The 72,089-nt window shown below is 37.4% G+C and overlaps 1 protein-coding gene and 1 pseudogene across 1 annotated transcript; both read right to left on the bottom strand.

The window, feature by feature from the left end:
• Positions 1 to 20,891: 20,891 nt before the first annotated feature.
• LOC108998386 (putative receptor protein kinase ZmPK1) lies at positions 20,892 to 23,228 on the bottom strand. Its single transcript, XM_035690641.1, has one exon. The coding sequence runs from the start codon at positions 23,070 to 23,072 to the stop codon at positions 20,892 to 20,894; it is 2,181 nt and encodes a 726-aa protein (XP_035546534.1). The 5' UTR covers positions 23,073 to 23,228.
• Positions 23,229 to 33,087: 9,859 nt separating this feature from the next.
• On the bottom strand, positions 33,088 to 52,342 carry LOC108998387 (annotated as a pseudogene).
• Between the last annotated feature and the right edge of the window lie 19,747 nt (positions 52,343 to 72,089).

Raw genomic sequence — 72,089 nt, 5'->3', positions numbered from 1 at the left:
TTCGATGTTAATTTTTCATGTAATTAGGTTTCTTTCCCACTAAGTTTAAAGATGGGTGCACGTTATAATTAAAGTTTCAAACTAATTAAGAAGTAAATTATCCAAATTGATCTTTCAATTCTCACCTTACAAAAAGGAGTTACAATTTAGCGTTGTTAAGTTAAAGAATAAACATGTTGTTCCCAGCATAAAGAAATGGAAAGCAAAGGAAATGAAGGGGAAGCTGGTAGCAGTGAAGGAAGCAGGAGTTGAAATGGAAAGTGAAGAAGGGTCGTTGTAATATTAGTCTATGAGTTCAAATGTGAGTGAAATGCTGTCGTTAATTGTTAGTGTGAGTTAGTCAGGAAATGAATAAAGCAATACGGTGTCGTGAGAGTTAGTGAGTGATTAACTGAAATGTCGTTGTTATAAGCTAGGATTGTTTGTGTTGAAAGACAAATACGGTGCGTTATAATACATTGCTATAAAAAGGAAAACATTAGCTGGGCACAACCAACTTTGAAATTCAGTTACATTTCCCTCCAATTCTCTCCCTTTCTCTTCTTGAACTCTCCTCTCTTTCCCTTCTCTAGGTCTTCATTCTTGGAGGTTGACTACCTCAAAACAATCAGATTACAAGGGCTTATTACAATTGGTATTAGTTGCCAATGTGCCATGGCAGAAGGTACACGATCCTATGCTCAAGTTGTGGATGTAGTTAAGCATTTGAGGCAACAATAGTAACGACAACAGAAGCAGTTAGAAGACACGATTACAAGCTTGATTTAGCAACAAGAAGCAGCTCGGAATAATAGGGAGACTTCGAACAAAATGTTTTTTGAATTACTACAACAGATCTCAAGACTTTCTGCTAGTAGTTCTGATGGCCATGTTTAATTACCTCGGAACTTTCAGGAGGAGTGTCCTAAGGGTGAAGTTAATGAAGTCGTGACTGAAGTGCAACATCAGGAGTTTAGTGATCGAGGCTATCATAAAGGCATTAAACTGGATTTTCCTAGGTTTAGGGCAAAAATTCTTCTGCATGGATTTATAGGGCGAATCAGTATTTTCTTTAACATCAAGTCCCTCATGGTCAAAGAATTTTCTTTGCCTCTTTTCACATGGACGAGGAGGCTTTGATCTGGTTTCAGGATGCAAGTGATGTTGGCACTTTCCATTCGTGGGAGGAGTTTGCTAGAGCAGTGTAGGTGCGATTTGGATCATCTGCTTATGATGATCAAATGGAGGCTTTAACATGATTAAGGCAGGTTAGTTTGTAACAGCTTGTCAATCAAAGTTTGAATTGTTGTCTAATCGAATTAAAGGTGTGTCAGAAAGAATCAAATTAAGTTGTTTTTTGAGTGGCTTGCGGGATGACATTAGATTGCCTGTGAGGATGCTGAATCCTCCTTCTCTCAATGATGCTTTTGGTTTGGAAAAAATCCAAGAGCAATATATGTGGAGTACAAAAAAGTCCTGGAAAGGTGGTTTTTCGATTACACCAGAGTTCTGTTGAGGGATCTTGTTCTAGAAATGGTCCTATGGGATCCATTTTGGGCACACCTAAGTCCTTACCTATAGCAAAACTTCCTTACCAAAAAATTTATGAGGTTCAGAAGTAGGAAAGAAGAAAGAAAGGATTTTGTTATTTTCATGATGATAAGTGGAAACCAGGCCACAAATGTGCCAAACCTAGGCTTTACTTAATGGAAGGTATGGAGCTTTTTAGTAGCCTAGAAAATGAAGAAGTGGAGGGTGAGGCTATTCTTGATGATGCTGTGGAGGAGGTGGTGGCTGAAATTGCCTCTATTTCCTTACAAGCCATGATTGGGGCACTAAATCTTAAGACCACGCGAGTAGTGGGGCATATTGATAAGAGAAGATTGGTCATTTTGATTGACACTGGCAATACGTACAATTTTGTGGATACTGCACTTGTATCTTGTTGCAATTTTTTAGTAATAACAGAAAAACCTATTCATGTGACGATGGCCAATGGCGAATTGTTGACTAGTAAAGGCACAATTTCAAGGGTTGGGATTACAATACAAGGCACTGTATTTTCAGTTGATTTATTTGCCTTAGAATTGGGAGGATGTGATGAAGTGTTCAGCATTCAATGGCTACTTTCCTTGGGCCCAGTGCATTGTGATTTTGTGTCATTGAATATGAGTTTTTCTTATGGTGGGAAACAGATGTGTCTTCATGGTCTTATATGTGCTACTGATTTGGTGGATAACAAGGAGCTTTCAGCCAATACTAAAGTGGGTAGTAAATGAGTGTGGTTGCAATTATTATCTTTTGAAAGTAGTTTACCTCAGCCTGTTGTGGCAAAGGAAGTTTTTGAACTTTTAAAAGAAGTATAACAAGGTTTTTGAGGAACCTAAAGGGCTGCCTCCACAAAGATCTAAGGATCATCAGATTGTGCTTAAAGAAGAATCAATGCCAATCAGTGTTCAACCTTACAGGTATAGATACTTTCAAAAGACAGAAATTGAAAAGATAGTTGCTGAGTTGTTGCAGTTTGGAGTGATTAGACCAAGCCAATCCCAATTTTCATCTCCACTTTTGTTGGTTAGGAAGTCAGATGGGTCATGAGAATGTGCATCGATTACATGGTTCTGAATGAGGCCACCATAAAAGATAAGTACCTTGTTCCAGTTGTGGATGAGCTTTTAGATGAGCTATTTGGTTCTACTGTATTTTCCAAGTTAGACCTCAGATCAGGCTACCATCAAATTAGAATGAAAGCTACAGATATTCATAAAACAACTTTTAGAACACATGATGGTCATTATGAGTTCCTTGTTATGCCATTTAGAATCACTAATGCTTCCTCCAAATTTTAGTCACTCATGAATGATGTGTTCAAGCCATTCTTGAGACATTTTATCATTGTTTTCTTTGATGATATTCTGGTGTAGAGTAAGGACTGGCAGTCTCATTTGTCTCATTTAGCAACTATGTTGGAGACTTTGGAGAAGAATCAGTTGTTTGCAAAGTAGTTATATTGTCATTTTGCTTGCACTGAAATTGAATACTTGGGCCATTTGATTTCTAAGGAAGGTGTCAAGGCTGATCCCAAGAAGTTAACAGCTTGGCCAATTCCCAAAAATGTGATGTCTTTGAAGGGTTTTTTTGGGGCTAATTGGTTACTACTGAAAGTTTATCAGGAGTTATGGTCAAATAGTAGCCCCTTTGACTTCAATGTTGAAGAAAGAAGCTTTACATTGGTCTGCAGCAGCAACAAAAGCATTTGAGTAATTGAAGAGGGCTGTAACTAGTCCTTCAGTATTAGCCTTACCTGCCTTTTCACAGAAATGTATCATTGAGTGTGATGCTTGTGGAGTGGGTGTAGGTGCAGTGTTGATGCAAAACCAACAACCTATAGCTTTTTTAAGTCAGGCTTTGAAGGGGAAGAACTTACTCCTTTCAACATATGAAAAGGAGTTATTGGCTTTGGTTATGGCTATACAGAAGTGGTGCCTTTATTTGCTTGGGACTTTTGTTTTTGTTTGGGATTGCATTTGTTCTCAGAACAGATCACCATAGTATAAATACATTTTGGAACAAAAGGTGGGAACAACTACTCAACAAAAATGGATCTTAAAGTTGCTTGGTTATGAGTTTTCCATTGAGTTTAAGAAGGGAGTGGATACTAGAGTTTTTCTTTTTCAAAAAAAAAAAAAGAGAGAGCAAGAAGTCACATGTCCAATAGTGACCCATCCCAAATTTATTAATAATGCCCTCACTTATGGCAGAGGAATACCGTGGTGACAAGAAAGGACCATGGGAAAACCCATCAGGCCCGCAACCAAGAATAACAAATTTAGGACAAACTTATTTATTGACTATTAAACAATAACCACACAAACCAGAATAAAAACTAAACTCTTAGAGATGGAAGGCCTAAGAAATCCAAATGGAGCAAACCCCGAAGAGTCTGCAGCAAATCACAATTATTAGAAAAAGCCAAGTTGGCGCCTAAGGCCCCTTCCTTTGCTAACCAATCCGCCACTATATTACCCTCAAGAAACACATGTTGAAACCGGCAATGGAGAGAACGAGTCAAACCAATAATTTTTTCCCAAAAATCCTCTAGGTACCACACACCACAACGCCCTCTCAACCACCACGATAACACCACCCTCGAATCCATTTCTATTATCACATTAGAAATATGTAAAGCCTTGCAAAATTTCAAACCTTGAAGAAGTGCCAAAAGTTCCATTTTTTTGTTGGAACTGACACCAATAGGAGAGGCATAAGCCTTGACAAGACCTCCTGAATCACTTCGAATAACTCCACCAACCATCCGTGTTCAATTTGTACCATCTCGACAGTGGCTTAATCCATTTAACCAATTTGCAACAAGGAGCTTTAGGCACAATCGTTTTTATCCACAAGGCCTCTAAAATCTTACCATCCCGATGAGACAAAACACTTAGGATTCTTTACCACATGACAAAAGGAACCAAGCCACACACAAATAGAATGAATAACAACTTCATAAGATTCCCCGAATACCTTACATTCGAGCAAGGCATCTTCTCCTCCATAAGCGCCAAGTAACAATTATGGGAATGATTCCAACTATAAAACCCACCTGAGAAGAGGAGTTAGTACACCTAAACCAAATTCCAGAGTTTTGCTTCCAAGATATGCTAAGAGGAGTACCAAACAGAGTACCAAGAAAAGACCATACTTTATGAGGAAACTCACCCTCAAAGAGTACATGGTTAATATTTTCAATATGGCCTACATTACAACAATTACATTTGGAAACAAGGGGGATACCAAAATGGCACAAGCGATCATCCACACTCAAAGCCATATGCCAAGCCCTCTAGATGAGATTGCTTTAGAAGCCCCAAAATTATCGGCACTCCTAGATATTTGAAAGGGAAGATTCCCTCCATGAACCCCGTACGACGTAAGAGTCGATGCTTACGTATAGATGAAATATTATTCAAACAATACAACGCTGATTTCTAAATGTTGATAGCTTGCTCCGACCATCTCTCATATTTACTCAGAATATTCTAAAGCGCTCGGACCGATCTCTGGCTTCCATTAGAAAAAATTATTATATCATCAGCATACATCAAATGAGACACAATTGGTGTACCTCGGGCTTGATAAAATTGGCCGAATTTTTTTCTCTCACACTGGCAAATCATCCTGGATAGAGCCTCTTATTGAATAATAAACAAATAAGGTGACATAATAAACAAATAAGGTGACAAAGGATCCCCTTGGGGAAGGCCCCGACCTCCTGGAAAGAAGCCCTTAACCGTACCATTCATCATAACTGAATACCAAGGACTTGAGATACAACACTTCACCAAATCACAGAATTCAGAAGAGAAGCCAAACCTGCGCAAAACTACAATAAAAAAGGCCCAATCCACACGATCATAAGCTTTCGCCATATCCACTTGCAACATAATATTACCCCCATGAGTGCGTTTGTTAATAGAATGAACCATTTCCCGGGTGAGGCTAATATTCTCAAAAATACTTCTTCCAAGCTCCTTGCTCCAAAGGTATCAGGCGGGGAAGGAGGCCTGTTAATCTATTCACAATAATCTTGGAGCAAATTTAATAAAAAACAGAGCACAAACTAATAGGACGAAATTTATCAAAACCTATAGGCGAATCCACCTTTGGTATTAAAACCAAATATGAGGCCATGAAGAACCTTAGATGTTGCTTGGACATAAATAATTCCAAAACTGCATTCCACACATCAATTTTAACCACCTCCTAACAACTTTTATAGAATCTCGAACAAAAACCATCAGGACCCGGAGCACTTTGAGACGAAATGGAAGACAAGGCCTAAAAAACTTCCTCTATAGAAGGCGCACGAAGAAGTGAGATATTTTCTTCATCTGAGATGACTGAATCAATGAGTTGTTCCAGTCTAGGTGGCTCAACCGATGACTCCCCTTGAAGGAAAGAAGAAAAATTCTCCACTACCCTTGATGTATGCTTTCCGACGTCTCATAAACTGCCACATTCGATCTCATTTCTAGCATTTTTTTTTCTCCTCCTATTAGCAAGGCAATCATGAAAAAATTTAGAGTTTCGATCACCATCCACCTTCCAATTTAATTTTGCCATTTGTGCCAATTGTACCTCTTCCCGTCGCCGCCAGCTTCCCAAATCCGAGACTATTGTAACACCCCGTATTTTAGTGTATTTTTATTGATTCAAAAATTTATTCTCTTATTTTAAAATTGTTGGATTTTTAGTTGGGATATTTTTATGATTTTTAATTTTACGAAAATTATTTTTGAAGTGCTTTTTCTAAATTAATTATTCTTATGCGTTTAAATTTCTTCTCAAATTTAATTAATTTATTGTTGGGTTTAATTATTTATATTTATTTTAATCACTACGTTTGAATTATTTTATTTCACTTGCTGTTTTAAAATCGTTTCCATTGGATCATTTTTTTGACCCAAGATGTGGGGATTGGACCTTATTTCTTTCCCCCCATTTTCAGTTTCCTGTCTTTTTTCTTTTCTTCTCTTCCTTTGCTTCTCCCACATGACGCTCTCTCCCTTTCTCTCTCGTGCGTCGCTTCTCCCTCTCCACCCAGCAGCCGCCTCAAGCCGCCGTTCGCAACACCGCCTTTCCCTTCAGCTCCCCCACCGACCGTCGACACCATCCCACCAATCTTTGCCCCTAACTCGCTGCTGATAGCTCCCACACACCACACCAAGCCGCGACGCTCTATTCACTCCAGCGCCGCCGTCGCGCCACCACTGGCCACCATTTCTTCACCACTTCATCCTCGATCTCCTACCAACCCAATGGACCCAACCCCAGCTCCGATCCGTCACCAGTGAAGCACATCCAACCCCATTCTCGATTTAAGTATTTTTGGTCTTCCACCACCCGTTGCGCCGCCACCCACGGCCAACCACCACCACCACTAGCTTCACCGATATCCCTAAGCCCTACCCTATCAATCTTGGGTCTTCATTTGTCCCTGTTTGAAAGTGAGTTTTTGAGACCCACGGCCACAGTGCATTTTGCACTGTTACGTTGTTGAGACGTCGCTTCTTGCACTTTCGTGATCCTCCGAAATTACTATATAGCGCTATAAGTATTTTCCAAATAACGTTCGTGATTTAAATGTATTTTTGTACTAACTTATTACATTGTGATCTGGTTGGTTTTGCCGGACTCAGTCCGAGGAGTACGGGAGTCGGATGGATTAGTGGATGAAGTTTGATTGTGTATTTGGATTGTGTTGAATTGTTGGTTGGGAATTGTGTTGTTTATGTACATTGCATATTGCACGCATGATCAAGTTTGTAAAGAAAATTGAGTTTTCGTGTATTTGCATTCATGTTCATGTGTTTATTGAAAACTGGATTTTCATGTGAGTAATGATTTTGAGTATATTTGAAATGTTTGGATTGACTGGTATGAGAAAAAGGAAAAGAGACTGTAGGAATGGTGGTAAGCAAGGATGGTGGTAGAGTCCCGCCTGCGATTCCCGCCTACGGTGCACGTGGTAGGCATGGTGGTACGCAAGGATGGTGGTTGTGTCCCGCCTGTTATACCCGCCTACGGTGCATGCGGTAGGGATGGTGGTATAGTCCCGCTTGTGATTCCCTCCTACAGTGCTCTGTTATGTATTCATTGTATGGGAAGGAACTGTAGGGATGGTGGTAAGCAGGGATGGTGGTAGAGTCCCGCCTACGGTGCACGCAGTAGGGATGGTGGTAGAGAGTCCCGCTTGTGATTCCAGCCTACGGTGCATGCGGTAGGGATGGTGGTAAGCAGGGATAGTGGTAGAGTCCCGCCTATGATTCCCGCCTACAGTGTCCGATAAATGGTTGGTTTTTGTGTGAATCATTTTTTGGAGAAAAGGTTTTACGGATATTTTGGACCAAATGGAATTTTTAGCGTGTGTAGGAAAATAATCATTTTCGGAGAAAATCTGGTTTTTGGGATCTGCATGTTGGTCGCATTAATTCATTTTGATCTCGTGGTTGTTTGATTTATACTTACTTGTGGTACCATTTTGTGGAAACGCAAATTTTGATGCAGATGACGAAGAGAGTGAGCCTGAGGATTCGGCTCCGCCCGAGGAGTGATTTGGTATCACTCATTATGTTGAGACTTGTAAAATATTTATTTGGATGACTGTATAATTTTTAAACCTTTTTTGCAGATTGTTTAAATTGTGTTTAAATTATTGTACTTAGTAGACTTAATTATCTGCTGCGTTTTTATTGTACACTATTGCATGTACACACACTTGACACTATCGTTGGGATGTGTGATCGTGTTGTCATCATCCTGACGTCTCGATTCCTGTGTTCCCTTACATGGGGGTCGGGGGTGCCATAGATGGTATCAGAGAAATTCGACTCTGGGTAAAACCACATGTCCTGTAGGCGCAGTACCAGAAAGTTTTGAAGTTGTGATTTGAAACTATTTTGTTGGAAGTATGATATTTTAAGTGTTTTATTTTTTTATTGTACGTTACTTTGTTTGTTTATTTATTATATTTTATGTTATTTTATTTTATTTAGTTATTTCATTTTATGGTAGGTTATTTTATTTGTTTGAATTATTTTATTGTGTACTACTTCATTTGTTTTATTTATTTTGTCTTATGATATATTATTATGTTGGTTTTATTCTATTTTATTTTATGTTATACTGTTTTATTTAAATTATTTTGCTATATTATATTTTAACTTGTTTTGAGTTGAAAGTGGGGTGTAGGGTTATGCTATGGCAGGAAGATGGTATGACCGAGAATGCCATTGTTAGGTATAAATATTCAGTGTAGTAGGCTTGAACTTTTATCGACTTGGTTTGCTTTTGTAATCTTGAGGCATGAAGGGAACGGTTTGGTTCGGGTGATCTCTTTGGGGAGTAGGATAATCGAGGTTTTAGATTTCGTGGAAATTTGACATGAGGCTTTTGAATAGGAGGTTGTAAGTTCAACAAACTTTTAAGAGTAGATTTACGAGAATTTCATCAAAGGTTTAAAGTTTTGCAGACTCTAGGAAATGATTTGTTATCATTTAATATTTTAGAATTTGTAGACTTCAAGAGTCAATTATTTTATTATTGGATATAGCTTTATCGACTTTACAGATTTCGAAAAATGATTCTATTATAATTTAAAGTTTTAGAATTGTAGATTTGAAGGACTGATTTTTAATGTGATTGGAGTTTAATTCTGCAGGCTTGGTGTGTTAGCTTGGTTTATTTTGGAGACTGATTTGTCTGTGACCATTAATGGGGTTGATCGAAGTTGAGTTATTGATATAGAGATTTTCAAGGAGATTACTTCTTTGAGGATTGAAGGTATTGGTCCAGTTTGGATAATAATTGTTATTAATTCAAGGTTTTAGTGGCAGGTTTTAGGATTGATCCATGTCAGATTTAAGGATAATTGTTGGTGCATATTCAGGAAGGAATTCTTGGTGATTTTGAGGAAAGTGTGTAATAATTCATGGTTTTGGGAGATCAAAAATTTTCTACCAAAATTCGTTAAGAGTTTTCTAGTTAGTAGGTGTTAGGCTACCTTTTACTTGATGGTGTTATGTTGTGATATACTTAAAGATTCAAACCTTGTATTGATCTTAAGGAATTTGTAGTGTTTTGAAAATTTGATATGATACTTGAGATTGAACTTTTGGTGGTGCGGATTTAAGATATAATTCTTGTTGATTTTGAGGGAATAGGTCTTGATGATGGAAATGTTTATTGATGGTTAACTTTGGAAGTAGCTACTAGGTTACCAACTTGTTGAATACAATGAAGGTTTGTGAGTTTTAACATAGGAGTCAATTGAGGTTAGCGCAGTTCGTGTTATGAAAATAATAATAATTGTTGGGTTTTGCTGAGTGTCGTATTAATGTTTTAGTGGAAATGAAGATTTTGGATTACATGGCCGCCCTAGGAGTAATAGACGTGATGTGTCATTGGGAGACTAATGCGACCATAATGGAATCGCCTATAGGAGTAGACTTGGGAGTGCATTACTCATGCTTGTTGGGGAGTTGTTGATGGTATGGTCTTTTCGAGAGTGTTTCGGGTTGTATCTTGTATCCTGCTTTAGTGTGATATTTGACCTTACAAATTTCGAGGACGAAATTTTATTTAAGGGGGGGAGGATGTAACACCTCATATTTTAGTGTATTTTTATTGATTCAAAAATTTATTCTCTTGTTTTAAAATTGTTGGATTTTTAGTTGGGTTATTTTTATGATTTTTAATTTTACGAAAATTATTTTTGAAGTGCTTTCTTTAAATTAATTATTTTTATGTGTTTAAATTTCTTCTCAAATTTAATTAATTTATTGTTGGCTTTAATTATTTATTTTTATTTTAATCACTACGTTTGATTTTATTTCACTTGCTGTTTTAAAATCGTTTCCGTTGGATCATTTTTGTGACCCAAGATGTGGGGATTGGACCTCATTTCTTTCCCCCCATTTTCTCTTTCCTCTCTTTTTTCTTTTCTTCTTTCTCTTTTTTCTTTCATTTCTTCTCTTCCTCTGCTTCTCCCGCACGACGCTCTCTCCCTTTCTCTCCCGTGCATCGCTTCTCCCTCTCCACCCAGCTGCCGCCTCGCACAGCCGTGCGCGACATCGCGCCTCCCTTCAGCTCCCCCACAGACCGGCGACACTATCCCACCAATCTCAGCCCCTAACTCGCCACCGATAGCTCCCACGCACCACACCAAGCCGTGGCACTCTTTTCACTCCAGCACCGCCGTCGCACCACCACCGGCCACCATTTCTTCACCACTTCATCCTCGACCTCCTACTAACCCAATGGACCTAACCGCGACTCCGATCTGTCACCCGTGAAGCACATCCAACCCCATTTTCGATTTGGATATTTTTGGTCTTCAACCACCCATTGCGCCGTCACCCACGGCCAACCATCACCACCACTAGTTTCACCGACATCCCTAAGCCCTACTCTATCAATCTTGGGTCTTCGTTTGTCCCCGTTTAAAAGTGAGTTTTTGAGACCCATGGCCACAGTGCATTTTGCACTGTTACATTGCTGAGACGTCACTTCTTGCACTTTCGTGATCCTCCGGAAATTACTATATAGTGCTGTAAGTATTTTCCAAAGAACTTTCATCATTTAAATGTATTTTTGCACTAACTTATTACATTGTGATCTGGTTGGTTTTGCCGGACTGAGTCCGAGGAGTACGAGGGTCGGATGGATTAGTGGATGAAGTTTGATTGTGTATTTGGATTGTGTTGAATTGTTTGTTGGGAATTGTGTTGTTCATGTACATTGCATATTGCAAGCATGATCATGTTTGTAAAGAAAACTGGGTTTTCGTGTATTTGCATTCATGTTCATGTGTTTTTTGAAAATTGGATTTTCATGTGAGTAATGATTTTGAGTATGTTTGAAATGTTTGGATTGACTGGTTTGAGAAAAAGGAAAAGAGACTGTAGGGATGGTGGTAAGCAGGGATGGTGGTAGAGTCCCGCCTGCAATTCCCGCCTACGGTGCACGCGGTATGGATGGTGGTAAGCAGCGATGGTGGTTGTGTCCCGCTTGTGATTCCCCCCTACGGTGCATGCTGTAAGGATGGTGGTATAGTCCCGCCTGTGATTCTTATCTACAGTGCTTTGTTATGTATTCATTGTATGGGAAGGAACTGTAGGGATGGTGGTAGAGTCCCGCCTGCGATTCCCGCCTACGGTGCACGCGGTAGGGATGGTGGTAAGCAGGGATGGTGGTAGAGAGTCCCGCCTGTGATTCCCGCCTACGGTGCATGCGGTAGGGATGGTGGTAAGCAGGGATGGTGGTAGAGTCCCGCCTGGGATTCCCACCTACAGTGTCCAATAAATGGTTGGTTTTTGTGTGAATCATTTTCTGGGGAAAAGGTTTTTCGGATATTTTGGGGCAAATAGTATTTTTAGCGTGTGTAGGAAAATAATCATTTTCAGGAAAAATGAGGTTTTTGGGATCTGCATGTTGGTTGCATTAATTCATTTTTATCTCGTGGTTGTTTGGTTTATACTTACCTGCAGTACCGTTTTGTGGTAACACAGATTTTGATACAAATGAAGAAGAGGGTGAGCCTGAGGATTCGGCTCCGCCCGAGGAGTGATTTGGTATCACTCATTATATTAAGACCTGTAAAACATTTATTTGGATGACTATATAATTTTTAAACCTTTTTTTACAGATTGTTTAAATTGTGTTTAAATTCTGGTACTTAGTAGACTTAATTATCGCTGCGGTTTTATTGTACACCATTGCATGTACACACACTTGGCACTATCGTTGGGATGCGTGACCGTGTTGTCATCATCCTGGCGGCTCGATTCCCGTGTTCCCATACATGGGGGTTGGGGGCGCCACAACTACCATATGTAATTCTCTCTCCAAATGTTCCTCCCAGTTAACTAGAAACTGTTGCTCAATCTCCTCGACCTGTTTTTCTACGCATCAATACGACCCAATATATGACCAAAGACCCTTTTATTCCACTCCCTTAACATCACCTTAGTCTGCTTTAATTTTCTAGTCAAAAACTGAATGGCCGAACCCTCCACTCGTAAATCCCAACCTGTCCGAACACAGTCCAAAAAGCTATTATGGTCCACCCACATTTGTTGAAAATGAAAAGGGGCCGGGCCATAGACGAACGAATCTTTCTTGAGTTCAACAAACATGGGAACATGATATGAAGTCGAACATGGCAAATATGAACTAGTAGCATTAGGAAATAAAGCAAAGGAAGAACTATCCATAAGAGCACGATCAAGACGGGCCCATGACCGGGCAAGCCCTGATTGCCCATTACACGATGTAAACATACTTCCTTTTGAAGCCATTTCCTGCAAACCTCCTTGGCGAATCCAATTATTAAAATCCTCTATTGCGATGCTAGGCCGAGGCCTACCTCTCCGCCTTTCTGAATCATTACGGATAATATTAAAATCACCCACAAACACACAAGGATATGATCCCAAATTTTGAGAACTGAGATCATCCCAAAGGAGTCTTCTCTTGGCCATGGTACATTCAGCATAGATCATAGTGAGACAGAACATCTCAGTCCCTTCACCTACTAGCATAGATATAAATTGCATTCCCATTCGAACCACATGCACCATATAGGAACTATTCCAGAATATCTAGATTTTGCCCCCTTCATCCTCATTAGAAACGACGCTATCAAAATTCAAACATCGTGCCAATTTACGAGCGTCCTCTAAATTTTGAAAAGGTTCTAATAGAGCAACAACTTTTGGTTTCAACTTACCAATCAACCTCTTTACTCTACTTTTGGAGGTCCCAATCCCTCTAATATTCCATATAAAAATGGAATCAATCATTAATCAAGGTTTGAAAGTCAGGCATGAACCCGAGAGGAACTTCGCATTTTAACAAACATCTTTTTCTTATATTTCTTCTTAACTTCATTAGCCTTAGACTCCGTAAGATACTCTTTATCCTGCAGAAATATCTCCAATTGAAAATCTGGTTAAGGTTCTGATACAGTATTTTCCAACACGAGCATCTCCTCCCCAGAAACCCTCTCATGTTCCTCCTCCTCATGACCTAGAAAAATCGGTCCAGGTTGCAATGATTTATTCAGCACGACGCACAACTCCCCTGCTACAAACAGTTCCCCCCCTCGCTGGGCAACATCATCGTGGTTTCAGGAGACGATTGTGTACATCCCACCAATGGATTTTCCCCCATGCTAGCACCCGTAGCATTCTCATCATGAACGGGCTGAAGTTTTTTTGTTTCAGTAACCTTTGTTTCAACAAAAGACATGTTAACACCGTGGGGAACAACTTCACCCCCTGGCGCAGCATCTCCCTCTGTTAACAAGAAAACCGAAGCACCTGCATTCTCAGGAAGCACTACAACACCACCCATTGACTCAGACGGACGAACTTCTTTAGACGAAACCAACTCTTCAACCATAACACCCCCTGCTTCCAAGTCTGTCACTAATGTTTCTTCCGCAGCGATAACAGTCTTATCCACATTGACAGATATAGTTTGCACCGATTCTGCCCCAGGTTCTTCAATAGCCTTGACAACCTCTTGCTAATCTTTCTTTCCAACCCGAGACTGCCCATTCTTCTCAGTTTTTCCTACTCTACATGTCCTTGAGTTATGCCCCTGCATCTTGCATGTAACACAGTAGGCAGGAAGAGTCTTGTATACAACTTCCTATTTACGGCTAGCAGGCAAACCGGTAGCCCCTATCTAGAAATGAGTCAAGGGCGTTTTAGCAGCATCCACTTCCACACATAGCCTTGCACCATCAATTCTAGTTGCATAGTGAGTCGGATTGTCCCGACGTATGAACATCCTAATAGGCGCCATGAGTATTTTCAAAAAAGCTTCACGATAGAAATTTGGAGGAAGACTCGGAAGCGAAAGCCATACCGACACCCTCGATGGCTCATCATCTTCATTAAATTCTGGAGACCAACGAAAAGCACGGTAGAAATTCCCATTAATTTCACATAAGTCCCTCGATAAGGCCTTCGTAAAATCAGCTTCATTAGACATTCGCACGAACAGGTTCCGAGGATGCTACATGGATGGAACCACCGGTATAGCAGAAAGACTCCAACGGTTGTGAATGAATGCATGCATGGCGTCCAGAGAAGGGTGTTGCTTCAAGAACTTGAGAACATCAAAGTAACGGAAAGGCTCAGCAGATCGTTCGATTTCCTCTTTTGTAAACTGAAAGTAGACCTCACCATCTACCATCTTTGGAGGACGTGATGGCAACACCATCTCAGGGATGGGTTGCGGAACAGCAGCCACCAGGTCGGCAAAAGAAGGCCAACCTGAGCCACCATCAGTGGCTGCCATGCAACCTCTTGGGGGGGGACCAAAACGTGCGATTAGAGAAACAAAAACCCTATTCACCCGTAGAGAGAAAAAAGGGTAAAAGCAAAAATCTGTGATCATTTCATTATTACCTTGATGATGAATGTGGCTCATTAGCAGTTATTTCTTTCCCTGCTCCAACTTGGTTGGAGGAAATCAAACAAGCTTACATGTTTGATGATATGGCCCAACATCAGCTGAAGTCATTACAGGATGGATTCCTTCCACTTCTGCCTTCTCTCTTAGACATGGTCTCTTGTTTAAGAAGGGTAGAATATATGTTCATGGTAGCCATGAGCTTAAGGCTAAGATTTTGGATTTCATCTATGGTTCTCCTAGTGATGGACACTCAGGCTTTTAGAAGTCTCTATAACGTGCTAGACATGATTTTTATTGGCCTGGTTTGAAGAAAGAGGTCAAGCAATCCATTCGAGAATGTGATATCTGTCAGAGGAATAAAGTAGAAATTGTTCATCCTGCTGGTCTCCTTGAACCCCTACCTATTCCTCAACAAATATGGTCTGATTTGTCTATGGATTTCATAGAAGGGTTACCTAATTCCAAAGGGTATTCATGCATTATGGTGGTGGTTGACAAATTGTCGAAATACTCTAATTTCATGCCTTTGAAACACCCTTTCACAATTATTAAGGTAGCTTCATTTCTCTTTGACAATGTCTTTAAACGTTATGGCATGCCACAGACCATAGTGTCTGATAGAGGTGCCACATTTATTAGTTTCAGGGAGTCACACTTTAAGCCTAGATTGTCGACAGAATGGCTGACTCTTGTTGAATGGTGGTGTAATACTACTTTTCATGCTTCAACTAAATTGACTCCTTATGAGGTAGTGTATGGCAAGCCTCCTACAAAACTCCACCATTACATTTCAGGCATTACAACTAATCAAGCAGTTGAGGACTTAGTGAAGTCTAGACATCAGATTCTATTGATCCTCAAGTAGAACCTAATTGAATCAAGACAGAATGAAGGCTCAATATGATAAGGCACATACTGAAAGGGAATTTTTAGTTGGGGATTGGGTGTATTGGAGACTGCATCCTTATAGACAGCAGTCTTAGGCTGTTAGGTGAAATTTCAAATTATCTCCCAGGTTTTTTGGCCTTTTCCAGGTACAACAAAAGATTAGCACAATTTCTTACAAGCTGGATCTTCCTCAGCAAACCTAAATTCACCTAGTTTTTCATGTTTCATGTTTGAAGAAGAAATTGGGTCAACACATTTCACCTCTTTCTACACTACCTCTAGTTGACATACAAGGTGAATTACTACCAGAGCCTGAACTCATTTTACAAAGAAGGACTAGGAAAGGTAAGAATAGACCTCTGGTGGATGTGTTTGTTCAATGGCAAGGGGCTTCCACAAAAGGTGCAACCTGGGAATCATATTGGAAGTTGAGAGATAAGTTTCCTCACCTTGTGGGCGAGGTGATCTGAAGGGGAGGGGTACGTTACGAGCATAAAGAAACGAGAAGCAAGGGAAATGAAGGGGAAGCTGGTAGCAGTGAAGGAAGTAGGAGCTGAAATGGAAAGTGAAGTAGGGACATTATTCTGTTAGTTGTAATATTAGTTTGTTAGTTGAAATGTGAGTGAAGCGCTATCGTTAAGAGTTAGTGTGAGTTAGTCAGGAAATTTATAAAGCAATACGGTGTCGTCTGAGTTAGTGAGTGATTAATTGAAACGTTGTCCTTATAAGCTAGGTTGTTAGTGTTGAAAGACAATATGGTGCGTTTTAATATATTGCTATAAAAAGGAAAACATGAGCGGGGCAGAACCAACTCTGAAATTCATTTACATTTCCCTCCAATTCTCTCCCTTTGTCTTCTCTAACTCTCCTCTCTTTCCCTTCTCTAGGTCTTCATTCTTGGAGGTGGACTACATCGAAATAGTCGGATTACAAGGGCTTATTACATATGTACATATACAAATATAGCACATATGATTTGGTTTTTGGATTGATCAATCCCTCTATATCTTATATTAAGGTTCTTTGTTTCTATGCTTTCAATTTTGGCTTGGTCACGCCTAGGTTGCAACCTTGGTGTCGCTTTGGTTGCACCAATTAAGCAATGCTTGGACATTTAGTATAGGCCAAGTTTATCATCGACTATGGAAAACAAATTGTTTTGGGTGGAATGGTCAATGACAGATTATTTGCATCACGATGACAACTTTCTTATACTTCTTTAGCATTCACGACCTTGGATGATAAGAAGTGATGACTTGGAAGGAACTTTTGGGGGGGGGGGGTGTTTCTTTTTCCATGTACTTTTGTGCAGTGTGTGATGATCAAGAGACTATAGGGAATGTTTTGGGTACATGGAAGAATATTTTATCGAGTTGTGACTTGTCATGCAATCCTACTATATCAACTAGCATTACAAATATTGTTTTGTCGCATTATAGAAAGTAATAATCCAAAATTTCTGAGAAGGTCTAACCTGGAAAGTCAATACATATGATGCAACGTACATGCGTTATGCCAGTTTTTATGGGGAGTTATATGTTATATTAGGGAAAAAAAGTGCTCCTCAGATTTGTAGAGGTATCTCTTGCTTTTGATCCTTGGAAGTTAATGTACGGCTAGTTATGTAACACTAGGACCAAAAATTGGTATAGTTGGACTTTGGTTTTTATTTATTTATTTATTTGAGCTTGATATTTTTAAGTATTTATATTACGGACTTGAGTAGTGATTTTTTTTTATTTTATTTTCTGCAAACATTTATTTATTTATTTTTTCCCGCATGTATCATTTTTTGTTTTTTTTTCCTCTTTCAGTCTTTATCTCTTATTTCCCGTAAGTATTTTTTTTCCGTTCACGTCGTGCATGCTCACACACATCTCATCTTCATCAGCTCACACGTCTCCTCCTCTAGGGTTTTCTCATCACATATATATATACACACATAGATACACTTATCCCTCGTGCATGTTGAAGCCAAGCCGCCGCTGCCCTCCCACGCGAATCTATAGCCCAAAAATTCCTCCTCTTTGCAAGCCAGCCCAGCCCCTCTTGCCGTTGTTTTCATCTACCCCAAGGCTCCTCAACCCTACGTTCACCACCCTGCCGTGCCCAACCTTTGTTTCACGCACACAGCCATGCATACCACCGTGTGATAGCCCCACCGCCCAGCCCATGGGCAAACTGTGAACCCCACGTAGCCAGGCCGCTGCCTTTGCGTTAGGACCCCCTCAGCGCTGTCCCTGCACCTCACCACCGTGCCTAGCCACACGGAGCTATAGCCCAACGCCCCGTAGCCGCTACTGCAAGCTTCGGTTTCCTCTGTTTTTGTATCCAAAAACAGAGTAACGTTCAGCCACCATAATCCACTGCAATTCCCTCCACCGAGAACCCCACCACGTTGTGTCCCCACCTCACGAAAACCACCACGGTTAGCTCTACTGCGACCCACCCCTGTCATGGGAACCCAGCCGTTTATTCCCCTGTTTTTAGCCTCCTGAAACAGAGGCCCACCCACTGGACCACTGCACTGCACCGCACCGCTCCAGCCACTCCAAGCCGTTGCCACCCACGCGGATAAGGATGCTGAACACCCTCAGGCCACCCCAAACGTGGCACCCCTCACGGTGAGTACCTCCCTCGGTTACTCCCTCCTTTCTCTCCGCCCTCTCTCTCTCACCTCTCCCTCTCTTTTTCTCGTGCCCAGCGTTGCTCGACGGAATCTCCGCCGCGCTCCTGCTCTTCTGCCGTGCCACCGCAGTCCCTCCAGCCAACCCCGTCGCACCTCACCCTTGACGCGTGCCTCGGTTTCCCTTGGGTAACTTCCTGGCGCCGCATGTGTTAATACCGTGTGTTTTGTTTGTTTGGTTTCTGCTTATAAGTTATTTGTACATACTTTATATGTAGTTTATATATGGAAAGTTTTAACCTAGGTTGGGAACTTACTAGTTTTGACCTAATATATATATATATGGAAGGTAGGTTTAACCTAAAATTTTCGGGTGAGAAGTTTTATTTTTGGGATTTATGTTTGATTGAGTTTTGCTTTAAGTTTCAATAAATATTATATTTGTATTTTAATAATATTTTTAATTAAAGGAAGTAAACCATTTCTTTTTTTTTTTAAGAGAAGAGTTTTTCATGACTTATTTTATGGAAATTTTTGTAACCAACGTATTCTTTTTATTTATAAAATGTTGCTGGTATTTTAAATATTTTGAATATTAATTTTTATTGAGTTTTATTTTTATTTTAATACTTCTTGATTAAATTCTTTTTCGGTACGAATTCGTTTAAGTGGATATTGATGGTTTTTGGAAAATGAGGGCATTTTGGCAATTATGAGATTTTTAGGTTTTGAGCAATTAAATAGGTTATTTTAGAAGTTTAGGATTAAAAATCGAAATCAGTGGTTGATTGGAAATTTATGAGAATTACGTGATTATTTTATAGGTGACGATTAATTATTGTTCGACGTTTTTGAGGAATTCCGATAAAGCTAAGAAGTTCAGGTAAGCGGGGTTCCTATACTAGACTTTGCATTAAATAAAATGAACTGAGGTCATTTTTGGAAAATATGCATGTTTTGTGAAGAAAAGAAATTTGAACTACCTCAGTTATTTGTTCTGCATTACTCATGAGATTCTGTTTAAGAAGAAAGTATTTTTTGTCATGACTGGTGTAGACATGAGCTTATTTTTGACATTCTGTTTTTGAATTTTGAAAATGAGAGCGAATATGAAATTTGTGCATAAATTATGTTGTTATGATTTTATTCTGTACCGAAGATTTTGTTCAGTACTTTGTTTGGATAAGATGTGATTTCTGAAAACCTTTGGCATGACTCTCTGATTCTGAATTTGATTCTGTTTCCGTTCTGTTCAGTTACGGCCCTACCACGGGTGATAATAGTGGCATACGGTCCAACCACGGGTTACAATAGTGGATACGGCCCAACCACGGGTAACAATAGTGGATACGGCCCAACCGTGGGTAATAATAGTGGATACGGCCTTGCCACGGGTTATAGTAGTGGTCTCTGTTTTGAGTGCACACCTTGGTGACAGAGTGTTTTATGTTCTGCTTGGCGATCCGTGATGCACAACCCTACCGCGGGGGTTATACATGACCTCTGTTCTGATATGATGTTCTGATGATGATGATGATCATTTATGCTATGCCAAAGAATATTTTGAATGAAATTAATTCTAAATCTTCGCTCTGATATTTTGATAACATGTTTTGCTTCCGCACTCTGAAAATAAAAATATTTTATTCTACATTTTGATAACTTCTTACAAGAGTAAGAAGTTTTAGTAAGGTGTGATGATCGAAGTGGAATAAGTACCTGAGGGTACAAGTGCTTATTTGAGAGTCGTTGTTAGTAAATTGATTTTATTTTTCGGTTATTTTTTTTATCTGACGACTTAAGGATAATTTTGAGTTTTGGAGAGTTTTTAATTTATGTTATTGAGGTTTTCTTTATGTCCCCATAAAGGAACTTAGATATTTGGTTTAATTAACTGGATTAATGTTTTATGAAATTTTCTGGACTTTATAGTTGTATTATTTAAGTTGATTTTAGGTGTTAAGAGTTAACTCTCCGGACCTCCGGGAACGAGGCGTTACAAGTTAAGCATGGGCAAAATCCTAATGGTCCAAGCTGCCATACTAAACTTATCGAATTCACTACAATCTAGAGGCGGCCAAATTAATTAACAGTATGTAAATACATAAAAAAAGAAAAGAAAGATGCTACTAAAGCTAATGCAAAGTTTGAGACTTGCGAAAGACATGACAATTTCACATAATATAAAAATCACTCAACATGAAAACAAGGAGAGAATAAAAGAAATTAACACACATCATGCACAACCATTAGGATCAATAGACTCAACTTGACCCTTTGTGGATGATGTACTCACAACCACGCTTACAAGTACACAACTTCATTACTATAAGATAAACGCTTATTCGTGATCAATTATTTATGATGAAAACAACTATTTGTTACGGTCGAAAATGGGTACCATTCCCAATTAGAGATTAATACCATGATCATCATTGTGACTATCATTTTCTTGGCGTAAAAGCATCTCAGCTACTTGGCTCATGCTGGGTCTTGCGTCTTTCTCTTCCTCTACACATTGCAAAGCAACATTTATCAGAGTTTCCATCTTACCCTTTTCGTAACTGCCTTTCAGTATTGGGTCAACGATCTCCTCAACCCAGGAAGCCATTGCAGTCGCTTCATTCCTTTTTTCCCTCACCCAAGCAACCAACCGTTTGGGTTCTGTCTCCCCTCCACTATCTATAGCATGGACACCCTTTGTTGGTCCCTTCCCCGTCACCATCTCCAATACAACAATTCCGTAGCTATAAACATCCACTTTGGAGGTGATAGGAAGATTGAAAACCCACTCTGGAGCCATGTACCCTCGGGTTCCTCTTATTCTTGAGAAGCTTGCATTCTCGAGGTTTCTATTTTGTAACTTAGACAACCCAAAATCTGCCACCTTTGGTTGATAGTTAGAGTCAAGGAGTATGTTCTGTGGCTTTACATCACAGTGTAAAACCCACTCCAAGCACTCTTCATGCAGATAAGCTAGGCCTTTTGCTGTGCCTGTGGCAATGTCAAACCTTTTCTTCCAATCAAGTGCATGGGATGAGAGGTTTTGCGCTAAACTACCATGTTCCATGTACTCGTACACCAAAAGCCTACGCTTTCCCTCTGCACAGTATCCGGACATCTCAATTAAGTTCATGTGGTTAATCCTCCCGATGATGCTTACTTCAGCTAGAAATTCACCTTCTCCTTGGTCAGATTCATTGAGACGCTTGATTGCTACGGCTCGATTGTCAGGCAATACCCCTTTGTACACAATTCCTCCTGCACCTCTTCCAATCTCCTCATTAAAATCTTTTGTTGCCTTCTTGAGCTCAACATAAGCAAATCTTCTGAACCCAATGAGAGCAACAAGGTAGCCCTGTTTGTCTACACTAGAAGCCTGCTGGGGTCTACTCAAGAGACACCACACCAAAAAGATACAGATGATTTCAAGTCCTCCCACTCCACATACAAACCAGAGCATGAATTTTACTATCCGATTTTCCTGGCTTCTCTTATACGTTCTGTCCTGTGGCACCGTGCCATTACTCGAGCAATTGAGTTTCAAATCTTGTACATAATTTGCGTAGGAGGAGAAATTGTTTTCAGGTAGCCGTAAATAGAGGTCACCTTGGAAATCTGGGGAACGATATCCATTAAGCAACATCGTCTTGGGGTAGCATTTTGAAAAACCATCTTCTCGAGAGAAGGTGAATTGGAACGCTTTGCAGTTGCACAATTGCAAACATAAATTCTTACATTCATCAAATGTGTAATTGGGGAAGAACCCATAATCATAACCAAAGAATTCAACACGGGGTAACAGCAGGAAGCCAGACTCATTTGTATTGCAAGAAAGATGAAACTCTGGTTCGCACCCGTCAGACCAGTCGTTTAGATTTTTCATCTTATATCCTGGGAGGCATGAACATTTCCTATCAGAACCAACAATATAGCTGCAAAGGCTATTTGCCCCGCATATACCATAAATCTTGCAAGGTCCCTGTATGGCTTGCCAAGACACAAACCACGTCTGCCCCTCCTCGTCCCAACTGTACAATCGAACATCACCATCATAATCAATTCTCAGTCTTCTGTGAAGCTTCGGCCCATAGTCGGCTGCCATGAAAGTAAAATCATCAGAAGAACTGAAGTTCCCGAACGTATCAAGCACTGCAATCCGACTGCTGTTGTATGTGGACCTTCCAGCATCCCAGCTCACGAGCCACGGGTCTGGCCAGTATACGCTGGAAACCTCAAGACCGTCATATAGAAGGCGGAGGGTGTTGTCGTTATCAAAAAAGAGCTTGTAAAAACCAGAGGAATAGTTGGTCTGGCTTCTGGAGGAGATGAGCCTTGCGTTTCTAGTGAGTAGTTGTTGGGGAAGAAGGGTGTCCGTTGGGAAATCAAAGCTTTCCCATAAAGTAACACCTTGCATGTTTTGTAGGACAAGATTACCGATGTTGTTGAGTGATACGTTTACTGGGGAGAGTGACTGAGTGTTTGTTTCCCAAACTGTGAACTTTCCAGCGTCAGATAAGATAAGATTACCAGTTTCGAGGAGAGAGAGCTTAGAGCTCCTTCCATTAACGGGGTGATCACGGTTTGCCATCCAGATTACGGTCTGAATCTTGCCGTGGGATGGCTTATTGAACCATATGGCATAGCAATAGGCATTATCACCTACGGAATAAAAGCCAGCAGAGAAAACTCCATCAGGTGATATCAGAATGTCTTCCGATTTCTCAATTGAGAGGGATGTGCCTTCATGAATGGTATGCAGGCTTGAGGATGAGAGTGGGAGAGAAAATGACAAAGATAAAAGAAGGAACAAAACTGGCAAATCCATGGTATCGGAGGCCTGGGCAACTCTACTGCTATAAAATGTCGTGTGGAATGAATAGGATGTGGTTGCATGTGGCTATATATAAAACTGAGGTTAAGAATTAATATTGAATTTTAGTGGGCTAGCTTGGAGAAAAATGAAGAGAAATTTACAGTCATGACGAAGTCTAAGCTGGAGAGATTTATTAGTATAATAATCAAATTCTAAGTGTTTATTGATAGCAATTGACGTTTCCTGCAGGCGAAAAAATAATTAAATAAAAAACTACGTCTCCTTCTGCATATCAATAACTAATATGTGGTGAAGTTAATTTTTTATAAATTTTTTTTAAGTACATTTTATCTCAAAAACATGTATATTTGTGCACTCTTAATAGATGTTTAGCAAACAAAATAGGGACAAAATTTATTAGTATAATAATCATTTCGCCGCGTCAGCCAGTTGAAGACTGACACGTACCATTTAGGAGGTTCCTCAAATGTTCCCAAGACTTGCAGAAACTCCTCAGCCAATTTGCTGCCGCATCATATGTGATCATATGTGATTTTGGGCTCTACAAATTATACTTTATGTAATCTCTTAACAGGACAACTTCATAGAACATGGCTCCTTGTTTCAGCTTCTAACTCCTTGTCACAATCTTCTTTATTAGATAGATTCACCTTCGTTGGAAGAGAGCATTATTACAAACTAAGAGGCACGAACAATGAAAAGGGCCTGGACTCTATAGTAACCTTTGCTAATTGGTTGGGCTGCTTAGACAAATAATGGTTTGGGCTATAGATGGTTAGAAGTTCTAAACTTAAACCCAATTTACTCAGGCCTTGAAATAAATAAAGAAACTGAAAATCCATCTTGGGCCTGTGATGAGTAAAACCGATTCGTAATCATTATCAGTTTTTTGGGCCTGGGTAAATTGGGTTTATTTTAGAAGTTACTGGTCTATGACCAAGGGAAATTAGAATCGTGCACAAATGAGTTTGTTTGTAAATAAATTTCATTTTAAAATTTTTATCTCATATCATCCTATCTCCTTAGTAAATATAATTTAAATACATAAATTTTAAACTAATTATTATAATTTTTTCAAAATTTTAAATAAAAAATTAATTTTTTCAAATTCTGAAAGAAAAATAATATTATAAAACTATATTCTAATAATATTTTAATTTTATAATATTTTTTATTCAATTTTTTCTCTCATTTTCCAAAATCAAAATACTCATCTCAAACTATCTCACTATTATTTATAAACTATTTTATTACTATTCACAAAATTATCATCTCATCTCACTCTCCAAACGAGACTGTACACTATTCTTTGCACTATCAAATTGTGGCCTATTATACCTATGTTACCAAATCTCTAAGAAACATTGTCACACCTAGAACTTCTAGGATTAGGATGTGAAATTTTTTACTTAGGTAAAGGTAGCTTGATAGTAGTAAATTAAACTACTACTAACAAGGAAGACAGAATATCTGTACGAATTATTATTGTCATAATCCAAACACTGAAAAAAATACCAAACTTCGTCATGACATTTGACATGATCTTTGCAAGTGGGCTCTACAATATGCAAGCAATAATGCAGAAATTAATTAATTTAATCTAATAAAGTAAACCAGAAAGGACCCAAATCAAATTTTATCATTTTAGAGATGACCATATGTCTTATTTTTCCAACTTGGTGCCGTCTTTAAAACTCCTTTATGTGGGAAGTCACTTTGGTTTTATTTCTTCATTGGTGCTGTTTTCTTATTTTATTTTTAAATTTCCATATAGTATCATGCATCTTCCATACAAGGAAGAAGCATTTAAAAAAACTAAAACATTATAGGGCGTCTAGTAGTTAATAAATTTGAAATTTCTTAAGGAGACTATAAGGACTTCGCTTTAATTTTTAATTTTTTTTTTCAATCCTTGTCGTGAAGTGTGTGATGATCGAGACTATAAGGAATGTTTTGGGTACATCAAGGAAGAATATTTTATCCATTTGTAACATGTCAAGCAATCTACATCGACTAGCATTACAAATATTGTTTTGCCGTATTGTAGAGAGTAATAGTCCAAAATTTCTGTGAAGGCCTAACCCAGAAAGTCAATACATATGAACCTACACACATTATTAAAAATAATGATATTTAAAAAAAGAGAATGATGAGACATAGTCAAAGTTACAGAAAAAACAAATTATATAAATAGATTTTATATTTTGGAATTTTATAAAAACAAAATTTATAAAAATGTCGTCTAAATACAAGAAAATTATAAAAATAGTCCAAAACGGAATAGGACCCAAAATGCCAATTCCGAAAGGAATTTGACCGGAATGGCAATAACGAATTAGAACAGGCTGAAATTTTAAGTAAAACGAAATGAGAAGGTATAGTGTATCAGATACTACACCGAAAAGGAAAATTCCTGTCAGAATGGCCGGAACGGAACAAAATTTAAAACTTTTATCAATAACCTTCAGCTTGACCCTTTGTTAGATGATAGAATCACAACCAGGCTTCCAAGTACACATATAGCTCCAACACTATAAGAAAAATGCTTATTTGTAATTAAGGATTTGTGATGAAAACAAACATAGATGTATTACAAGAATGAGTACCATTTCCAATCATAGATTAACATTATGATCACTGTGACTATCATTTTCTTGGAGTAAAAGCATCTTAGCTACTTGGCTCATCTGGGTCTTGCGTCTTTCTCTTCTTATAAGCCCCCCGAGTAACTGTTACTAGAGTGTCCATCTTACACATTTCATAATTGCCTTCTAGAATTGGGTCAACAATCTCTTCTCGCTAGGAAGCCATTGCAGCCGCTCCATTCTGTTTTTCCCTCACCCAAGTAACCATTCTTTTGGATTCTGTCTCCCCTCTACTGTCTATAGAATGGACACCCCTTATTGGTCCCTTTCCCGTCACCATCTCCAATACAACAATTCCGTAGCTATAAACATCCACTTTAGAGGTGATAGGAAGATTGAAAATCTACTATGGAGCCATGTACCCTCAGGTTCCTTTTATTCTAGAGAAGCTTGAATTCTCGAGGTTTCTATTTTGTAGCTTTGACAACCCAAAATATGTCACCTTCGGTTGATACGTAGAGTTTAGGAGTATGCTATGGGACTTTTCATCACAGTGTAAAACCCACTCTAAGCAATCTTCATGCAGATAAGCTAGGCCTTTCTCTGTGCCCACAACAATGTCATACATTTTCTTCTAGCAAGTGCAAGGGGTGAGAGGTTTTTGGCTAAAGAACCAGTTCCATGTACTCGTACACCAAAAGCCTATGATATCCCTCTGCACAATATCCCCACATCTCAATTAAATTCATATGGTTAATCATTCCCATGATGCTTGCTTAGGTCCATTGAGATGCTTGATTGCTATAGCTCGATTGTCAGGCAATACAGTATGTCACTCCAATACAGTATGTTATGTTTTAGATTGTATGCCTCAATGAGGAATGCAAAACAAGTTTTGATATATTTTATGGTTATTCTAAGTTTGGGATATTAGTTATTCTGGTACAAAGTTTTGATAAAATTACTTATTCCACTGCAATAGTTTCATACTTCTATAAGCATGCTAGGTGCATTGCATTCTTATTTGTCATGTACGGAGTATGTGTATGTAACCTAATATTGCATATCCTGATACTTTGATCTCCATTAAATCCTAAGTGGGGAGTGGGGGTGTCACATGTAATGATTAAGAGGGCTCTATGGATCAATGTTTTTGGTACATCAGTCCTGCCAAGTTTAGAGGTATCTCAATTGGGTCTAAGTTCTTGTTGTCCTAGTTGACATTTGGTCTTAGTTTAGAGGTACCTCATGTACCCAATTGAGAGGTACATGAGCTTAGACATGAGGTACCTCTTAATTGGGTCTAAGCTCATGTTTCATGTACCTCTAAACATGCAAGAGATACCTCTGAATCGGGTCTAAGTATAGAGGTATCTCAATTGGATCTAAGCTCATTTCAATTTCATGCATATAATATCCCAATTGGGTCTAAGCCCATGTCAATTTCAGTTCCAGCCCAAGTTTTATATGCAAGCAATAATGTTGAAATTGAAGGGCCATTAATTTAATGATCTAATACAATAAACTAGAAATGACTAATCAAATGCCATCACGTTAGAGATGACTATATATCTTATTGCTCAAACTTGGTGCCGTCTTTGAAACTCCTTTGTTGCGATAGTGAAAACCACAACGCAAAGACTGCGATCGATGTCCAATCAAGTAAACTAATCATTGTGGACATTCTGTGGGAAGACAGTACTTTGGCATTTTTAATGTTTCTTCATCGTATGGGTTATGCTGTTTTTATTTTATTTTATTTTTTATTTTTTTAATTTCGATATAGTATCATTCATCTTCCATACGAGGAAGAAACATTTAAAAAATAAAACATTATAGGCCTGCGTGAAGTAGTTAATAAATTTGAGCTTTTCTTAAGTAGATTATAAGGACTTTTTATTAATTGTTTTTTAATCAATCCTTGTTTGGTTTCTGTTTTTGTCATAATCTGATAATAATTAAGCAATCATAAATATTTTCAATGAGAAGCTATCTTAATTATCTCCAAACAGCAATCAACACCATGTCCAATGATGACTTGCTATATTTAAAAATGACATGAAGAATATTCGGAAAATTACATTTAGTCCCTTGAAAGTATAAACAGTAAGGATATTTGGTTCTTCATGAATTCGAAACATGTGCACTCTTCATGATCAATGCTAGATATTAAGTTTGGTATAAACTTATCTCTGTTTCTAAAGTTTGAAATTATTCAGTTACTTGTACTCGAGTTATTGTTTTTGAAGGCCTGAAACAAGGGCAATTTGATGTTAATTTTTCATGTAATTTGGACGTTTCTGTCCCATCATAATTAAAGGAGTTCTAATTTTGCTTTAATTAATGATAAGTTAGAAGAATAAACATACAGATTATATAGCACACATATGATTTGGTTTTTGTATTGATCAATCCCTCTATTTCTTATATTAAGGTTTTTCATTTCTATGCTTTCAATTTTGATCATATATATAAATCGTTTTGTTAGTACATTATTACTAGTCCGTTAAAATGCTACATATTATACAAACGAGGCGTGCTTTGTTCGCATGCACCTAGCGAATGTTTGGGTGTGTCATGACTTAGGTCAAGCCTAGGTTGTCGTCGACCCAGATGTCGATTTGGTTGTGCCAATCAGGCAATGCTTGGACGTTTATTATTATAGGCCAAGTTTTTAATCGATTAACGGTAAGGGAAAACAAAATGTTTATGGCCGGATGCATGGTCAAAGACAGATTGTTCGCAACACGATGACAACCTTCTTATACTTTCTCCTCTTGATTTTTATTTTAGATTAGGTCTGTTCTTTGTCCTTGTGCTTTTGTGCAGTGTGTGATAATCAAGACAATATAAGTAATGTTTTGGGTACATCAGGCCCTCAGGGAAGAATATTTTATTGATTTGTAACATGTCATTCAGTCCTACTACATCAACTAGCATTACATATATTGTTTTGCCGTGTTATAGAAAGTCAATACATATGATCCAACATACGTTATGCCGGTTTTTATGGGGAGTTATATATTTTATATTAGAGAAAAAATGTGTTCCTCGGACTTCTTGATGAGGTATATATCTCTTGCTTGTGATCCTTAATTGGAAGTTAACGTACATCTAGTTAAGCAAGCAATGACCAAAGTCTCAAGGGTCCTAGCTGCCATACAAAACTTATTGAATTCACTACTATCTAGAGTACTATCTAGAGGCCCAATCAATTAACAGTATGGATAACTCACATAAACATAAAAAATAAAAAGAAAGATACAAAACCCTAATTGTAATATCTCATATTTTAGTATATTTTAATTGAATGATTATTTTTTTTACTTAATTTAAATATTGGTTCTCTTGTTTTAAATTTATCGGATCTTTCATTGGATTTATTTTATGATTTTTAAGTTGTGAAATTTATTACGACGTGCTTTCTTAATATTAATTATTATTTTGCATTTAAATTACTGTTTACTTTAAATTAGTTTAATGTTGGACTTTAAAATTATTGTGTTGTTTGATTTTGATTTTGATTTTATTTTAACTAGTCTCTACGTTTAAATTATTTTATTCAACTTACTATTTTGAAATTCTTTTCGTTGGATTATTTTTGTGACCCAAGTTGTGAGGATTGAATCTAATTTCTTTCCCTCACTTTTTCTTTTCCTTATTCTCTTTCTTTTTCTCCTCCTTTTTCCTCTGCTTATTCCTCCTATGCGCGCGAGCTCCCTCCCCTCTCCCCCGTCCATGGTCGTCATTGCCCATCCCATTTTCTTCCCCTCCCGTCGACAACCACCCCCCCTCTGTTTCCAGCTCCTCCATTGCCGCCGTTAGCCTCCACGCACGTCTTCAAGCCGAGTGGTTTTTGTGCTCTAGCGCCGCTGTCGCACCACCATCGGTCACCATATTTTCACCACAGTATCGACGGCCTCCCAGCTATCTAACCCACCTTTCCTCCGCCCCGATTCGCCACCGGTGAATCTCATCCATCCCCATTTTCGATTTAATTTTTTTGGCCTCCAATCGCCACCATTAGTTTCATCAACACCTCTAAGCCATTTCCTAGTAATCTTAAGTATTCGTTTGTCCCCTTTCAAAATCTAGCATTTTGAGACCCACGGCCATAGTGTATTTTGCACTGTTGTGTGGCTGTGCAGCTACCTCTTGCACTTCCGTGATCCTTCGGAAATTATATTTTAGCACTGTAAGTAATTTCCTAAAGAATTTCTTGAGATTTAAATATATTTTTGCACTAACAAATCTTCTGCAGTCTGGTTGGCTGTTTCGAGTTTAAATATTGGTGTTTTGAGTTTGACGTTCGTTACGGTGAACATTGATGAATTTAGAAAGGGATGATATTTAGAGTTAAGAGAATTAAATTTTTAGGAATTAAAATAGGTACTTCAGGTGTAATATGAGATTTATCTGTTTTCTAGAGATTTATTTATGCTACATGAATTTTTATAGGTGACAATTGACAATTGTTCAGTATTGTTGTGGAGAATTTCTGAATAAGCTAAGAAGCACAGGTAAGCGGGGTTCCTATGCTAAACTTTGCATAAAAATAAAATGGACTGAGGTCAATTTTGAAAATGTGCATGTTGTGCTATAAAAAGAAATGTTAAATGATCTCAGTTATTTGTTTTGCATTGCTCATGAGATTCTGTATAAGAATAAATGATTTTTGGCATGACTAGTGTAGACATGAGCTTATTTTTAGCATCCTGTTATTGATCTCAGAAAAATATGAGCGAATATGAAAATTGATAAATTTTGCATGTGACATGAAGATATTCTGAATTTGTTTTGGATAATGTGACATGATTTGATTTTGTTTAGTACTTTGTTTTGGAATGATTTGGTATCTGAAAAACCTTTGGCATAATGTTTTGATTCTATTCTGACTTTGATTCTGATTTTGTTCTGACTTTGGTTCTAATTTTGTTTTGACTCTGATTTATGATTTTGTTCTGACTTTGATTCTGATTCTGATTCTGTTCTGACTCTGATTCTATTCTGATTTTGATTTTGTTCTGACTCTGGTTTTGATTATGTTCTGAATTTGATTCTGATTCTGATTCTGTTCTAACTCCGATTCTGTTCTGACTTTGATCCTTATTCTGTTCTGACTCTGATTCTAATTCTAATTCTATTTTGCTTTGATATGTGGCCCTGTCATAGGATATAATAGTGATCTCTAGCCCTATCACGGGATACAATAGTAACCTTTAGCCTTGTCATGAAATACAATAATGACCTTTGGCGTTGTCACGGAATACAATAGTGTCCTCTAGCCTTGTCACCAGATATAATAGTGACCTCTGGCCCTGTCACGGGTTACAATAGTGACCTCTGGCCCTATCACAGGATATAATAGTGACCTCTAGCCCTGTTAGGGATACAATAGTGACCTCTGAACCAGTCACGGGATACAATAGTGACCTCTAGCCTTGTCACTGGATACAATAGTGATTTTCTACTCTATGTGCAATTTGTTTGATATTCATGGTGATTTATGTTTTGCTTGACTTTTTGCAGAATGCACAACCCTATCGCGGGGGTTAAACATAGAATTCTGTTCTGATATGATGTTTCAGTTATACTATGTCAATGAAATTTTGAATAAGAATGTTTTTTTTGAAAGTTTCGCTCATATATTTTTGGTAACATGTTTCGATTTTGCATTTTGAAAACAAGTTTTCTGATTATGCATTCTGAGAGAAAATATTTTATTCAGCATTTCAAAGTTTGATAAATGCTCATGTTTACATAGTAGTATATGTTCTCTGTTTACTGAGTTGTTGATAACTTACCCCCTTATCTCCAATATTTTCAGATATTTTGCATATTTCAGCTGGAGATCAAGACTATGAGTTGGGTGGGATGTCTTAAGAATAGTGGATTAAGAATAGAAAGTTTCGATGATTATTGGCGATTTTGTTAAGAATTTTCATTGTGTTATGATGACATGTCATTTTGAAGAATTGAGTATATCGAGGATTTGATAAATGAGTTTGTGTGATTATTTAAATTGGAAGTGTTTACGTTTGATTTGGAGCTTTTGGAAGTATACTAACAGTGTTGGAGTTGATTATCAGGTAACGTGAGTTAACTCTCCGGACCCTTGGGACGGGGCGTTACACTAATTCCCTTCATAATGCAAAGTTAGACACTTGCGAATTAAAGAAATGAAAATTTCACATAACATATAAATCATTCAAGACTAAAACAAAGTGAAAGTTAAAGAAATTAACACACATCATGCATAACTAATAGGATCAATAGACTCTAGTTTGACCCTTTGTTGGATGATACACTCAAAGCTAGGCTTACAAGTATATGTACAATTCCACTGCAACAAGAAAAATACTTATTTGCGACATAAACAACTATTTGTTACAAGAATGGTATCATTTGTAATTATAGATTAACAACAAGATCATTGTGACTATCATTTTCTTGACTTAAAAGCATCTCAGCTACTCAGCTCATGCTGGGTCTTGCGTCTTTCTCTTCCTTTAAACATTGTAGAGCAGCTGTTACCAAAGTTTCCATCTTACCCTTTTTGTAATTGCCTTCCAGTATTGGGTCAACAATTTCCTCAAGCCAGGAAGCCATTGCAGCCGCTTCATTCCTTTTTTCCCCCACCCAAGCAACCAAACTATTGGCTTCTGTCTCCCCTCCACTGTCTATAGCATGGAAACCCTTTGTTGGTTGCTTTCCCATCACCATCTCGAATTAGGGGTGTACAGGAACCGGTCGGGAACTGATCAGACCGGCCCTGGAGCATGTAATCGGTCGGAGCCGGCAATGAACCGATCGGCAGGCGAGTGAATTAGAGGGAAAACCAATATTGGCGGTTCGGTGCCGGTTTGAACCCCTGGGAAACCCCTGAACTGGCTAATCCTTTCTATTTGTTTATTTTTAATATATGTATATAAAATAGTGCCGTTTCACTGAAACGGCGTTGTTTTTCCAAGTGAGAGTTAATATATGGGTGTATATATATATATATATATATATAACGTCGTCGATGCCGACGCCGTTTTGAATTAGGTTTAATAAATCCCCCCCTTTTTCTTCTTCTTTCTTCTCGCCTCTTCTTCTTCCTTGCGTATAGACTATTTCCTTTGCAACCCTAAACCCTAAGCCTTCTACTTTCATTCGATAATGGACGTGACATCCTTCCTCCATCACAGAGATGCCGACGGCAGACCGAACAAATGAATTGCGCTGAGTCGAGACTCATAATATCGATTTTCTCTCCCCAATCGACTGGTTTCGGCTGGTGCTGAGCTCTCATGGTAGACGTTGGTGGGGTCTCGATTTTGCCCAAAAACTGCGTCTAGGGCGTCAGTTTTCACACTTATCTCGAACACAACAATTCCGTAGCTATAAACATCCACTTTGGAGGTGATAGGAAGATTGAAAACCCACTCTGGAGCGATGTCCCCTTGGGTTCCTCTTATTCTTGAGAAGCTTGCATTCTTGAGGTATCTATTCTGTATCTTAGACAATCCAAAATCTGCTACCGTTGGTTGATAGTTAGAGTCTAGGAGTATGTTCTGAGGCTTTACATCACAGTGTAAAACCTACTCCAAGCACTCTTCATTCAGATAAGCTAGGCCATTCACTGTGCCCACGACAATGTCAAACCTTTTCTTCCAATCAAGTGCATGGGATGAGAGGTTTTTGGCTAAAGAACCATATTCCATGTACTCGTACACCAAAAGTTTGTGTTGACCCTCTGCGCAGTACCCCCACATATTAATTAAGTTCATGTGGTTAATCCTCCCGATGATGCTTACTTCTCCTTGAAATTCACCTTCTTCTTGGTTAGGGTCGTTGAGACGCTTGAATGCTATGACTCGATTGTCAGGTGTTAACGATGTACATGGTGCCCATATAGCCCATGCAGATCAAGCTAGTAGAACGTCCCTATCAGGTACCATAGTAGACTCCTTTGCGCACTCAAGCAAATCTTCCAGAACACTACCATCACCTGCCAAAGTTTCCTCGACAAATCATCCGTTGAAGTGGTGTCCCTCATGTAACGTGCATGCCTCTGTGCAGAGCACTTGCTGTGTAACGCCCCGATCCGGAGGGTCCGGAGATTTAACTCAAAACACCTGATAATCAATTCCAACATTGCTAATACTCTTCCAAAAGTTTCAAATCCAACATAAACACTTCAAATTTAATTAACCACACATATTCGTATATAAAATCCTCAATACAGAAACCCAAAAAATTACCAACTTCTCTACATGTCACTTAAACTCACATTTCAACAATATAATTATAAAAAATTACCAATATTCATTGAAAGCTTTCTATTCTTAATCCACTATTCTTAAGTCATATCACCCAATTCTTCATAGTCCTGATCCTCAACTGAAATATCCAAAAATCATATGAAAATATTGGAGATAAGAAGGGGTGAGTTATCAACAACTCAGTAAGCAGATAACATATACTATATGCAAACATGAGCATTTACAGATTTTAGAATGCAGAACAAAACACTTTTTATTTTCAGAATGCAGAGTCAGCACATGTTATCAAAAATATCAGAGTGAAAGTTCACAATATTCTTATTCAAAATTCCCTTGGCACAGCATAATTGAAACATGATATCAGAACAGAATTCCATGTTTAACCCCCGTGGTAGGGTTGTGTAAATCTCGGCGGCCAACCGAGGAGAAATAGAATGTGAATCTTCCCCTTATCATTCTCGGAGCCCCAAGTGTGCACAGGAAAGACCATGCAGAAAATCACTTTGTTTCCAATGTGGGTGCACCAGAAACAGAAAAGTTGGTACCAACCCAAACAGAGGCCATAGTTTTACACTCGTGGTAAAGTCAACAGAAACAGAATGTCATGCCAGAGGTTTTAGAAATCACATCTTATCATAACAGAGTACAAAAACAATTTCGGAACATAACATAATCAGATCACAAAAATATAATTTATGCACAAAATTTCATATTCGCTCTCTTTTGCACAATTCGGAAGCAAAATGTCAAAATAAGCTCATGTCTACACTAGTTATGACAGAAAATATTTCCTTCTTATACAAAATTTCATGAGTAATGCTGAATAAATAACTGAGGTCGTTTCCAAAATTTCCTTTCATAACAAAACATGAACATTTTCAAAATTGACCTCAGTCTATTTTATTTTTATGCAAAGTCTAGCATAGGAACCCCGCTTACCTGGACTTATTAGCTTTTCAGAATTTTCTTAAAAAATGTCGAGTCGACTATAAATCGTCACCTATAAAAATAATCACGTAATTTTCGTAAGTTTTCAATCAATCACGGATTTCAATATTTAAGCCTAAACTTCATGTATAACTTATTTTAATTCCTCAAAACTTTAAACCTTGATAATCCCAACATATATAATCATTTTCTAAAATCACCAATATCCACCATAACCCACGTCAAATTCAAAACACCAATATTTAAACCCGAAACATCCAACAAATCTCATAGCATAAACCAATCACACAAACAACTCCATCATCCAATCCAACCGACCCCCTTACTCCTCGGACTCAGTCCGGCACAACCAACCAATTTACAGTAAATATGAGTTAGCGCGAAAATATATTTAAATCTCAAAAGTTTTTTGGGAAAATACTTACAATGCTATAATATAATTTTTGAAAGATCACGAAGGTGCTAGAAGTGGCGGCACAGCAACGAAATAGTGCAAAATGCACTGTGGCCATGAGTCTCAAAAACTCACTTTTGAACGGGGACAAACCAAGACCTGAGATTGATAGGAAAGGGTTTAGAGATGTCGGTGAAGCCAATGGTGGTGTTGGTTGGCCGTGGGTGGCGGCGTAGAGGGTAGTTAAAGACTAAAATGTCCAAAATGAAAATGTTGATGAATGTGCTTCACTGGTGGCAGATCAGGACTGAGAATGGGTGCATTAGGTTGCTAGGAGGTCGAGGATAAAATGGTGAAGAAATGGAGGTCGGAGGTGCCGTGACGGTGGCGCTAGAGTGAAGAGAATGCCGTGGCTTCAAGCCTTGCGTGGTGGAGAACGCCGGTGAGTGAGGAGCTGAAAACCGGAGGGGGAGGTCGCCGGAGGGTGGGGAAGGTCGTGGGTTGGGCGATGTCGCCTGACAGAGGCGCACGGCGGCGGGCTGGGAGGAGAAGAAAAATGCACGGGGTGGGGGAGAGAGAGGCTCGTGCGTGCGGGGGGAAGCAGGGGTTCCAGAAGAAAAAGAAAGAAAAAGAAAGAAGAAAAAGAGGAAAGAGAAAAAGAAAGAGGAAAAAAAATGAAGGGAAAGAAATGAGATCCAATCCTCACAACTTAGGTCACAAAATTGATCCAACGAAAATTATTTCAAAACAACAGTTTAAATAAAATTAATTTAAACACAGTGACTAAGTAAAATAAAATAATTAAATCCAACACAACACAATAATTTTAAAACCCTCAAACAATTAATTTAAATTAAGAGAAATTTAAATGCAAAACAATAATTAATATTAATAAAATATAACAAAATAATTTTTATAACTTAAAAAAAATCATAAAATAAACCAACAAAAAATCTAATAAATTTTAAAACAAAAAAATTTATTAAAATAATCATTCAATTAAAAAACATCACATGCTGTGAAACTTCTGGTAGCATAGAATATTCTCTCCTGGGCTCTGTATAAAAGGCACACCACCTTACTGTAATTTTTCAACACAATATGAATACAAACAAATATTTCCGCATGGTATCAGAGCTATATATAGCAAAAGCTAGGACTAGCTGTCCACCATGTCTGAGCACTCTTCTTCTTCCCCCTCCCCTCCCTCTTCCTTATCTAATTTTTCTCACCTCATTTCTGTAAAACTCTCAGCTGAAATTACCTTCTTTGGAAGGCCAGGTCGTTCCCTATTTACGAGGACAACGTCTTTATAAATACATTGATGGAACCTATCCCTCCCCTTCTGCAAAACTGTCCGATGGCTCCTTAAATCCCGATTTTGAAGTCTAGGTCCAGCATGATCAATTTTGTCATGTCTGCGTTGATATCGTCTCTTTCTGAATCGATTATTGCTCAGGTCGTTGGGCGTGCGTCTGCACGTGAAGTCTGGCTTTCACTCGAGTCCACATATGCTTCAGCATCACAGGCACGGCTTATTTAGACTCAACTTCAACTGGCCTCATTGAAAAAGGGCACTGACCCCATTCAAGTGTATTTTTGACGTGCTAAAATACTCGCCGACACAATGGCAGCAGCTAGGCATCCTCTTTCTGAAATATTTGTTTGTATTCATATTGTGTGCCTTTTATACAGAGTACAAGAGAGAATATTCTATGCTAACAGAAATTGTACAGCAGGTGCCATGCACAGAGGCATGCATGTTACATGAGGGCACCATTACAACGGATGATCTGCTGAGGAAACTTTGGTAGGTGATGGTAGCGTTCTGGAAGATTCGCTTGAGTGCGTATGGGAGTCCGGTGTAACACCTGATAGGGACATTGTATTAGCTTGATCTGCATGGGCTGTACGGGCAGCATGTATAGCGTTAACAGGCCCCCTCAAGTCAAACTGTCTTAAGCGTAGATTTGAACATAAAAGGTGGAATCGCACAACAGACAATGGCTTAGCCAAGAGGTCTGCCAATTGATCTTTTCCAGATATAAATGACACTGATAGGGACGCTATATTAGCTTGAACTGCATGGGCTGTATGGGCAGCATGTATAGCGTTAACATCAGGCAATACCCCTTAGTACACTATTCCTCCCGCACCTCTTCCAATCTCCTCTTTAAAATCTTTTGTCGACTTCTTGAGCTCAACATAGGTAAATCTTCTAAATCTAGTGACAGCAACAAGGTGGCCTTTCTTCTCGGCACCAGAAGTTTGCTGGCCGGGTTGTACTCATGAGACGCCCCACCGAAAGCATAGTGATGATTTCAGGTCCTCCCACTGCATATGCAAACCAGAGGATGAATTTCACTATCTGATTTTCCCGGCTTCTTTTATACGTTCTGTCCAGTTGCACTGTACGCTGTACGTTTACTTGAGCACACTAGTGTGAAATCTTATACAGAATTTTCATAGGAGAAGAGATTGCTTTCAGGCAATCTCAAATAGAGGTCACCCTGGATATCCGAGGAATGATGTCCATTCCGCAATAGTGTCTTGGGGTGGCATTTTGAAGAAACATGCATGTTCCCGAGAGAAGCTGAATTGGAATGCTTTGCAATTGCACAGTTGCAAACATAAATTCTTACATTGATCCAGCGTGTAATTACGGAAGAACCCATAATCATAACCAAAGAATTCAACACGGGGTAACAGCAGAAAGCCAGACTCATTCTATTGCAAGAAAGACTAAAGTCGGGTTCACACCCGTAAGACCAATCCGTGACATTTTTCATCTTAATTAATCCTGGGAGGCAAGAACATTTCCTATTAGAACCAACAATATAGCTGTAACACCCGGACCTAGTCAAACCCGATTTTCTCTCCATTTGATTTTTAAAACTCCTCACCTCTACACGCCTCTTTCCGTTAGTCATAAGCATGCACGTATCGAATGTATTTATTCACTCCCTTGCACTTGCACGTCTCCTACGGATCTAAGGTTTTCTTTTTACGTTCAATCACCTTTATATATATATATATACATACTTTCTGCAAAACACCAAGTCGCAACACCATAACTCAGTTTCTTCACACCGTCCGAAAATCAGCCCAACGCCCCCACCACACACGTACGATCGCAGCATGCTTACACTACGGCTCAGCCTTCGTCAAACCCGTCCACCTACCCAGTATTGCACCTCCACTTAGCTACCGCCAGCCATCGCCCAGTTTTTGTCGTCCCGTAGCACCACCACCTCCACCTCACGGAAACCGCCTACCTAAGGCCTTGTGTACTGCTCTATAGCCCTCCCTCTACCGTCAATGACCATCACTGAAGCCAAAGCCCCACCGTGCACCATGCAGTCCCCCAGCCTCAGCCCAAAATGGAACCTAGTGTCACGTTCCTTGACGCCGCTAAACCAGACCACCCAGTTGCACCTTGGCCCCTCTCTCTACTGTAAACGAGCAACACCAATGTAGCGCCCCAGTCCCGGATGGGTCGGAGAGTTACTTCTTAACACTTAAAATCATATCTCATTGTACAAATGTAAACTCCAATTCCTCATTTACTCATATACCTCATTGTTTTAAACCATCTACTCCAAAATAAATAACTAAGATTACGAAGAAATCTCAAAATAAAAAGTCAACTTCCCAAAGTACTGAGTCAACAGAACGAAACTATTCCATAGAATTCTCCAATATCAAATACCCTCTTTGTATATATAATAGACTATGCCCACAAAGCCTTACCCATGCTTCCTATTCTTGAACCTCCGCTGAAGTATCCAAAATATCTGAAAAATATTATGGATATAAGGGGTGAGTTATCAACAACTCAGTAAGCAGAAATCATATGCTAGCGTGCAAACATGAGCATTTACAAAGTAGAGCATGCAGAACAAAATATTTCCCAGAGTTAACATGCAGAACAGAACATATTTTCAAAAGTAACAGAGCGATTGTTTTAAGACAAGTAAAACCCTTAGTGCTTTGGCATAACATAAACTGAGTATCATCATCAGATCAAAACAGAGCATCAAACAGAGCAGAGACCATGTTTCACCCCCGTGGTAGGGTTGTGCTAACCCCGGTGGCCAAACCAGGCAGAGACAGAGGTGAAATCTTTCCTTTATTCTTCTCGGAGCCCCGAGTGTGCACACAGGAAAGACCACAATAAAACCACTTTGTTTCCAAAGTGGGTGCACTCAGAGACAGAGAAGTTGGTACCAACCCAAACAGAGCAGAACATAACAGAGCAGAGCAAAGCAAAGCAGAGACAGAATCAGATACAAAAAACCAGTACACCATGCCAAAGGTTTTCAGATGTTATATCAAAATAATACAGAGTACCAAAACAGAATCAGAACAGTTTACACACGCTGAACACAAAAGCCAAAACAAATAAATGCACAACTTTTCATATTCTCAATATCACTCTTTTTCAGATTTCAGAAACCACATGACAGAATTTAGCTCATGTCTACACAATGCATGTCAGAATATATTGACGATGGAAAAACCCTAGAGAAAAGAGGGAGACGTGTGTGGGAGTGAAAGCTGAAAAATAGAGTCGTGAGTACGTGCAAGTCGTGGACGAAAGGAACACTACGGTGAAAAAGAAATATAGACGGAAAGAAAAAAAATTAAAATAAAATAAACATGCGGGGAGAAAAAATAAAATAAACAAAAATAAATAAATAACAAAATCAATAATTAATCAAAAAAAAGTTTGGTTGGATCCGGGTGTTACAACCAAAGCCCAAGCCCCACCGGACGCCACCATCCAACCAACCCCGCAAGCCCATACTCTGTTTTATCCATCCAAAAACAGAGCAAGTTCTTGCTCAAGTCCTCCACTGAGCTCCCCTCCGCCGGCCTATCACTCTCCCCATGCCCTCGATTTTTTTAGCCATGTTACACGACCGAAGCCACTGCACGCAACCCCGTCACCACCGCACGCCGTCATCTCTCTCTCTGCCTCCCTCGCTCTCCCTCCCGCTCATCTCTCTCTGCCTCTCTCGCTCTTGCCGCCGTACTCCCTCCCTAGCTCGACAGTTGCGCCACCACGTTATTCCAGCCCAGCCGTCACACAAGGCCCTAACTTCTCCTGGTGTAAGTCCCTGCTATCGCTACCTCGGTTATTTCTGTGTTTTTGTTTCCATTCACTGCTAGTTTTCTCTTAAGGAGTATATATATATATATATATATATATATGTAAATTGTTTTGATTTTATTATAAGTGTGTATATATATATATATATATATGTAAATTGTTAACCTAATTTTTTAGTACTATCACCGGTGTATGTTTCAGATGTATGTTTTCGGATGAGTGGTCTTTTGGGGTTTATCTTTAAATGGGTTTTGTCTTAAGACTCATAAAATATTATTTTTGTGTAAATAATATTTTAATAATATTGTTAACTAAAGGAAGTAAACCTATTTTTAAGAGAGGAGTTTTTTCATGATTTATAAGATTTTTAAAGTAGTCAAAGTATTCTATTAATTTATAATATGTTGGTGTTTTTGATATTTTAAATATTATTTTTTCATAATTATCTTAATACTTGTTCGATTCAATTTCTTATTCGGTACGAATTCGATTAAGTGGTTATTGATGATTTTAGAACATGATGGTATTTTAGGAATTATGAGAATTTTAGGTTTTGAGAATTTAAAATAGGTTCTTTTAGCATTTTAGGTTTAAATATCGAAATATGCGGTTATTTGGAAATTTACGAGAATTACGTGATTATTTTATAGGTGATGCTTAATTATTGTTCGACATTTTGAGGAAAATTCTGAAAAAGCTAAGAAGTCCAGGTCAGTAGGGTTCCTATGCTAGGTTTTATATGAATTATTGAGATTGAGGTTGACTTTCTGAAAACATTGCATATTTTGTGATAAAATGAGAACTTGGGAAAAACCAACCTCGGTCTCTTATATAAATTACTTATGAAATCTGTACGAAAAAAGAAAAATAATTTCTGACATGCACTGTGTAAACATGAGCTAAATTTTGTTATGCTGTTTCTGAAATCTGAAAAAGAGCAATATTGAGAATCTGAAAAATTGTGCATTGATTTAAAAAGATGCTCCGACATTTGTTTTTAATATGTGAGAAGGATCTGATTATGTTTTGGTACTCTGTTTTATTTTGATATGGCATCTGAAAACCTTTGACATAATGTACTGATTTTGTATTTGACTCTGTCTCTGCTCTGCTCTGTTATGCTCTACTCTGTTTGGGTTGGTACCAACTTCTCTGTCTCTGAGTGCACCCACTTTGAAAACAAAGTGATTTTATTGTGGTCTTTCCTGTTTGCACAGTTGGGGTTCCAAGAAGAATAAGGGAAATATTTCACCTTTGTCTATGCCCGATTTAGCCATCGGGGATAGCACAATCCTACCATGGGGGTGAAACATGGTCTCTGCTCTGTAAGATGGTCTATTTTGATGTGATAATGATGCTCAGGTTATGTTATGCCAAAGTACTCTTGTTTTACTTGTCTTAAAACCATCGCTCTGTTACTTTTGAAAACATATTTTGTTCTGCATATTGTACTTTGTAAATGCTCATGTTTACACGCTAACATATGTCCTCTGCTTACTGAGTTATTGATAACTCACCCCTTATCTCCAAATATCTTTCAGATGATTTTGAATAGTCCAGGTAAGGATCAGGATTATGGAGTATCTGTGAGATGATTATTTAAGTATAGTGGATTACTCATAGAAGATTTCTGAGAATTGGCAGATTTTAATAAGAGATTTTATAATATTCTAATGACTTTATATTTTGAAGTCTGTAAATATATTGATGAATTGTGAGTGTTGCTTTGTGAGCATAGTATATTAAATACAAAGAGGGTACTTGTTATTGGAGAATTTTTTTATTGAATAGTTTCTTCTTGCTTTGTTGACTTAGTACCTTGGGAAGTTGGCATTTTTTTTAGATTTCGTCGTATTGTTAGTTCTTTATTTTGAAGTAAATGGTATAAAGCAATGAGGTCTATGAGAAATTGAGGAATTTGAGTTTATATTTGTACAGTGAGATATTATTGTAAGTGTTAAGAGGTAACTCTCTGACCCATCCGGGACCGAGGCGTTACAGTTGGTATCAGAGACAGGTTTAAGATTCTGCATACTATAATAAGGATTTTGATGGAATTTGAGGTTTTAGATTCGGTTGGCTTATATTGTAGGCTGTAGGACACAACTTGGATATGATTTAAGGTTTAGATTTGGAAATTGATATAAGTTTGACCGAAAGCCAGGTTAGATGTTCTGCAGACTATAACATATGAGGTTTTGGATATTGTGGGTTTAGGATGTAACTTCTGATTTGAGGTTGTAGAAATTTAAGGACTAAGAGATGATGAAAGTTGTATTTAAGGTTTTAAAATCTGACAAGCTTTTGGAAATATGTTCTAGGAAATTTGAAGTCTTAAATTTTTTGAATTTTAAGAACCGATCTTCATGACATTTAAGGTTTTAGATCCAGTAGGCTTATTTGATGGAATGTAGAAAATGATTTTGATAATATTTATGGTTTAGATTTTATAGGTGTAAATAAGCTTGTTTAAATGCCAAGTTTGAGGTTCTGGAGACTATAAACATATGAGATTTGGATATCTATGGGTTGTAGGTAATAACGTTCCTTTTTGAAGTGTAGAGATGTGAGGACTATTGGGATGATGATGTGGATATAGAAGGTTTGAGATTCTGCATACTTTATTGGTTGAGTTTTGGAAACTTGAGGTTTTAAAGTTTGTAGAATTTAAGGAATGGCCTTCATGACACTTGAAGTCTTAGATCAGTTAGGCTTATTTACATATTATAGAAAAGAATCCTTACAGGATTTGAGGTTTAGATTTTCTTAAGGTGTATGTAAGCTTAATTAAAAGCTAGGTTTGAGGTTATATAGATATTTGGGGTATGAAGTTGTGGATTTTGGTAAAATTTAGGGAATAATTTCATATTTGATATCTAGAAGTCTACAAGTTGCAAGGGACGATTATTTTGATATTTAAAGTCTTACAATCGGAAGGCGTTAGTGATTGTGATCTTCGAAATTTGAGGTTTTAGAATTGCCGAATGTTTCGAATTGAATTCATGACTTTTGAGGTTTAGATTATAAGGAGCATACATGAGTTTAAAGCGATGTCAAGTTGGTGATTATTGATAGTAAGAAGGGTTATTTGAGTTGGTTAAAGATATGGTTAGGATTTGAAAAAAAAAAAAAAATCTTGAATTTGTTTTAAATATTTATTTAGCATATATATTTTTATCGATACCGATATTTTGTTTTCTGTTTTAGAACATTTAACCAAGTTTAAGCTTACGGGATACCGCCTCGTCATCGAGTTTGAAATCTTGAGAACTTTGGAATTTAGAAATTTTGCATACTTTAAAGAATGATTTTGATGAGATTTAAGGTCGTAGAATTTTGTGGGCTCCAGGATATGATTTTTGATGATATGTAAGGTTTTAGCACTTGCGAACCTATGGAATGAGTTCTACAAAATTTGAGGTTTTGGATTTTGCATATTTTTTATAAGGAAATGATTTTTATGACATTTGAGATTTTAATTCCGGTAGGCGTATTCTATGGACTGTAGGAAATAATTCTGACAGGTTTTAAGGTTTAGATTTTTGGTTGACTTCGTGGAATGAATTTTGATTAGGAACTGGAGGTTTAAACTTGTGATATCAATGTATTAGAGGCTACATACATGTTAGGTGATTTTGCAAAAATTAAATGTAACGAAAAAAAAAAAGTGTATGGACTGGTTAAATGTGGAGGTTAGTTCCTTTCAGATGTACTTGATTTGAGATACAATGTGTTTAGGACTACAAGTGGTTAGAGTGCGCAGCGGAAGCGTGGCTTTGGTGACATGATAATTTGAGAGTCTATTTCGATGTTTGTAAATGGTTCATAGATTATGTGGAGAGTCCAAAATTATTTTAGGTTTTTAATTATATTATTGAGGTGGGGGATTTGAAATCTATATTAGGTGGGGGATTTGAAATTTATTATTTGGTCGTTAACCGCATGATTGAGGTTTATATTTTAGACTTGAAATGGCAGTGTGCGCGAACGTGTATGGCTAGGGAAAATATGGGAGAATACAATCGACAACATTGGAGGGTTAGAATTTGGAATATTAGGTTCGACAATTTTGGAATATTAATTAGGTTCGACAATATGATTGACGTTTGGTGTAGGCATAAAATGGTTGTAGCGGATAAATATTTAGGCTTTGCTTTTGGTACTAGCAAATTTCGAGGACGAAATTTTTTTAAGGGTCAGAGAATGTAATACCCGGACCTAGTCAAGCCTGATTTTCTCTCCATTTGATTTTTAAAACTCCCAACCTCTACACACCTCTTTCTGTTAGTCATAAGCATGCACGTATCTAATGTATTTGTTCACTCCCATGCACTTGCACATCTCCTACGGCTCTAGGGTTTTCTTTTTACGTTCAATCACCTTTATATATATATATATATACATACTTTCTGCAAAACACCAAGTCGCAGCACCATAACTCAGTTTCTTCACACCGTCCGAAAATTAGCCCAACACCTCCACCAGGCACGTTCGATCATAGCAAGCTTACACTATGGCTCAACCTCCATCAAACCCGTCCACCAACATAGTACTGCACCTCCACTTAGCTACTGCCAGCGACTGCCCAATTTTTGTTGTCCCGTAGCACCACCACCTCCACCTCACGGAAATCGCCTACCTAAGGCCTAGTGTACTGCTTTATAGCCCTCCCTCTACCATCAATGAGCATCACCGAAGCCAAAGCCCCATTGTGCACCATGCAGTCCCCCAGCCTCAGCCCAAAACGGAACCTAGTGACACGTTCTTTGACGTCGCTAAACCAGACCACCCAGTTGCACCGTGGCCCCTCTCTCCACCATAAGCGAGCAACACCAAAGCCGAAGCCCCACCGGACGCCACCATCCAACCAACCTTGCAAGCCCATGCTCTTTTTTATCCACCTAAAAATAGAGCAAGTTCTTGCTCAAGTCCTCCACTGAGCTCTCCCCTCCGCTGGCCTATCACTCTCCCCGTGCCCTTGGTTTTTCTAGCCATGTTACATGTCGGAAGCCACTACACGTGACCCCGTCGCCACTACACGTGACCCCGTCGCCACCGCACGCCGTTATCTCTCTCTGCCTCGCTCGCTCGCTCTCCCTCCCTCTCATCTCTCTCTGCCTCTCTCGCTCTCGCCGCCCAGCGTAGGCAGCTTTGCTGCCGCACTCCCCCTAGCTCGACAGTCGCGCCACCACGTTATTCCAGCCCAGCCGTCGCATGTGGCCCTAACTTCTCCTGGTGTAAGTCCCCGCCGCCGCTACCTAGGTTATTTCTATGTTTTTGTTTCCGTTCACTGCTACTTTCCTCTTAAGGAGTGTATGTATATATATATGTAAATTGTTTTGATTTTATTATAAGTGTGTGTGTGTATATATATATATATATGTAAATTGTTAACCTAATTTTTTAGTACTATTACCGGTGTATGTTTCAAATGTATGTTTTCAGATGAGTGGTCATTTGGGGTTTATCTTTAAATGGGTTTTGTCTTAAAACTCATAAAATATTTTTTTTGTGTAAATAATATTTTAATAATATTGTTAACTAAAGGAAGTAAACCCATTTTTAAGAGAGGAGTTTTTTCATGATGTATTTTATAAGATTTTTGAAGCAGTCAAAGTATTCTATTAGTTTATAATATGTTGGTGCTTTAGATATTTCGAATAATATTTTTCGTAATTATCTTAATACTGGTTCGATTAAATTTCTTATTCGGTACGAATTCAACTGTTGTTGTATGCGGACCTTCCAGCTTGCCAGCTCACGAGCCACGGGTTAGGCCAGTAAACTCTAGAAACCTCAAGACCGTCATGAAGAAGGAGGAGAAGGTTATCGTTATCAAATGGAGCTTGTAAAAACCAGAGGAATAGTTTTCTGGCTTCTGGAAGAGACGAGCCTTGTGCTTCTAGTGAGTAGTTCTTGGGGAAGAAGGGTGTCTGTTGGGAAATTAAAGCTTTCCCATAATGTTACACGCCGATCTAGCAAGGAAAAGAACCATACACGGAAGTGTGAGTTACGGGAATTGGGAGTTAGAATGTCGGCAGCAGGGAGTATTCCAAAAGCTATCTTTCTTAGTTATGAGGTGGGCTTGCGTGGGCTTGATGAAGCTATCCTTGTTTGAGAAGAAAAGTAGAGATGGTGGGCTTCGGATGAACCAAGAGCCCGGTCCTTATTTTACTTATAGCATTTTATTTCTTTTAAGTCTGTAACCGAACCATCTAAGGGTAATCTTGTGTTTACACATTACTAGTATATCTCGCGTAGCAACGGCCTAAGGAAGCATCCAGAATCTGTTATTCAATTTGTTAGTTTGTTCATCTATGGAGGAGCTCCCCTCGAAGAGAGTATTATCTTTTCTTATGGAATACATATGAATTTCTCATCAGATTGTTTGCACTCTATTATTTTCCTATTTGATCTATTACAAGTGGTATCTAGAGCTCCTTTCCTGCCTTGTTACAATGCCTGAACACACACGCATGAAAGATCTGCAAGAAGGATTGGATGCTCAGTGGAAAGCTACGGAGCAGCACATCAAGAGCACTGATAGCCAATTCAGTACAATCGGCGTAGAGATGTTGGCTATGCGAAGACAGATGGAATCCATGATGAGTCAGTTCTCCATGATAGTTGCAGACCTGCATGGTGTAAAAACATCGCTGTCAGGAGGTTCTTCTAGTCACCAAGAACACAATGACCACCAGGAAAATAGAGACTCACTAGTATTTCACAATATGGACATCCAGCCAAGACCCATCCGTTTGGATTTTCCAGTGTTTCACGGTGAGAACCCCCATGGATGGCTATTTAAGGTGAATCATTTTTTTACCTATCATAATATTCCTCAAAATAAACTGCGTTTGGTATCTTTACACATGGAAGGGAAAGCCCTAGTTTGGTTTCAGGACTTGGAACAATCTGGGGGGATAAATAGTTGGGAGGCTTTTGTTTGGGCATTACTAATCAGATTTGGCCCAACAACTTATGACGATCCAATGGAACAATTGGCTAAGTTGAGACAAAAGGGTAGTGTTGAAGAGTATAAAGCTGAGTTTGAAGCCTTATCCCACAGACTGCATGGGTTATCTGAGAATTACAAGTTTAGTTGCTTTCTCAGTGGCCTTAGGGATGATATAAGGTTCACTGTCAAGATGTTCAGTCCTAATAATTTACTCACAGCTTATGGACTTGCTAAACTCCAGGAGGAAAAGTCTTCAATCCATAAAAAAATCCCATACCGAAAACCAACCTACAACACAACCAACCAAACCCATGAACCAAATTTTCCTAAATTTTCCCAACAGCCTCAAGCCACAAATAACCTACAAAACCATCCTAAAGCCATAGTCTCAGTCCATAAAATCAGCCAACAAGAAATGAAGGAGCGTAGGGCTAAGGGCCTATGCTATTCTTGTGATTCCAAGTGGGCCCCAGGTCACAAATGTTTCAGTCCAAAGCTATAGTTAATTGAAGAGATAGAGGAAAATTATGAAGTTCTTGACATTGATAGTAGCAAGGCAATAGACCAGCTGGACACACAACATTTTCCAGTTTCTGATGAAGCCCTAGAAATTACTTTACACGCTATCATTGGGTCTTTGAACCCTAAAACCATGCGTGTGGTGGGTAGAATTGGCAACCAACCAGTCACAATCCTAATAGACTCCGGAAGTACTCACAACTTCCTAGACCCTTCCATACTGCCCAAACTCTCCCTACATGTAGTAACATATGACAAAATTAAGGTGAAAATTGCAAATGGAGATAAAGTCCAAAGTGAGGGCACACTTAAAGATGTAACACTGGTTGTCCAAAACATGAAATTCTCTATTGACATGTACATACTAGTGCTGGCAGGGTGCGATGTTGTGCTTGGCGTTCAATGGTTACAAGGGCTAGTGTCAATTTTATGGAACTTCCATAACCTCACCATGCAGTTCACTCATCAGAACTCTTTGGTTGTCTTAAAGGGGTTGCGGAGCAGCACTTTAATGCAAGACAGGGCATTTAATAGGGCCACGACTCTAGAAAAGAAAGGGGTACTACTGCAGCTCATTGAACAAGTTTCTCCAACCCAAACACCTACCATTATTCCCAGACCTATACAGAACCTACTGGACCTATACCCTGACATCTTTTCCCTTCCCTTTGGCCTACCTCCAACAAATCTCATGACCACAATATCACATTACAACCTAGTACTCAACCCATTTCTGTGAGACCCTATCGCTACCCCTATTTTCAGAAAGATGAAATTGAAAAAATCATACAATAGTTGCTGCAATCAGGGGTTATAAGACCTAGTCAAAGCCCTTATTCTTCACCTGTTTTGTTGGTAAGGAAAGCAGATGGTACATGGCGTCTATGTGTTGATTATCGTGCCCTAAACCATGTTACTTTGAAGGATGAGTACCCAATTCCAGTGGTGGAAGAATTAATGGATGAATTACATGGGGCCAAAGTGTTTTCTAAACTCGATCTACGGTCGGGATATCATCAAATTAGGGTGAAACCTGAAGACATCCCTAAAATGGCATTCCGTACACACGAGGGGCACTATGAATTTTTGGTCATACCATTTGGCTTGACCAATGCACTATCTACCTTCCAAAGCTTGATGAACCAGGCTTTTAAGCCTCACTTACGAAAATTTATTTTGGTTCTTTTTATGATATTTTGATCTATAGCAGGGATGAGGAAGCCCACTTACACTACCTACATCTGACTTTTGCTATCCTAAGGGACAATCAGCTCTATGCAAAGCTCAGCAAATGTGATTTTGGCTGCCCAGAAATTGCGTACTTGGGCCATTTAATTTCTAGCCAAGGAGTACAGGCAGATCCTGAGAAGATAAAGGTTATGTTGAGCTGGCCACAGCCCAAATCTCTTAAAGCCTTACGAGGTTTTCTAGGCCTTACAGGGTACTATCGGAGATTTGTGAGAGGCTATGGAGCTATAGCAGCACCACTAACTAGCTTGTTAAAGAAAGACAGCTTTACTTGGGATGAAGACGCACAAGCAGCTTTTGACAAGCTCAAAACAGCCATGACTGAACCCCCAGTCTTAGTACTGCCTAATTTTCAAAAACACTTTGTCATTGAGTGTGACGCATCGGGTGAGGCCATTGGGGGTAGTACTTATGCAAGAAGGGAGACCCCTCGCATGTTTTAGTCAGGCTTTGAAAGGGCGAGCCCGACGACTCTCAACATATGAAAAAGAATTTCTGGCCTTAGTTTATGCAGTTCAAAAATGGCGCCATTACCCTTTGGGCCAGCCATTTGTTGTCAGAACGGATCACCAAAGTTTGAAGTTTTTGCTTGACCAAAGAGTTGGGACTGTTATGCAGCAGAAATGGATTGCTAAACTGATGGGGTATGACTTCGTGGTAGAATACAAACAAGGTAAAGAGAACCTGGTGGCTGATGCATTATCTAGGCAAGCGAGGGATTCCGAGGTGACTTTGGCTCTTATTTCTGTCCCCAATTGGGACTGGATGACTGAAATAAAGAGTATATGCTAATGATGACAGAATCCGTGTTCTATAGGAGAAGCACCAACGAGGACAACTACAGGCCCCTTATACAGTGAAGAATGACATATTGTTTTATAAGGGCAAAGTTTATATCCTTGCCATTTCCCCTTTCATACATAAGTTGCTAGATTTATTGCATGGAAGTCTGTTAGGGGGTCACTTGGGCTTTGAAAAAACCCTATACCGAGTTAAAAAGGATTTTTATTGGCCTCGCCAGAAAATGGATGTGAGAAATTTTTTAAATGCGTGTGACATTTGCCAAACTATCCAAGTGGATAACACTCCCCAGTGGTCTCCTACAACCTCTCCCAATTCCCTCAACACCATGGACTGACATTACCATGGACTTCGTTGAAGGTTTGCCCAACTCAGGTGGTTTCAATGCCTTATGGGTAGTAGTAGACAGGTTCACAAAATACTCCCATTTCATATCCATTTCACACCCATACACTGCCAAGACTATTGCCCATCTCTTCCTCAAACACATTTTTAAACTTCATGGGATGCCCAATTCTATCACCTCAGATTGGGATCCAACCTTCACTAGCAGGTTTCGGCAAGAACTCCTATCCTTTCAGGGGGTTACATTGGCCTTCAGCACAGCTTACCATCCATAAACAGATGGAGAAACCGAAGCTGTTAACAAGTGGGTGAAAAATTATCTAAGATCCTATGTCTCTGATCGACCTAAGGAATGGTCTAAATGGGTGGCTTTGGCAGAATGGTGTTATAACTCGAGCCAACATGCTTCGAGTAAAATAACACCCTTCCAGGCTCTGTATGGTTACACACCTCCTAGACTAAGAAGTTACATTGCAGGAACAGTGAGGTTAGAAGAAGTGGAAACTACCTTGCGTGAAAGAGATCTACTTTGGACCCTATTGAAACGAAACTTACTCAGATCACAAGAGAGAATGAAATGGTATGTTGATAAGGACATAAAGGAACAAGAATTTCACGTTGGAGATTGGGTTTACCTAAAACTCCAACCGTACCGGCAGTCATCACTTCGCCACCATCAAAATTTGAAACTTTCACAACTTTTTTATGGTCCTTTCTAGGTAACATAGAAGATAGGCGAGGTGGCTTACCATATTCAACTTCCCCCTTCAGCTTAGCTCCATGATGTTTTCCACGTATCCCAACTGAAAAAGAAACTCGGTTCCTAGGTCAGTATCATCCCCACCATCCCACCCACTGATAAAAATGGCATCTTGAAACCAGAACCGGAAGAAATACTTAACAGAAGATTGAGGAAAGTTCGAAATTTACCCGTCGTTGAGCTCCTAGTTCACTGGAATGGTCAATCTCACGAGGAGGCTTCTTGGGAATGTTATACGCAGCTCTGCATGGATTACCCACACCTTGTGGGCAAGGTGTTTTGATGGGGAGGAGATTTGTTACACGCCGATCTAGCAAGGAGAAGAACCAGACACATAAGTGTGAGTTATGGGAATTGGGAGTTAGAGTGTCGACAGCAAGGAGTATTCCAGAAGCTATCTTTCTTAGTTATGAGATGGGCTTGCGTGGGCTGAAGTAAGAGCATGGGCTTGATGAAGCTATCCTTGTTTGAGAAGAAAAGTAGAGATGGTGGGCTTCGGATGAACCAAGAGCCCGGTAAGGGTAATCTTGTCTTTACACATTACTAGTATATCTCGCGTAGCAACGGCCTAAGGAAACATCTAGAACCTGTTATTCAATTTGTTAGTTTGTTTATCTATGGAGGAGCTCCCCTTGAAGAGAGCATTATCTTTTCTTATGGAATACATATGAATTTCTCATCAGATTGTTTGTACTCTATTATTTTCATATTTGATTTATTACACATAAAGTAACACCTTCCATGTTCTGTAGATAAAGATTACTGCTGTTGTCGAGAGATAAGTTTATTGAGGAGAGTGACTGAGTGTTTGTTGCCCAAACTGTGAACTTTCTAGCATCGGTTAAGATAAGATTTCCATTTTTGAGGAGGAGAGCTTGGAGCTCCTTCCATTAACTGGCTAATCACAGTTTGCCATCATGATTACAATCTAGTTCTTGCCACGGGATGCCTTATCGAACCATATGGCATACAATAGGCATTATCACCCACCGAATCAAAGGTAGCAGAGAAAACTTCATTAGTTGATATTAGAACATCTTTCGATTTCTCAATTGAGAGGAATTTGCCTTCATGAATGGAATCCATACTTGAAGATGAGAACGGGAGAGAAAATGACAAAGTCAATAGATCGAAGGAACATAATTGGCGAACCCATGGTATCCAAACCTTGGCAACTACTGCTCATTACAACAAAAAAGAGCTATTGAGACGATTTTTGTTTGGAACGAAATGAAGATCGATCTAAAAAATGAGATGTAGTGATTAATTTCAATTTTCGTTCCGAAAAAATGACGGAAAGTGTTTACTGATCAAACACATTCGAATGGTATATTTTGGGATGAAAATTTTTGTCCATAATAAGTAACCGTTCGAATACCTAGAAAGAATGTTCGAATGAAATAAAATAAACATTCGAATGGAAATTATATATAATCGAACGATAATTTGACACGTAAAGTGAAAGAATTTTGCAGGACATTGACTGTTCAAATAGCATACAAAAACGTTCAAACTCTAAGGTTAAACAATGTTCGAACATATATTATTTATGATTGAATAGTAAATTGGCAGGTTAAGTTAATAAGTTAATCAATGTTCGAACGGTGGTTTGAGGAATACTTCTTTACATATTTTTAAATTATTTTCCATTATTTTATTATTTTAATTTTATTTTATTCTTGTTAAACTAATTGAATTCTTTTACTTATCATCCATGCACCATATACTTGTTAAAGGAAAAATTAAAAAATAAAATAAAATTGGTGAAGTGTGTGGTGTGTATTAGGGATGATAAGTAGAATTATTCTTATATTAACTAATAATTTATCAATTAAATAATAGGAATAATATAAATCAATAATTAATATAGAAAGGACAAAAAATATAATTCATAATTAAATCAAATTTACAAAACATCAGATATTTTTCATATCAGAAACAAAAAAATATAAATAAAGATAGAAACTACTATGATCCCAACTGTAACGCTCCGTCCTCGAGGGTCCGGAGAGTTAACTCGTACCACCTAAAAATCATTTTCCATCCACATAGTACATACTCTGATTTTTCTCTATCACACAAAATACTAATTAATTCACATCAAATACTCCAGTATAATTATTCTAAGACAATACAAATATTTAATATAAACATCAACCTCCCAATAAATCACATCATTAGAGCACAACAAGCTTACTGAATAAAAATCCATAATACTCATATAAACCTTCTATGCTTAAACCATCATTCTTAACTCCTTTCACCCATGCTCCATATTCTTGATCCTCAACTGGAACATTCAAATCATGTAAGACCCTGTCCTCGAGGGTCCGGAGAGTTAACTCATGTTACCTGATAATCAACTCTAACACTGCTAATATATTTCCAAAAGCTCTAAATCAAACGTAAACACTTCAAATTTAAAATAATCACACAAACTCATATATCAAATCCTCAATACAGTAACCCCAAAAATATCAACTTCTCTACATGTCACTTAAACTCACATTTCAACAATATAATTAACAAAAAATGACCAATACTCATCGAGAACTTTCTATTCTTAATTCACTATTCTTAAGTCATTTCACTCAATGCTTCATAGTCTTGATCCTCAGTTGAAAATTCCAAAATCATCTGAAAATACTGAGAAGATAAAGGGGGTGAATTATCAACATCTCAGTAAGCAGAAAACATATACTAGTGTGTAAACATGAGCATTTATCAAAATTCAGATTGCTGAAGAAAATATTTTTCCTTTCAGAATGCAAAATCAGAACATGTTATAAAAAATATCAGAGTGAAAGCTTCAGAAAATATTCTTATTCAAAGTCTTTTGGCATAGCATAACTAACCACCATCATACCAGAACATCATCACATCAGAGGCCATGTTTAACCCTCGTGGTAGGGTTGTACAAATCCCAGTAGCTAACCGAGTAAAAACAGAATGTGAATCTTCCCCTCATTTATTCTCGTAGCCCCGAGTGTGCACACTGGAAAGACCACCAGAAAAACCACTTTGTTTAGTAGGTGCACCAGAAACAGAACAATTGGTACCAACCCAAACAGAAGCCACTATTAGCACCCGTGGTAGGTCAAATAGATCACCATCCACAAACCAAATCCCTATTTAGAATGTCATGCCAAAAGTTTCAGAAATCACATCATATCAGAGTACAGAACATCTTCAGAACATAATAGAATCAGATCACAAAACATAATTTTATGCACAAACTTTCATATTCCCTCTCTTTTGCATAGTTCAGAAGCAAAATGCACAATAGCTCATGTCTACACCAATCATGCCAGAAAATACTTTATTCTTAAACAGAATCTCATGAGTAATGCAGAACAAATAACTGAGTTAGTTCAAATCTCTTTTCATAACAAAAAATGCATATTTTCAAAAATCAAACTCAGCCTATTTTATTTTTACGCAAATCTAGCATAGGAACCCCGCTTACCTGGACGACTTAGCTTTTCAGAATTTTCCTAAAAAATGTCAAGTCGACTATAAATCCACCTATAAAAATAATCACGTAATTTTCGTAAGTTTTCAATCAATCACGTATTTCGATATTTAAGCCTAAGCTTCTAAAATAACCTATTTTAATTCCTTAAAACTTAAAACCCTTATAATCCCAAAATGTATCAGCACTTTCTAAAATCATCAATATCTACCATAACCAACGTCAAACTTAAAACACCAATATTTAAACGTGAAACAACCAACAAATCTCATAGCATAAACCAATCACACAAACAACTCCACCATCCTATCCAACCGACCCCCTTACTCCTCGGACTCAGTCCGGCACAACCAACCAATTCATAGTAACTATGAGTTAGTGCAAATATACATTTAAATTTCAAAAATTCTTTCAAAAAATACTTACAATGCTATAATATAATGTTTGAAAGATCACGGAGGTGCTAGAAGTGGCGACACAACAATGGAATAGTGCAAAATGCACTAGGCCGTGGATGTCACAATGCCACTTTTGAACAAGGACAAACTAAGACTTGAGATTACTAGGGAAGAACTTAGGGATGTTAGTGAAGCTAATGGTGGTGGTGGTTGGCCGTGGGTGGCAGCGTGGGAGGTGTTTGGAGGCCAAAATGCTCAAAACGAAAATGTGGATGGTGGAACTTCGCCGATGGCGGATCGGAGCTGGGGATGAGTGGTTTAGGTTACTGGGAGATTAAGGAAGATGTGGTGAAGAGATGGTGGCTGGAGGTGGCGCGACGGCGGCACAAGAACGCACGGAATGCCGCGGCTTGAGGCCGTTTGCGGAGGCTAACGACAGTGCGAAAGGGGCTGGAAATTGGAGGTGAGGTCGCGGGCCAGAGGGGCGAAGACGACCACGTCGGCGCACAGCGGCACTGGGTGGAGGACGATGCATGAAACAAAGTGCTTGTATCCCACTGCAAAAATACTTTGGAATAACATAACTGAACATCTTCATCTTATCATATCATATCATGTCATATCGTATTGTATCGTATTATATCATATACCATGTTTAACCCCCGTGGTAGGGTTGTGCTATCCTCGGTGGCCAAACCAAGTAGTATCATGTTGTGAAACTTCCCTTTTTTTAATCTCGGATCCCCGAGTGTGCACACAGGAAAGAACACATGTAAGACCACTTTGTTTCCAAAGTGGGTGCACTCATATCATATCATATCATGTTGGTACCAAACATATCACATGAACCAGTATCATCATATCAGAATCATATTCAAAATCAGAATAAAAATAGATAAGTATGCCAAATGTTTTTCATATCCATATCATATCAAACCACGTGTTGAATATATTCATGTCATTTCATTTTAATCAGAAACAAACCAAATCATTTTTTTATATCATATGTACAAAAATTTACCGATATCGTATTCGCTCTTTTGCACTTTTCAGAAACATGTCAAATATTGTTCATGTCTACACAGTTCATGTCAAAAGCATTTCTTTTCTCTTTCATACGTATCTCATGAGTGAATGCAAAACATATATTGAGGTTGTTTTTTTTTCACCTTTTCTTTTTAAAATAACATGCACATTTTTACAAACCAACCTCAGTTCATTTCTTTTTACGCAAATTTAGTATAGGAATCTCGCTTACTTGGACTTCTTAGCTTTTCAAAAACTTCCTCAACAATGCCGAGCGAAATTAATCGTCACCTATATGATAATTACAAAAATTTCCAATCAATCTCATATTTCGATATTCAAGCCTAAACTTCTAAAATAACCTATTTTAAATTCCTCAAACCCAAAATTCTTATTATTCCTTAAATACCAACATCACTTTCCAAACTCATGAATATCCAACTTAATAACTCCGACTAAAACATTAAATTCTAACTTATTTACGATTGAGATGTTACAATAATTTATAATACTAAATAACATAACTATATCAAAATCATTATAAGTAGAAAATCATACTTTTGTTTATATAATAAAAAAATATTCTTTTAAAAGGATTTAAAAATAAGATTTTATACTTACTGATCATTCCAAAAATTTATCAGTATTTCTTTAATAACCATTTCGATAAAAAAATAGCAGTCTCTTGAAAATACTAACTTAACAAAATAAACCCACATGTGCCTAAGTCTAAACATAAAAATCACATGCTACCCACGTTTCAATTGGAAAAGTACAAACTTAGTTGATGCTTTAAACAAAAAGGGCAAAAGGGTAATAACACCCTTCATCTACCAATTACTCGAGACACACATAGTTCCCATTTTAAGTAACTACTATCAATAATAAAACTACAAACCAGAAGAGGCAAAATGTGAGTGACGACATGGACATACCCACGAAAAAACATCAAGGCAACGGCACCGTGGGAGCGCGATGGACGTTGGACTGAGGTGGTGGTGACTTTTCAACAGTGTCGCATAGGGAGAGAGAGAGAGAGAGAGAGAGAGTGTGTGTGTGTGTGTGTGTGTGCTGGAAATGAGGGAGAGGGTACTAAAGATGGAGGAAGGACAGCTAAAGGAGGGAAATACGGCGAGGGAGGTTGGTGGCTTACCGAGAGGTTGAGGTGGCCCGTTGCGGACTGGGGAGTGATGGGACGACGGCAAGCGCCATGGGTTAGTGCAGTGGTTCGGTGGTAGGTCCTTTGTTTCGGGTGGCTAAAATAGGGGAGCTTCGTGGCTTGCAATGGAGGCTATGAGAGGCATTGGGTGGTGGCTTTGAGTGGCTGAACACAGTGGTGAGGTCTGGACCGAGGTTCACAAGGGGTGGACGAACTATGCGACAGCAACGTGTGGGGGCAGTGGGTCACCCGAATCACCCTCTGTTTTTTTTTTTTTTTTTTGTGAAAAAAGAAAAAAATACAATCGTGGGTGATGGCGGTTGTGGTTGACAACAATGTTCCTTGCTAGTGCAGTGAAGTTGAGCTCTCGGTTGACCCTTATGTAAAGAGGAGGACGAACGGCACATGAACTAGGGTTGAGGATGTTTAACAAACATATATAGAAGGTATAAATAGTAAAGAGATAAAAACCTAGAGGAAGAGGATGAAAGGGTATGCATGAAAATGGAAAGAGGGCTCGAAACCATGCAATGTGTTCTGGAAACGCTTCCACGGGCTTGAGCTTGGCTGTGGGTTGGGTCTTATACCAACTGTCTGTACACATCCACGACTGCAGCTAAGCGTATCTCTATTTGTGTCAGTTGAGTAGTGATCGTGACCTGAGTCGTAGTAATCTCTGTACGTAACTTAGAGATGCTAGCATTAATCTCTGTATGCAAGTCAGACATGCCAGTACGAACTTCCGTACACACTACATCGATCACCGTTGATGTACAAACCTCAGTATGTTAGCCATGTCCTCGCGAGTAGATGTGCATGATGTCTCGACCTACATGGATGCCTCACTAGCTGATACTCCAAGATCTCCCGGCTGTGCATCTCTTTGATCTCGTACATTGTGATAGGGACGTGCTGTTGATTAGTCCCATTGGCTCCTGTTTATGCTCGACAACATCTAGCACAACCCTGACATATAGTAGAAATCGGGCGATCATGATTATGAATGGCAATATATAAGTTGTAATGTATCGGACTTCTGATCGAATCCTATTGAATAAATACCCCACGAGGTCGATAGGAATGCCATGAGCGACGTGTATCATAAATTTCGCCCGATCCATACCAACCTTTGTCTTGTGATAACAAGGGTCAATTTTTTTGGCGATTATCAGATTCATGATATTGAAGGAAGAAGATAGATGTGCCTGCTTAATGCTCTTCGTCCCATCATACAAAGGAGCATCTGGATCAACAACTAAGTCTCGAGCTCATCTATATAATCTTATCACTCGTCCTGAGCCATTTCCGCATCACCCAAAGGATTAGACTCTCTAGGCCACGTTCGGATAGGCATCGTGCAATCTAGGAATAGTGAGAAATTTAGCATGTCCGTCTGTTGAAAATATTACTGGAGCTCCTCAGACAGAGATCGTGTATGCCCTTTCGTCATCTGGAACTCAGCAACGATGTCAATATAAGACATGAGTCTCACATGCTTCTTCCCTTTGATCTAGGATTGGTGCCCAACCACGATTGTTGAAGACTGATTATAGGGAATGACCCTCCTGGATAAGAGTCACCAAGTCAGAAATGTTCACCTGTTGCTTTAGTAAAACAATCCTCTCTTGAATTGTTTCGATGGAAGGTTCGCCTGGCCACACACGCTTACGTCCCCTATATGACATTATTATCAATTAGAGATTTAAAAAATAAAATATATATGCAACATTAGTGATAAAATGTAACAAATAAATATTCATAAAATTATATACTAATAGTAATTTAATAAATTAATTAGTGCGGGAACAACAAAATGTGATAAAAATAAATTAATAAGTTAATATAAATTAATTGGTTCAGACTGTTCGAATGGGTTTGAAAGGATACAATAGTGTTTGAACGGTAACCATCGTGTTTGGTTCAGATCGATCGAACGGATACAATAGTGTTCGAATCCTAACCATCGTGTGTGGTTCATATCGTTCGAACACAACATAATAGTGTTCAAACGGTATCTGAATTGAACTCAGCGACCATGAAAATCCATGGAATCCATCGGTTCTTCAACAAATTACATGTAGAGCTTCATTTCTAAATATCCTACGGTGGATTCTAGGCCACCTACGGTGCCTATTGATGGAAAAATACAACTTTCCTAATTCAAACAAATAATACAACAAAACAATAAAAATAAACGGTAAAAACACTCTTGAGGAGTGTACTAGTAGTTGAGAGGAAGGTGCTTCGACGTGGGTAGTGATTACGGTGGCGACAGCAGCGTGAAGGGTGTTCGAACGTTAGAGAACTATATTATTTACCGTTTGAATGGTATTTGTTTCAAATTTACTAAATATCTATATGATTTAATATACTATAGTATATTATAATTAGTATCTGTTAATTAAAATATATATAGTAAATATAATTAGAATATAATTAAAATATCTTATAGTATAATATAGTAAATATCAATATTAGTATATATAATTTGTATATGCTAATTAAAATATATATAGTATATTATCATATATATAGTATAGGATATTAGTATATAGGACTATATATATTAGTATATGCTAATTAGTATATGTTAATTATAATATAGTATATTATCATATAATATTGTTGTATATACTAAATGATAAATATACTATATTATAATTATTATAATATCATATAATATATACCATAGTATAATATATGATAAATACACAATATAATATATACCATGGTATAATATAATATAATATACCATACTATAGTTTTTTTTTTTTTTTATAGAATATAGTTTAAATAAATTAATCTATATCTGTGAATAGTAGTGATTACTGCTAAGTAGTATATGCTAATTATAATATAGTATATTATCATATAATATTGTTGTATATACTATATGATAAATATACTATATTATAATTATTATAATATCATAATATATACCATAGTATAATATATGATAAATACATTATATAATATATTCCATGGTATAATATAATATACCATACTATAGTTTTTCTTTGATAGAATATAGTTTAAATAAATTAATCTATATCTGTAAGTAGTAGTGATTACATAATAATTAGATGATACTATATATATGATACTACATACATGATAATATATATTATTAATATATATGATAGTAGATATTCCTTTATACTTTACTAAACTATAATATATATGATACTACATATATGATACTATATATATAATAGTATATATTACTACATATATGATAGTATATATTACTAATATATATGTTACTATATATTCCTTTTTACTTTACTATACTATAATATATATGATACTACATAATAATTAGATGATGCTATATATATTAACCTATAGTACAATATATATGTCTATATTATATTATAAATATAACAAAACATTTAGTATTGAACGTACTGTTTGAAGGTATATTAGTGATTGAACGTTTTAGCCATGAAGAAAAACGTACGAACGGTTTCTAGGGTTTTTGGTGCCTTCTTAATTAGTGGCGGGAATGTATCCTGCGAATCAATGAGCTGTGGAATAGCGAACACTTGCCGAAAAAGTGTGAAGCAGGAAACATGCGCACTGAAATATTTTCACGTTCAATTGCCAAATATTGTCGTTTGAATGCTAAATAAAAAGTTTAAACCCTTCCAACTGCCTTCGGTCTCTCATTTTCTCTCTTCTCCTTCAAATTTTGCATGCATAGTCTCCACTTTCTCTCCAAAATCCTCCATTTTCTTCAAATAATCATTCAATCTATGCACATTACAAAGAGGACTGCACAATTGTATTGATTAAAGGTATAGTTTTTGTTAATCATAATTGTACATTAACTAATTTTCAAACAAATTATTGATTTTATAGTTTATATATACATATATATATATTGTGTAGAGGTTTATTGAAGTGTTTGGAGTTGCACACCAATTATTTGAAGGTATGTTCGTGTTTTGTATATATAAACTGCATTTGTATGTTTATCTTTATTGTGAATTGATTTGTGATATTGTGAATTGATTTATGAGATTGTGTTTTGTCTCTGATTCACGTATGGAATCTGGGTGCAACCGTTCGAACGCTACCATTTGAACACTATAATATTTCGTTCGAATGGATTTTCCTGTTCGAACAAACTTATACGTGTTTGAATAGTTGTACTCTTGATTTATATATGCCGAATTAACATAAGAATTATTAATACTTAAATTAAAAATAATACTTAAAAAATAATTAATGAAAAAACTATAAGTATAATTAAAAAAATAAGTAATACTATAATTAATACATAAATTAAATAGTAAACATAATAATTATTATTAGTTAAATTAAAATTAATACTTAAAAAAATAATTACTGAAAAAGCTATAATTAATTATTAAGAAATATATAATATGTAAATTATAAATAATACTTAAAAATAATAAACATAAGAATTATTAGTACTTAAATTTAAATTTATACTTAAAAAATAATTACTAAAAAAATTATAATTAGACATAAAAAACTAAATAATATGTAAATTATAAATAATATTTAAAAATAATTAACATAAGAATTATTAATACTTGAAAAATACTATACTTAGTTATAGTAAAAAAAATATTAATAGGATAAAAAAATAATAAAAGTACATAATACTTAAAATAAATGCAGTTTGCTATATTGTGTAATTGTATTCTCGTATCTTGCATGTTGTGTGATATTATTTAATACATAAATTAAATACTTAAAATCATGATGTCGCATCCAAATAACGTTTAGACAATCCTGCTAAAAGGTTGATTAATAACTCTTAAATTGTTTAGAGTGGACAATTTGGAATTGTAGGATCATTATTGCAAACTATCGAATTGTATTTGTTGTGTCCGACATCATGATTTTGGTAGAGTCTTCCAATATTGTTCTTTAGATATGCAGTTTCAGTTATGGTGCATTAACGTATTACACATCCGAACGAGCATATTTGGAGAACTATGGGGGATGCTGCCGAAATTTTGTTGGATGTGACAGATAATAGTTGGTAGGTTGGCGATTATGATCTTATAATTCCTAATGGGATAGGACCAACTACCCGATGAAAGGAAGAATTTGCACAATATGTTTGATAAATGCTTGCCTGTTGATGCACGTGATTGTTTGTAATAGAGTATTAGATATGGATAAGAGTTGGATGAGAGTTAGAGATCGGTTGGATGATGATTACAATATATATGCTAAATGTGTTAAGAAATTTTTGGAATTCGCATCTTTTACTATTGATAGTGATGCTCATATTAGATACCCATGTCGACAATGCAAAAATTTCGTTCTCATAAGATAGACTTGGTGAGAGACAATTTGTTTGTCAAAGGTATTGACCAAGGTTATATTGATTGAGTCTTACATGGAGAACCATATCCAGTGTCATTTGAGTCTTGACTAGAAGAAGAAGACATTGATGAATATGTACATCCAGAGGTTGTTGGTGATGAATATGAAGAGGATATAGGACAAATGTTGGGTGACATTGATGCGGGAATGTTTATGGATGAAGGTGATACGAATGCATCAAATTCAAATGATTCGGGCCATAACACTTTTACACAATTATGGAATGATTCACAACATGAGTTATATCCAGGATGTAGAAGGAACAACAAGTTGTCATTTACAGTTAGATTGCTCTATATAAAATTCATGTGCCGAATATCTATTAAGGCTGTCAATATGTTGCTTGAGCTATTTAAAGAGGCACTTTTATCAAATAATGTTTTATCCCACAACTTCTATGAAACAAAATAGTTAAAAAGAGGAGTCAGATTTGACTACAATGTAATACATGCATATAAGAATAACTGTGTGTTATTTTGGCGAGAGAATGAGTAGCTGAACGAGTGTCTCATTTGTCATGAATCAAGATGGACAATTGAGAAGCAGAATGCTCCACAAAAGGTCATACGCCAGTTTCCATTGATACCTAGATTACAACAGTTACTTGTATCACGTTCAGCGGCTATGGACATGACATGGCACATCCAGCGGACTCTCAAGTTTGGAAGGAATTTGATTTGAAACACCCATGGTTTGTTGAAGAATCTTGTAATATGCGACTTGGGTTGGCAACATATGTATTTAATCTGTTTGGGAACATGAGTACTAGTTATAGTACTTGACCAGTTGTACTTATGTCGTATAATCTACTACCATAGACATGAGAGAGGGGCTGCCGACTGTGTGAGATGGTGCGAGTGAGACTAGAGATGCAGAGAGGTCGTGAAAGGGCAGAGTTGGCAGAGATGGAAGCTGTGACGCAGAGACGGTGAGAGTGAGACTTGGGAGATGGAGTTGTGATTAAGTGAGAGGCAGAGTGAGAGAGTGAGGAAGGCTGAAGAGAGGAATGGGTTAGTGTCTTACTATCTTAGGGTTTGGGAGACTTGGAGCTTGGAGGTTGGAGGTGCAAGTTTGCAAAGGCTCAGTTTAACAATAAATTATAATATCAAAATTATTACCTTTTTTTTGTGGAAAAGATATCAAAATTATTCCTAAATTACTAATAGTCTAATTAGACTAAACTCTTATTCTACAAGTCTATAACTATATTAGTAATTTAGTATAAGTATAACTATAGTATATATTAGAATATTAGTATTAGAATAACTATATATTAGTATTAGTTATAACTATATAATATAGTAGACGATATAATAGTATTAATATTAGACTATTAGTATAGCTATTAGCTATATACTAGTATTAATTATCGTGATTTAGTATAGCTATATTATTATAAGTATAACTATAGACTATATTAGACTATTAGTATTAGAATAACTATATTTTAGTATTAGTTATAGTGATTTAGTATAACTATATTAGTGATTTAGTATAACTATATTAGTATAAGTTATAACTATATAATATAATAGACTATATAATAGTATTAATATTAGACTATTAGTATAGCTATTAGCTATATATTAGTATTAGTTATAGTGATTTAATATAACTATAGTCTATATTAGACTATTAGTATAACAATAGCTATAGTGAGTTTGTTAATTGCTATATTGGTATTTGTTAATTGTTATAGTGAGTTTAATTTATTATAACTATATTATTGATAGTATTATAATGATAGAATTAGTATAATAATTTATTATAGTGATAGTATTAGTATAGTAATTTAGTATTAGTATTACACTATATCATTATTTTATATGTGATTATTTAGTATAGTGATTTATATACTAATAGTATTAGTAATATAGTATTAGACTATTAGTATTAGGTCATAAAATGTAATAATATTGAGAATTTATTAGGTCATCAAAATTTAGTAATAATATTTTAGTGATTTTCTTTCATTTTTGGTTTTTACTTCTTATGATAAAATGTTATTAATAATTTAATATATATATTTTATGTTTAAAGTATATTATCAATTAAATTTTTATCTTTAAGATTAAATTTTTATTTTATAAATTATAATAAAATTATCTTATATATAATTATATTAATAACATATGATCAAACAAATTACAAATGTTCATATTTATAATTAACATTTTATGTTATAATTTATAAATTATAATATGAAATTATTTCATATATGATATATAATTATATAGAAAAATTTCATATATAATTATATATTATATATAAAATATTTTGTATAATATTAATTTTGTATAAAACTTATATATATATAAAATATTAATTCATATTTGTTTTCCCTCAACCAGGCCGGTCTGGTCTTGGAAACCATAGAACCAGGACCGGACCGGGTTTGACTGATTTTTCGGTTACAAGAATGGGTCCCAAACCGGACTAATACAAAACCAGGCCAACCGGTCCAGTTTGGACCGGTTTTCTAGTTTCCCGGTTTAAAGTTACAGCCCTACTCTTATATTCCTTCCTTATGAATTATCTGTTAAAACTAACTTGTAGAATAATCACTATTCTGTCTCGCGTCACTAAAGTTGTGACCCAAGCTAGCGTTGCTTTGGTTGTGCCAACAAAGTTGGGCTTGGTTTTATTACAGGCCAAATTTATCATCGACGGGGGAAAACTATCTTTTTATGGCCGGATGGTCAACTATGACCAACGTCTTATACAGTTCCTTTTGTGTAATGATAGTTTCCATTTTAGATTTGTCATTTCCTATCCATATTTACTGCTATGATACATTTTAAGTGGCTCATATATCTACCACTTAAATAGAGAAGTACTTCAAATATAACTCATTAACATTTGCGACTATGGATCGATGATAATTAAGATTTGAATTATTCAGACTCTTTTTATATATATTTTTGGTGGCTGTTGACTTGGAAGGAACTTTGGAAGGGGTGTTCTAGGGCAGTAAGGAATGTTTTAGGCACATTAGGGATGAACGTTTTATCCATTTGTAACATGACATGCAATCCTACTAAATGAACTAGCATTACAATACCATTTTGCCGCATTATAGGTCAAAGCAATGATGCAAACTCTCATGAATGGTCCATGCATATGCAGCCATGCTGAACTTATTGAATTCACTACAATCTGGAGGCCAAATCAATTTATAGTATTTGGAAAACTCACTTAAACATAGAAAATAAAAGAAAAATATACAAAACCCTAATTCACTTCATATTAATGCAATGTTAAGATACACCTACGACATACATGTAAAACCCAAGCCCAGACCAATTCTCACCAAAGGAGCATTACGGCGTCGTTTTCAGGTGAGGCTTTAAGCCTTTGTTTTCCTTTGTTTTTCTTTTCCTCAAACGATTTCTGCCTCTCTCTCTCTGATTTTCAGTTTTTGTTTGTTTCGAATCTCACTCCCACTTTTTTCTTCAACTTCTCAATCGTATCTCTTTTTCTTCACTTTCAGAAATTTCACTCTCATCAGACTCTCTCCCTCTCCCCCACATCAGTTTCTCACCCTCGCCCCAAAGCCGATGGACTCAGACCTTAAGGGAACGCCACTGCTGCAAACCACCAAGCACTGAAGCCCAGCCTCCTACCAACTAGCCACCTCCCAACACCTCACCAGACCACCATTGGAAGCCACCAGTGGTGCCTAGCTGCAGCAAGATGGGATATCCCCCACGGCCTAGCCCCTCCGTGTCCTCAAACGGAAACCAACCCACGGCATGCTCCTCCACGCCAAAAACCCCATTTCCATCAGTAGACCACTAGCCACACTATGACACTGTGAACCACTGCCTAGCCCCTCGAAAAAATTGCTACTACCTTGTCCCCTGCCATAAATGGCAACACCCGCCCCCATCTGGTAGCATAACAACTCCGAGTGGAAGCCATCGTGCCGAGATCACCCCGCATGACAGAAACCGCAAGCTCATAGCCTAAACCTCAGCCCTTCACCACCACGCTGTCACCTAGAGAGGCCCCTGTAGACTACTAACCACCACAGTTAACACCACAGTGAGCCTCATTCCTTTCGGTAAACACCCAAAGAAAACCACTCCTGTTTTCCATACTCAAAACAGAGCAATAAGTATGGACGTGATACTCTGCTCGACAACCACGTAGCCAACCACCATCGTAGACCTCAGCTCAGCCACCAGTGAGCCCCTCGCTGCCTCCCTCTCAGTGAGTTTCCTCTCTCACCACGTCGTGTTCTCTCTTTCTCTCTCGGAGTCTCTCTCTCTCTCATCTCTCTCTCTCTCTCTCACTCTCAGTGTGTAGACGCGCAACCCATCGAAGTTTGCACCTCAACCGCCCAGTCCCGTCACGGCTCCTTCTCTCCCGGTGAGCTTAGTGTTGTCATGGTTATGTTTTGTATTTTCAAAAGTTTATTTTTGTAACGTACTCACCAAAGCATCCATGCATTATATGCATTTTTCCCAAAATACCCCTAGTTATACGTTGGGCTTGGCTTTTAATTTACTACGTGAAGGCTTGGTTTTAGTATAAAATATTATTATAGAAGATAATTAGGGTTTTAAAGTATACTACTTTTATTATACTATATAGTATCAAATTTTATAGTCTCATTTCAATAGTAAATAAGTTAGAATTTAATATCTTAGTCGAAGATATTATGTGAATATTGAGGAATTTCAAAAGTGATGGTATTTTTTGGGTTATGAGAATTTTTAGGTCATGAGGTATTAAAATTGGTATTCCAAGTATAATTACGCAGTAACTGTTCAAATTGGAGATTTATTCAAGTTACATGAATTTTCTGTAGGTGACGATTGATATTCGTTTGGCACTATTGTGAAGATTTCCTGAAAATCTAAAAAGCTCAAGTAATCAAGGTTCCTATGCTAGACTTTGCACAAAAAAAAAACAAAAAAAATGAACTGAGGTTGGTTTGTAAGAATGTGCATGCTGTTTTAAAAAGAAAAGGTGAAAAGCAACCTCAATATATGTTTTGTATTCACTCAAGAGATATATATGAAAGAGAAAAGAAATGCTTTTGACATGAATAATGTAGACATGAGCAATATTTGACATGTTTTCAAAATGTGCACATGAGCGAATATGAAAATTGAGATTTTTGTACATATGATATGAAAATGATTTGGATCTATTTTTTATCAAATGGAAATGATATGAATATGTTTAGTACGTGGTTTGATATGATATAAATATGAAAAACCTTTGGCATACTTATCTGTTTTGATTCTGATTTTGAATATGGTTCTGATATGATGATACTGGTTCACGTGATATGGTTGGTACCAACATGATATGATATGAGTGGACCCACTTTGGAAACAAAGTGGTCTTTTATGTTTTATTTCCCGTGTACACACTCAATGCTCCGAGATTGAAAAGTGGAAGTTTCATAATATAATACTGCCTGGTTTGGCCACCAGGGATAGCATAGCCCTACCACGGGGGTTAAACATGGTATATGATATGATATGATACAATATGATACGGTATGATAAGATGAAGATGTTCAATTATGTTATGCCAAATTGTTTTTGAATATGAAAATGATCTTTGAATATGAAACAGATATTTGAATATGAATAATTGATTTTTGGAATATGAAAATGGTGTTTGAATATGAAACTGTCTTTAAATATGAACAATTGGTTTTTGAGTATGAAAATATTGAAAAATCGCTCTAATTTTCTGATAACACGTTAATGAGATCTGCATATGAAAATGAATGTTTTGTTTCTGCATACTGAACTTTCTGAAAATGCTCATGTTTACATACTAGTATGTGTTCTCTGCTTACAGAGTTGTTGATAACTCACCCCTTATCTCCGTAACACTTTTTTCGATAGTTTGATTGTACAACTGGGGATCAAGACTAGAAATCTTATAAAGGATATGTGAGCATAGTTGAATAAGTACAAAGATTGCACTTTGGTTATCTGAGCATTTTATTCAATAGTTCTATTTTTGCTGATTGGGTATTTTGGAAAGTTGAGGTTTATTTGAGATTTTGTAGTCTTTTAGATTATTTATATTGATCTGAAACAGTGAGTTGTATGTGTCATTGAAAACTTTGGAGTCTATGACTATATGATTGAGACATGATTTTAAGTGACTAGTAGTAAGTCTCCGACCCATCTGGGATTCGGGCATTACAGACATGCATGGGAATTTCCAAAAACATACAAGTCAGTCAAAAAAAAAAACAGAGAGAATAAAAGAAGTTAACCCACATGCACAACCATTAGGATCAATATCCTCCAGTTTGACCCTAATTTGTTGGATGACACATTGCCAACCAGACTTACAAGTACACCTACTGTAACACCCCGACCCCAAGGGTCCGGAGAGTTAACTCAAAACACCTGATAATCAACTCCAACATTGCTAATACTTTTCCAAAAGTTCCAAATCCAACGTAAACACTTCAAATTTAATTAACCATACATATTCGTATATAAAATATTTAATACAGTAACACCCAAAATTATCAACTTCTCTACATGTCACTTAAACTCACATTTCAACAATATAATTATAAAAAATCACCAATATTCATCTAAGGCTTTCTATTCTTAATCCACTATTCTTAAGTCATCTCACTCAATTCTTCATAGTCTTGATCTCCAGCTGAAATATCCAAAAATCCTCTGAAAATATTGGAGATAAGAGAGGGTGAGTTATCAACAACTCAGTAAGTAAATAACATATACTAGTATGTAAACATGAGCATTTACAGATTTCAGAATGCAGAACAAAACACTTTTTATTTTCAGAATGCAGAGTCATAACATGTTTTCAAAAATAACAGAGCGAAAGTTCACAGTATTCTTATTCAAAATTCCCTTGGCACAGTATAACTGAAATGTCATATCAGAACATAATTCCATGTTTAACCCCCGTGGTAGGGTTGTGCAAACCTCGGCGGCCAACCGAGCAGAAACAAAATGTGAATATTCCCCTTATCATTCTCGGAGCCCCGAAAGTGCACATAGGAAAAACCACGCAGAAAACCACTTTATTTCTAAAGTGGGTGCACTAGAAACATAAACGTTAGTACCAACCCATACAAAGGCCACAATTTTACACCTGTGGTAAGGTCAGAACAGAAATAGAATGTCATGCTAGAGGTTTCAAAAATCACGTCTTATCATATCAAAGTACATAACATTTTCAAAACAGAACAAAATTAGATCACAAAAATATAATTTATGCACAAAATTTCATATTCACTCTCTTTTGCATAGTCCGGAGACAAAATGTCAAAATAAACTCATGTTTACACCAGTCATGACAGAAAATATTTCCTTTTTATACAAAATTTTATGAGTAATGCAGAACAAATAACTGAGGTCGTTTCTAAAATTTTCTTTTCATAACAAAACATGCATATTTTCCAAAATGAACCTTAGATCATTTTACTTTTATGCAAAGTGTAGCATAGGAACCCCGCTTACCTGAACTTCTTAGTTTTTCAGAATTTTCCTCAAAAATATCGAGTCGACTATAAATTATCACCTATAAAAAAAATCACGTAATTTCCGTAAGTTTTCTATTAACCACGGATTTCGATATTTTGGCCTAAACTTCTAAAATAACATATTTTAATTTCTCAAAACTTAAAACTTTCATAATCCCAAAATATATCATCACTTCCTAAAATCACCAATATCCACCATAACCAATGTCAAACTCAAAACACCAATATTTAAACCCGAAACAGCCAACAAATCTCATAGCATAAACCAATCACATAAACAACTCCATCATCCAATCCAACCGACCCCCTTACATCTCGGACTCAGTCCGGCACAACCAACCAATTCACAGTAAATATGAGTTAACACAGAAATACATTTAAATATCAAAAATTTTTTGGAAAAATACTAACAATGCTATAATATAATTTTTGAAAGATCACAGAGGTGCTAGAAGTGGCGGCATAGCAACGGAATAATGTAAAAGGCACTGTGGCCGTGGGTCTCAAAAATCTACCTTTGAACTGGTACAAACGAAGACCCGAGATTATTAGGAAAGGGCTTAGGGATGTCGGTGAAGCTAATGGTGGTAGTAGTTGGCCGTGAGAAACGGTGTGGGTGGCGGTTGCAGTGCAAAAAGCTCAAAACGGAAATGGAGTTGGTGGGGCTTCACCTGTGGCGGATCGGAGCTGGGATTGGATGCATTGGGTTGCTAGGAGGTCGAGGATGAAGTGGTGAAAAAATGGTGGCCGGAGGTGGCGCGACAGCGGCGCGCGAACACAAGAGGTGCCGCGGGTTCGCGTTGAGTGTGGGAAGGGTGGATGTCACCAGCCGGTGGGGAAGGCAGTGGGAGGGGTGGTGTCGATCACGGCGACGTGCGGCGGCGGTTGGGTGGAGAACGACGCACGGACGCGAGGAGGGCTGTGCGCGCGTGGGAGAGAGGAGAGAGAGAGGAGGAAAGAAATGGGGGGAAAGAAAAGAGGAATAAAATAAAAAGAGAAAAAGAAAATAAAGTGAGGGAAATAAATCCAAAATTCACATCTTGGGTCACAAAAATGATCCAATGAAAAAGATTTCAAAACAGCAAGTTAAATAAAATAATTTAAACGTAGTGATTAAATGAAAATAAAATAATTAAATCCAACAATAAACTAATTTAAAATAAAGAGAAATTTAAATGCATGACAATTATTAATATTAGGGAAATATATCAAATTTAATTTTCACAAATTAAAAATCATAAAAATAAACCCATTAAAATCTGACAAATTAAAACAAAAGAATCAATTTTTAAATTAATAACAAATAATCATTCAATTAAAAATACACTAAAATACAAGATATTACACCTACAAGTCCACCACTACAAGAAAAATGGTTTATTCTTTTTTTTTTTTTTTTTAGAAAGAGGACGGTACCCCAGTTTTATTGATAGCACTCACTTGCGGTGGAAGAAAACCGTGGTTACAAACAGACACGTGTTGGATACAAATAATCATAACAAAACCTAGGTATCAAAAGACCCAAACAGACCAACCAAAACAAGAAACACTATAGTGCAAATTACAATAACACAAAACAGAAACAAACCTAGAAACAACCAAACCTGCAAGAAAGAGCACACAAACAAATAGTAATAGACAAAGAATAAAAGAAACCATAGAAAGTCAAAATTACCAAGGACAAACCTATGAGATGCGAAGATAAGGAAGCCCAATCCTGTCCGTACGAAGAATCCCTCTTAACGGGGTCGGCATATCACTTTCATCCCCCCAATCTTGGTTTAAACCTCCAGCACCCTTCTTAGCCAGAAGATCAGCCACAACATTACCTTCACGAAAAATATGGCGAATACGATAATCCATGCATTGAAGATAGTCATGTAATTCATCCCAAAAATCCTCAAGATACC

The sequence above is a fragment of the Juglans regia genome, chromosome 6 (assembly GCF_001411555.2).
Source record: "Juglans regia cultivar Chandler chromosome 6, Walnut 2.0, whole genome shotgun sequence".
NCBI lineage: Eukaryota > Viridiplantae > Streptophyta > Magnoliopsida > Fagales > Juglandaceae > Juglans > Juglans regia.
The sequence above is the reverse complement of the archived record's forward strand: the minus strand, read 5'-3'. Positions and strand labels throughout refer to the sequence as shown.

Excerpts from the sequence above, each read along its gene's own strand:
- LOC108998386 (XM_035690641.1), bottom strand. The coding sequence starts at position 23,072 with ATGGCAAACCGTGATCACCCCGTTAATGGAAGGAGCTCTAAGCTCTCT.